General features: G+C 39.8%; 1 protein-coding gene across 1 annotated transcript; it reads left to right on the forward strand.

The window, feature by feature from the left end:
* The first annotated feature begins 16,416 nt into the window (after positions 1-16,416).
* Positions 16,417-41,041, forward strand: LOC142139796 (polyunsaturated fatty acid lipoxygenase ALOX15B-like). Its single transcript, XM_075197666.1, has 14 exons — positions 16,417-16,618; positions 17,813-18,017; positions 18,377-18,458; positions 20,945-21,067; positions 25,049-25,152; positions 25,644-25,816; positions 25,977-26,123; positions 27,002-27,205; positions 27,955-28,041; positions 28,235-28,404; positions 28,691-28,812; positions 29,596-29,696; positions 40,126-40,296; positions 40,543-41,041. Exons 1-14 carry the CDS (start codon positions 16,472-16,474, stop codon positions 40,720-40,722), a joined length of 2,016 nt encoding a protein of 671 aa, XP_075053767.1. The 5' UTR covers positions 16,417-16,471; the 3' UTR covers positions 40,723-41,041.
* Positions 41,042-72,089: the final 31,048 nt, after the last annotated feature.

The raw sequence follows: 72,089 nt of genomic DNA on the forward strand, positions 1-72,089 counted from the left end.
TATGATATAGCGACCTACAACTAACATGACAACTTTTCCTTTCCCACCCTGTATACCCATTCTAATTAAGGCATACCTAGATCCCTCAAAAATCAAAACTTCCTATCGATTATTTCCTAAATCCTAGCAAGAGAAAACCTAGACCTCTACTATCTAAATAATAGACAAAGCTTAACTCCGCTAGAACATTTTCTCTGACTTCAGTAGCAAAATATAGAAATATCCCATATACAAGCAAGCCCATCACTAGGTACAATTCAATGATCTTTTTGCCGGGCAGGTAAACATCTTTCAAGCCAATCCTCTGCCTCTCGCAGAGAAGTAAAAAATGGAACTTGCCATCCACTGTGTTCCTGAGCCTGGAGGGAAATAGCATAGCATAAAGAGCTGGTGTTTTTGCAGCTTTTTCTTGATTGAGGTGAACTGTGAACAAGCTTTTTGGACCTCTACCGCAAAGTCTGGAAACACCATTTTTGTTTGATTTCCAAACCGTACGGGACCTTGCTGTCTGGTCATCCAAAGGATCATATCTGTTTTTGAAGTGCTTCAGCTTGGCAATAAAGGTACGAGCTGGGGCACCTGGCTATGAGCCCTTTTCACAATGAAGTGCAGGGAGAACTCCTCTGTCGAATTCTTTTATGAGCCAGTCTTCTAGAAATAATTCAGGTTTGACGCCTTCCACTCTTCCTGGCAACCCAACAAATCAAAGATTGTTGCGACAAAGCCTGCCTTTCATATCTGTCATCTTAATTTTGCATTAGCCACCTGGACAGTCAGATCGGAATTGTCACTCACCGGACTGTGAGTGCTACTTCTAAGGTAGCTAGGAACCGTGTCCGTCCATTATAATGAGGTACTGCGCATGTGCAGTCCCTTCTAACCTTCAGTTCTGTTCCTTTAACTTAATTGGCTGATCAGGCAACACTCCCTATATTAAGCACCTGTGGTCAATACCATGTTGCCTGATCTTGGAGTCTCATTCCTCATGAGTCTCTGAAGGTGTTCCAGTGCCTCCTCGTGTGTTCAGCTGATGCTGATTCCTGTTTGCCATTTGTGGTTTCCAGACCACTTCTACTCCTCGTGTTCCTAGTGACTTCAGCAGCTGATTCCTATCCGCTGCCTCCGTGAATCTACAGTTACAGATTACTTCAAACTCTCCTGTGTTTCATCGTGACTCCAGCAGCTGATTCCTATCCGCTGCCTCCGTGTGTCTAACAAGTTACAGATTACTGCAAACTCTCCTGTGTTTCATCGTGACTCCAGCAGCTGATTCCTATCCGCTGCCTCCGTATATCTACAGTTACAGATTACTTCAAACTCTCCTGTGTTTCATCGTGACTCCAGCAGCTGATTCCTATCCGCTGCCTCCGTGTGTCTAACAAGTTACAGATCTCTCCAACTCTCCTGTGTTACATCGCTACTGTTCCAGCTGATTCCTGTTAGCTACTTCAGCGTGTCTACAGAGTCCTGCTCGTCTCAGCACTCCAGTCTGCATTCTACCTGTCGTCAGCTGACCCGCTGCCTACTGCTTCTACAGTGTGTCCATTTGTGTCAACTTGCCTGTTAGCATCGAGTCTACGCTCCTCGGCTTCCAGCTCTGCTACATCGCTTCAGCTCTCCCGTGGTCTCCTGCTGTTCAATTCGATATACTACTGCTTCCTGAGTATTTTGTTGTCCTTGCTGGCCTACCTACAGTGCGCTGCACCTACCTGCCGCTTCCATTCTGCAAGGACTTCTCATCTCGTCAGTTCCCTGCCGCTCAGGTATCCCTGCAGCTATCTCTAACAGCCTGCTCATCTGAACCACGGTATGCATACTTCTCATTGACTGTGCTGGTGTATTGCATATCCATCTGGACTGAGTTGTTCTCCTCCGGAGTTTCCATCCTCTGAGACTATTGCTATTATTGACTGTGTTTCCTTTTGCTGGACTATTCTAGTGACTTTGTTTATCTGTGCAGTGCTGTTCATTCATTATTATTATTGTGTGCAGTTCAACGTGGGATCAAGTTCAGTGTACCTGTGTAGACTCTGCATTGCATTTATCTCCTCGTGTCCTTCCTCACATATATATTCAGTGGTACAACTTGCTAGAGGCAGACCACTGATTCCTGTTTCCCTGTGTCACCAGTTGCATATATCCTCTCACATAAGCAGTGGTACAACTTGCTACACGCAGACCACTGACTTCCCCGTTACCTTCACCTGGATTCCATTCCTTCACTTCAGACAGTGGTAAAACTTGTTATACGCAGACCGCTGACTTCCACCTCCTTATTACTCCTGGACATTCCTTCTCACTATAGCAGTGGTACAACTTGCCGTGCGCAGACCCTTGACTACCCTCACATGTCCTTGTCCATCCGGATCCTCGTGTTCAGTTACCTATTGTTTACCAGTGCTGCTAGTCATAGACTTTCTGAGCATTCTCTAACCATCTGCTGTTTCCAGTTCCATTATCACCCTGTCACCAGAGTATCATATACCAACTCTACTGCTCTGATAAGACCATCAGCGGGTGATACTGGGTAAAGACTCCTAGTGCCCGTGACAGGAATTCTCTCCACGAAGGGGGGTAGTAGAATCCTCAAGATTAGAGAGTCTATGTTCCACCTCTCCCGCTCTTTCCAGCATCCCTTGAAGGTCATGACGTATTAACGAGAGGTTGGCCTGGACCTCATCAATTTTGTCCATAACCCTCTTCTCTGAGGATGTGATGGCCAACAGGACCTGTTGGAGGGATGGGGGATCAGTCTGCATTGCAGCATCTACTTCCGCAGGAGACGGGGAAGACTGAGAGACAAGGGGCGGTGAAGAAATCATCCTGGAGCTCTGAGATTAATTGGTTTTTCGAGTATTTTTCTCCATTTTAGCCGTTGTCGCAGTGGCATGGTTTGGCATGCCCATATTACAAATCCCAAGACTGCACTGTGGTTCCAAACTGTTTTCTATTAATTGTCAACCGCAGTGTTACAGACTTCCTCTAACAGTATACAACAATTAGTCCCAGACTACAAACCTCAGTGCTCTATGAACATATTTGTGAAGTGAATACAGCGAACAAGTCCCAATTTACAGACCCCCGTGCTGTAAGTACATATTATTGTGCTTGGTAGCAGAGTATATCCCGGTGTATAGACTCCCATGCTGTATGTATGTATAATATCCTGGGCCTGTCACAAGAATGAGTCCCAATCTACAGACCTCTGTGTTGTATTTTGTATTGTGTGCTTGATACAATAGTATTTTACAATTAAATGATACTTATGTGTATTTGGTAAACTGAAAATGTTTATTCCAGCAGATCAGGTATATGCTAGGCAACAAGTTAGTGTCCTTATTGTCAGTGATGTATCTCCACAGTCTTAAACAGATGATTTTGATACAAGTGTGCAATCGAGTGTCCTTGAATATAGATGTAGTAGTAAAAGAATGACAAGGTGGAGTCACCTCTATTTTTAACATGCACAAGCGATATATAAGGTAAACACTACCCTTCAAATTAGGGATGTGCACCGGCGACTTTTGAGGTCTCGTGTTTTGTGTTTTGGATCCGGATTTTCGTTATTTTTGAGGTTCGGATTTGTCTCGCAAAACACTTGACGAAAGGTCTCGGTTCGGATTTAAGGTATTGGATTCGGATTTTTTTTGAAAAAAACATAAAAAGTTTAAAAATCAAGTTTTTGGGCTTATTTTCACTCCTAGGCTATTATTAACCTCAATAACATTCAATAACAAGCATTTCCACTAATTTACAGTGTATTCTGAACACCTCACAATATAGTTATTAGTCCAAAACGTTGCAACAAGGTATCTTTCTGGACTGCGTAGAGGAGTGGGTCACCACAATATATATTAAAAACCCTGAACTTTTATGATTCGCACCAATAATTGTACCTGGACTGCGTAGAGGAGTGGGTCACCACAATATATTAAAAACCCTGAACTTTTATGAATCGCACCAATAAATGTACCTGGACTGCGTAGAGGAGTGGGTCACCACAATATATTAAAAACCCTGAACTTTTATGAATCGCACCAATAAATGTACCTGGACTGCGTAGAGGAGTGGGTCACCACAATATATTAAAAACCCTGAACTTTTATGAATCGCACCAATAAATGTACCTGGACTGCGTAGAGGAGTGGGTCACCACAATATATTAAAAACCCTGAACTTTTATGAATCGCACCAATAAATGTACCTGGACTGCGTAGAGGAGTGGGTCACCACAATATATTAAAAACCCTGAACTTTTATGAATCGCACCAATAAATGTACCTGGACTGCGTAGAGGAGTGGGTCACCACAATATCTTAAAAACCCTGAACTTTTATGAATCGCACCAATAAATGTACCTGGACTGCGTAGAGGAGTGGGTCACCACAATATATTAAAAACCCTGAACTTTTATGAATCGCACCAATAAATGTACCTGGACTGCGTAGAGGAGTGGGTCACCACAATATCTTAAAAACCCTGAACTTTTATGAATCGCACCAATAAATGTACCTGGACTGCGTAGAGGAGTGGGTCACCACAACATATATAATAAGAAAACCATCAACTTGTTTGATTCGCACCAATAAATGTACCTGGACTGCGTAGAGGAGTGGGTCACCACAATATATTAAAAACCCTGAACTTTTATGAATCGCACCAATAAATGTACCTGGACTGCGTAGAGGAGTGGGCACTGGGCACCACAATAAAATATATAAAAAACCTTCAACAGGTCTGCATTACACTACACATACGGCTGCTCCTCCATCCTCTCCATCATATACATGTTGGAGTTTTAGCGTGTGACAACCTCTTGTTTTTGATAATGTCAGTGCATTTTGAATATTTTTCAATTTGCCCCACACCACTGAATGTACTTTATCTATGATACGCATCTATCTATCTTGACTGCGTAGTGTGGTGGCCCCGGTACACAATTTGGTACCGAGGCCACAATATAATTAAAAAACCCTCCACGTGTCAGAATTCCACCAAACAAGTATCTGGACTGCGTAGTGGGGTGGCCCCGGTACCCAACTTGATACCGGGGCCACAATAAAATAAATACACCCTCCACGTGTCAGAATTCCACCAAACAAGTATCTGGACTGCGTAGTGGGGTGGCCCCGGTACCCAACTTGATACCGGGGCCACAATAAAATAAATACACCCTCCACGTGTCAGAATTCCACCAAACAAGTATCTGGACTGCGTTGTGGGGTGGCCCCGGTACCCAACTTGATACCGGGGCCACAATAAAATAAATACACCCTCCACGTGTCAGAATTCCACCAAACAAGTATCTGGACTGCGTAGTGGGGTGGCCCCGGTACCCAACTTGATACCGGGGCCACAATAAAATAAATACACCCTCCACGTGTCAGAATTCCACCAAACAAGTATCTGGACTGCGTAGTGGGGTGGCCCCGGTACCCAACTTGATACCGGGGCCACAATAAAATAAATACACCCTCCACGTGTCAGAATTCCACCAAACAAGTATCTGGACTGCGTAGTGGGGTGGCCCCGGTACCCAACTTGATACCGGGGCCACAATAAAATAAATACACCCTCCACGTGTCAGAATTCCACCAAACAAGTATCTGGACTGCGTAGTGGGGTGGCCCCGGTACCCAACTTGATACCGGGGCCACAATAAAATAAATACACCCTCCACGTGTCAGAATTCCACCAAACAAGTATCTGGACTGCGTAGTGGGGTGGCCCCGGTACCCAACTTGATACCGGGGCCACAATACCTCCTCCAAACATGCTACAGACAATTCGTCATTGAGATCCCATTAAGTATGTTAAAGACAGACAGGGTCCAAGTGTTATTAGTTGACTTTGTAAAGAAAAAAACTGTCCCTGTTGCACATAGTCGTGCAATGAAGACTTACTTTTTCATTTAAAGGCACGATCTTTCAAGTGTAGTGTTTGTAAGTCTAAGTCATATTATACTTTTGGTAAAATTGTTTTTTTTTGTTCCTCTTTATGTTAATTAATTAGTAATAGAATTAAAGTAGGAAATAGAATTAAATAGAATTAAAGTAGGAAATAGAGTGGTATAGAGTTGTAGTGTGGTATAGATAGAGTGGTCCACACAATATAATAATAAAACCCTCAACTGGTCTGAATTCCACCAAACAAGTATCTTGACTGCGTAGTGTGGTGGCCCCGGTACACAATTTGGTACCGAGGCCACAATATAATTTAAAAACCCTCCACGTGTCGGAATTCCACCAAACAAGTATCTGGACTGCATAGTGGGGTGGCCCCGGTACCCAATTTGATACCGGGGCCACAATACCTCCTCAAAACATGCTCCAGACAATTCGTCATTGACAGACCCCAGACAGACAGGGTCGTAGTGTTATTGTTTGACTTTGTAAACCCAAAAAAATGTCCCTGTTGCACTTGCACATAGTCGTGCAATGAAGACTGACTTTTTCATTTAAAGGCACGATCTTTCAAGTGTAGTGTTTGTAAGTCTAAGTCATATTATACTTTTGGTAAAATTGGTTTTTTTTGTTCCTCTTTATGGTAATTAATTAGTAATAGAATTAAAGTAGGAAATAGAATTAAATAGAATTAAAGTAGGAAATAGAGTGGTATAGAGTTGTAGTGTGGTATAGATAGAGTGGTCCACACAATATAATAATAAAACCCTCAACTGGTCTGAATTCCACCAAACAAGTATCTTGACTGCGTAGTGTGGTGGCCCCGGTACACAATTTGGTACCGAGGCCACAATATAATTTAAAAACCCTCCACGTGTCGGAATTCCACCAAACAAGTATCTGGACTGCATAGTGGGGTGGCCCCGGTACCCAATTTGATACCGGGGCCACATTACCTCCTCCAATTTCCAAGTGTAGTGTTTATAACATCTTAACACTACACTAATTCTAGCACGTCAAAACCTCTTGTTTTAAATAATGACAGGGCATTTAACTTTTGATTTAATTTATTGAATTTGTTGGCATTTTCTTTTACTTTTTGAACATGGCAAACGACTGTTGAATGGTCACATAATGCCAAAAAAAAAGGTGCAAGATGGAATTGTCCTTGGGCCCTCCCACCCACCCTTATGTTGTTGAAATAGGACATGCACACTTTAACAAACCAATCATTTCAGCGACAGGGCCTACCAAACAACTGTGGCTGAAATGATTGGTTTGTTTGGGCCCCCACACCAATAAAACAATTCATCTCTCCCTGTACAAACTAAACAGGCTCTACTGAGGAAAGATGTCGTCCTTATCCTCAACCTCTGATTCCTCTCCCCCTACAGTGTGTACTTCCTCCTCCTCACACATTATCAATTCGTCCCCGCTGGACTCCACAACCACAGTCCCTCTGTACTGTCTGGAGGGCAGTGCTGTACTTCATTGAGGAATTGATTATTCATTTTTATAAACATCATTTTTTCAACGTTGTGAGGAAGCAACCTCCTTCGCCGCTCACTGACCAGGTTCCCCGCTGCACTAAAAACTCTTTCCGAGTACACACTGGAGGGGGGACAACTCAGTTAAAAAATAGAGCCAGTTTGTACAGGGGCTTCCAAACTGCCTTTTGGAGTTCTACCACGTCACTACCTCTAGTTAATTTAGATTGCAAGGCTTGTAAATATAAATACTTTGAAGATAAAAAAAAGCAGGCTGCACAGACTGTGGAGCTAGAAAGTGAAATTAAATGGACCACGTTACTTTGGTGGCTATCTATGCCCCCCCCCCCCCGCCCTACACTTGTAGTTGAATATAAATAAAGCAGCCTGCATAGACTGTAGAACTAGCAATTCAAATATACAAAGAAATGGACAAAGGCAGTTTGGTATCTGTCTGCATCAGATTCCCTCTCCACTAGGAGTAAAACAGAAAACTTTTCAGCCGTTATATAATCTAGAATATAAATAGAAATTGAGAAATGCAATTTGGTATCTGTCTGCATCATAATCATCAACATCCTCCTCAGCGCCAGCTACATCAATATCCTCCTCCCAGTGCACAACATTCACACCTTCATTAGCCAAATCTGTAACTGGACTGTGGGTGATCCTTCCAGCATATGCAGAGGGCGTGCTGCAAATGCTGGATGGAGTCACCTCTTCCCGTACAGTGATGGGAATGTCAGGGTTCACAACCAACAACACCCTTGGACTCGCCTTGGGGATTTGTGATGTCATCTGTTTAGAAGGCAGAGTTCTTTGCTGTTTTGTTGTTGTTGCTGACAGCATAACTCTCTTAAATTTTTTGTAGGGGGGGGGAGGAGGGCTTTGATCCTTGGGTGAAGTTGGACCACTAGTCATGAACACGGGACAGGGCCTAAGCCGTTCCTTGCCACTACTTGTCGTAATTGGCATATTGCCAACTTTACGTTTCTCCTCAGATGATTTTAAGTTTCTTTTTTTGCTGTTTTTTGAGAACTTGGGCTTTTTGGATTTTACATGCCCTGTACTAGGAGATTGGGCATCGTGCTTGCCAGACGACGTTGATGGCATTTCATCGTCTATGTCATGACTAGTGGCAGCAGCTTCAGCATTAGGAGGAAGTGGGTCTTGATCTTTCCCTACTTTATCCTCCAAATTTTTGCTCTCCATTATATGTAGCACAAGATACTGCAGAATGTGTGAACTTGGTAATATTGCAGTACCAATGGACTTATAATGCTGGATTGGTTTTGCAAATTTGGTTATAATTATTATATATTTTTTTTTTTTTTTAATTTTTTATTTTTTTTTACTTTTTTTTTATTTTTTACAAACTTGGGAATAATGGGGAAATAACTATGCCCTTAGAAGCACAGAGCACAGGACACAGCACCACTGGACTGAACAGGACACGGCACAGGACCCAGCAGCACTACGGAACTCAGCAGGACAGAGCACAGGACACAGCACCACTGGACTGATACTGCAGAATGTGTAAACTTTGTAATATTGCAGTACCACTGGACTTTTACTGCTGAATGTGTGAACTTGGTAATATTGCAGTACCAATGGACTTATAATGCTGGATTGGTTTTGCAAATTTGGTTATAATTATTATATATTTTTTTTTTTTTTTAATTTTTTATTTTTTTTTACTTTTTTTTTATTTTTTACAAACTTGGGAATAATGGGGAAATAACTATGCCCTTAGAAGCACAGAGCACAGGACACAGCACCACTGGACTGAACAGGACACGGCACAGGACCCAGCAGCACTACGGAACTCAGCAGGACAGAGCACAGGACACAGCACCACTGGACTGATACTGCAGAATGTGTAAACTTTGTAATATTGCAGTACCACTGGACTTTTACTGCTGAATGTGTGAACTTGGTAATATTGCAGTACCAATGGGCTTATACTGCAGGATTGGTTGTGAAAATTTTGTGGTAATTAAAAAATATTAAAGTAGTTTTTGGTATTTTATAAAAAAAAAATTTTTTTATTTTTTTAAACACAGGGGAATATTGGGGAAATAACTATGCCCTTAGAAGCACAGAGCACAGGACACAGCACCACTGGACTGAACAGGACACAGCACAGGACCCAGCAGCACCACTGACCTCAGAAGGACAGAGCACAGCACACAGCACCACTGGACTGATACTGCAGAACACAGCACAGCACAGCACAGCACTAAACAGCACAGCACAGCACTAAACAGCACTAAACAGCACAGAACTAAACAGCACAGAACTAAACAGCACAGAGGACCACCTAACACACCCTCCCTCTACCCTGATCAATGCCCGAGTGAAGATGGCGGCGACTAGCGGGGAATTTATAGGATCCGAGTATCGCGAGATCCGACAACGGGATTATGAGTCAGAGCCTCAGTTTCACTTTTGAATTTGGCGCCAATACCCGGATCTGTCTCGGATCCGACTCGGATCCGCAACGTTCGGGTGGGCTCGGATTTCAGAAATCCGAGCGCGCTCATCCCTACTTCAAATACAGTACTTAGCACTATTACAGGCATTCAAATAATAAAGGGGGTCAGTCACTTTAGAGGATGATTAGGAAGTCACTGTGATGTTGAGGCATATATAGGGAGATATACAGAAGGTATAGCAGACAAATATGTAAGGCAGCGGTTCCCAAAGTGTGCATCACGGCTCCCAGGGGTGCCGCGCCGCTGTCACAGGGGTGTCGTGGTCAGGAAAAAAAACCCATAAAACTTTCCAATCCGGTGGCACCCGGGACCCAGCATCCTCCTCTCTCCTGCCACTTCTCACTGAATGTCGTGGAGTGATGACGGATTGGTAAGAAGACAGAAGAAATAGAAAGAGAAGGCTAATTATGGTAAGTAAAGAGATGGAAGGGAAATAGTGATAGGAAACAGTAATGGGAGGCAGAGTCAGTATGAAGGAGGGCACCAAGTGCATGGATGAAAGAGGGCACAGAGTGCCTGGATGAAAGAGGGCACAGAGTGCCTGGATGAAAGACGGCACAGTGTGTGTGGATGAAAGCGGGCACTGAGTGCATGGATGAAAGAGGGCACAGTGTGTGTGGATGAAATAGGGCATAGAGTGCATGGATAAAGGAGGTCACAGAGTGTGTGAATGAAGGAGGGCACAGAGTGCGTGAATGAAGAGGGGCAGAGTCCGTATAAAGGAGGGCACAGAGTGTGTGGAAGAAAGAGGGCACAGAGTGCCTGAATGAAAGAGGGCACAGAGTGTGTGGATGAAAGAGGGCACAGAGTGTGTGAAAGAAAGAGGGCACAGAGTGTGTGGATGAAGGGGATACATAGTGTGAGGATGAAGGGGGCACAGAGTGTGAGGGTGAAGGGGGTACATAGTGTGAGGATTAAGGGGGAACAGAGTGTGATGATGAAGGGGGTACATAGTGTGAGGATGAAGGGGGCACAGAGTGTGAGGATGAAGGGGGTACATAGTGTGAGAATGAAGGGGGCACAGAGTGTGAGGATGAAGGGGGTACATAGTGTGAGGATGAAGGGGCACAGAGTGAGAGGATGAAGGGGGCACAGAGTGCCTGGATGAAAGAGGGCACAGAGTGTGTGGAAGAAAGAGGGCACAGAGTGTGTGGATGAAGGGGATACATAGTGTGAGGATGAAGGGGGCACAGAGTGTGAGGGTGAAGGGGGTACATAGTGTGAGGATGAAGGGGGTACAGAGTGTGAGGATGAAGGGGCACAGTGTGATGATTTTTGTACATGTTTTTTAATTTTGTTTGATCTTATTCCTCTGAATATCAGCTGCAGAATTATAATTGAAAAAAATGTATAAAAATAGTATTTTCCGTTGGATTTATGTGTATTATTTCTGCAAACAACTTACTAATTATTTCTGTCCTAACCTAAACACTAATTACGTTACTTTGATCCAACTACTTATAAAAGGGACTGCTCGGTAATTATTTTGGAGGGGTGCCTTGAAAAAATATGGAGACTTTAAGGGTGCTGCGAACTGAAAAAGTTTTGGAACCACTGATGTATGGCTTCAAAATGGTGGCAAGTGGCAGTTATTATGCAGGCTCACTTTTTCCCTTCCCTCAATCTCAAACGATTTACCGCTGTAAAGTCTCAGAGGGACAAAATACAGGTGCCTGAACACTTAGCTGGGAGGAGATCTATGACCCAGATGGCGGACAAAATCTGGAATAAACAGCCTGAGGCTGAGCGCTACACCTTTGCTCACAAAATATCGGAATTTGGAGACCAGAGAGGTAAGATATCAGGATAATTGATCTGATGTAGCAGGATAGCTATGAAGTGTACGTTAACTCTACAGCTGGTTAGGCCACGCCCATATAGTGCCCATTTTAACAATCAAATGAACTGATAAAATTGAGCCCACTGTTTATTGACATATGTAAGTGTACATGGACTATAAAGCAAAATGCAGTTTCCAACAAATAAAAGTTTTTAAAAGTTTATATGTCTGTGTAGAGAAACCCGTATAAGAATCCTAATCACAGCAATGGACAATTTAATGTGACATACAAAAATGGAAAAGATAAAACAATTTGATATTCAAAATTGAACCTACATGCGTTGGCAATACCCAACAACTTAAAAATCCACTTTATTCCTTGTAGCAACTTTTACGTAGTGCCAGGGATTTTCAAATTATTTCTGCCCAATTATAGTAACAAACTAGACAGCACAATATAACATTGGCCGAACAGTTAACATGCATGTTGCTTGCTTGGAGCCTAAAGGTAGTAAAGGCGATCAGCAAGTGACAAATGTGGTTCTCTGTGGACACTTTGACCCACCAAAAACGCTAGTTTATGGGCATACAGTGCAGGCACTCGGATAACTCCAAAGACAATTCCATCTTGCACCACTTTTCTTTTCTGACATTGCTGTGTGGCAATGTTTCCTAGATGTGCTATAAACTGCTGTGTGTTTGTGTCATTGCTCTATCACTTAGCATCCAGCCAGATCTCTGCAGTCTTTGGCCGAAAGTGGATGAAAATATTGTGACCTGTGAGGTTGTCAAAATTGACTGGAAATGACTGGAAATTAGTGTTATTGCGATTAATAATAATAATGTAGGAACAAAAAAGAGCCAAATTATGTGATTTTTAGCATATTTTAGCCATTTAAAAAAAAAAAATTCAGATCCAAAACCAGGACATGTGAGGGCGGTTTTGCCAAAACCAGAGCACAAAGTTAACACAGATCCAAAACCAAAACACGGGGGTCAGTCAACATCTATAATTTGAACCCAAGGTTGGAATTGTTTCTCAGGGATTATATTGCCACTGTATTTGTCTTCTGGTTATACATGGAGGACATGCTATTACCATCATTCATTCTGCCTACTTGTGAGGAAATGCCCCTTCAGCAGGAGGAGCACTGAAAACAAACAAATTGATCTGTGCATATCACTACTTGGGGAAAAGGATTCCCTAACAGCCATCTGTTCCAGTGTCGGGTGACACTTACATTCATTTGTCAAGAAAATACCAAGACAAGGTTGTGTCTCTGCAGAATGCCAGCATCCTGTCTGAGTATACTTATTTACTAGCAATTATGTGACAGTCATACTTTGCAGTAATTACATCTCTTTACACAAGGATCGTTTTTATGTGATTTAGAGCTATTAAGAGTAGAGATGCTCACTGACCCCCTTCAACTGGTTTGGGTTTTGGATCTGAATTAGCTTTGTGTTTTGGTTTTGGCAAAATCACCCTTGTGTGTTTTGGTTTTGGTTTTGTATTTTTTAGAAAAAATCCTAAAATATGCTAAAATCACATAATTTAACTTTTTTTTTGTTCCTACAATATTATTAACCTCAATAACACTAATTTTAAGTCATTTGCAGTCAATTTTGACCACCTCACAAGTGACAATATTATATTCATATACTTTCGGACAAATACTGCAGCGACCTGTTAAGGAGGAGGAAGTGGAAGGATTTGGTGTGGGACTGGATATAAGAGGTAAAGCTGAGGGCTGAGTCATGGGTTACTCCAAGGCAGCTGGTTTGGGTGACAGGAGAAAGAATGATGTTGTCAACCAAGAGGGAGATATTGGGAGGGATAATGACAACCAACCCCAGGCTGTTCAGCTAAGGGCTGGATTATCTAGGGATTATCTAGGGAGTGGGGTCTGCAAAAAAATTGTGCGAGTCCCCCCTTTAGGAAGACCTAGCCCCTGGGGTGATGGGTGTAGGTCAATAAAGCGTGAAAAGTAGAGAACAAGTGAAAAAACACCATTTTAGTTTGTGGAACAACAATTCCCAGCCAGCCCTGGCTGTCATTAACAGTCTGTGCATGCTGGTGCTTGTAGAACTACAAGCACCAGCATACCCATGGCAGCTAGGGTATGTTGACACTTGGAGAACCATAAGTACCACCATGCGCTGACACCAAGGGCGCCGCACAATGAAATATAATATATAAATAGATGAGAGGTCTATGTATACTGTAGGGGGTTTTCCCATGCTGTCAAGGAAATCCCCCAATAATATAAATAGGCCTCGCGTCTGTTTATATTACACTAGCATTTCTTCTTTTCTTGTACACAATAGCTATCCAAATTTTACATAGTACCCAAAATTTTGGGGGAAAAGGTGCGTCTTATACATGGGGAAATACGGTATATGTTAAAAAACATATAAATACACATACATAAGACACAAACAAATTTGGCAAAATGTTTGCAAATAACTCTTGTGTGTACCTGACTCTCATTCCTACTGACAAGATTTTCCTCATTTCATGGCTTTACTACTTTGGTTTATTTAGGTTTTTCGGGGTGGCAGTTACTATTTATAACAATGGAAAAAGCCAGGCGCTGGGAAGGTTCTGTGATGTTCATATAATTTACATACCCTTCAATGGGGAGAGGCGGATATTATCAAACCAGATAAAATGTAACAATGTTTATTATATCATATTCTAAAAATATTTTTAGAAGAGTAGACATTGTTGTTTTTACTAGTGTTTATTGCCCGGGCATTGTTATGTCTTTTTTATTTTCTTTATCAGTGTATGTTTTTCCGTATAGCACTATATGCTCAACGACAAACGGTGCCTGATGACCAGAGAGAACGTGATCATCATCGCCAAGCAAATATATTTCCTCAGCAATTGCCCGTCACAGAGAAAACAATCGAAGAGTGAACAGGACAGAGGTAATATCACGTCAATGCCTACAAAGTCAGTGAACAGGATGCCACACCATACTTGATGTCGGTAAGTTTGATGAAACAAATATTAATGCTCATAACTGTAGTCCCATGAACAGTATTGAATTTGAATTTTGCCACACTGAGCAGCCATCTGACAAACCAATCAATCAATGCTGCTACAAGGGTAAAGTCAAATTGGGTGCAAACAGGTTCAACATGATCTTATTCTTATCCATTATTTTGACAGGCTTTTACCTAGTATCAATATAACCACTAATGTGACTTAAGGAAAGTTTTGCACATTTTTTTGAGGTTGGGTGGGGGGACTTTTAATTTCTTCAACCGAGTCATCATTCTTTATAAAGTAACCAACAGTCAATACAATATGATAAGGGCTTTAATTTGAGGGGATGAACAGACTTTTTTGAACAAGTTAGTATGTTGAAAAAAAATACCTAATTTTAGATGCCGATGTATTGCCTGGGTATTTGTACATTTAAATAACTAATTGCACTAATGAAAAATGGAGAATAACAATATTTTTTGGCTTCAGCCACTGCATTGTTAAAAATAAACCAGTTGGCATAACATAGCCTGTGTATCTAAACACATATATTATATGGTTTATGGTGCTTATAGCCAGTTACATAACTTTACTGACTCAACAGCTTCCTAACAGGGGTTTTACTGGTTAACTGACTAAATGTGCACTGACAATGAATGATAACAGTTGCTCCTGTAAGCTCACACCTAACAGATATCATTACAGTGTAAAATGCACTACAGTGCAACTAATATATGTTGTATTACTTTACACTCAATATAGGTTTCCTGTTGTATGATTTTTCATTATATGTATTTTAAGCCCTATGTATTCTCGTCTCCATATAAATATATATATATATATATATATATATATATATATATATATATATATATCTACATCTCAAATACCTGTATTAGGTATTGTATGCTATATTGAGCACTAACATTGAAGCGTAATGTTCTCCCATTGGGAACGGAGATGTAAAAAGGGAGTCGTCTTCACTGACACTTTGACATAAAAAGGACCCCCAGATGCACTGATTCATACAGACTCTCACACGTGCTGTATCTAGTATACATTATTTTGGTCAATCATTTCTTCTTTCATGGTATAACTTTAATGTATTTTGTACACAGGACTTTCTCCATTAACAGAAGACACCCTTATTACGGGAGTATGGGTTTAGTTGATTTTTATGCTGAGAAAAATCATTGAGAGTTCAATCTTTGGCTTTCTAGCTCATCAGATACAGATTATGGTGTAGAGAAGTGATGGGCAAACTCAGTCCTCAAGGGCTACCACCAGTTCATGTTTTTAGGATTTCTTTGATCATGCACAGCTGAGTTAATCTATTTGGCTGGGTCAGTAATTATCCCAGCTGTTTCTACAGAGAGAAATCCTAAAAACATGAACTGTTGGTAGCCCTTGAGGACTGAGTTTGCCCCCCCCACTGGTGTAGAGCAAATAAGAACATTGTTACAGTTGATAAAGATATGAAGAAATTGAGAAGTTTTTCAAAGGAAATTCTAATAATTTGTACATGGAGGAGCGAGATATTTTGTATGGTATAAGAGAGGGGTGTGTATCAGTGTTCCCTCTAAGCTGAGCAATCTGGAAATGATAGAGTTAAACCTGTATCTTACTAGGAAACATCCTGCAGATTTTGAATACAAATCTTTAGGGTGGAGCCCTCATTAGAGTGACCTTTTACCTCTTTCCTTTCCAGATTGCTCAGTTTAGAGGGAGCACTGGTGTGTATGCTAGTCTAAAACATTGCTGAATTTTCTAGTTTCCTACAGTGCTTCTCTCACAAGGTCACTGGCTCAGACATGGGGATCTACAAGCTGAAATTTGCAACAGGGAAGGACCTGTGTGCTGGGACCTCTGATCAAGTTTCCATTGTTCTTGTGGGGGTCCAAGGTGAAAGTGCTAAACATCAACTGCCCCATAAGTGGAATAACTTCAAACCTGGAGCAGTGAGTATCTTATAAGAGTCACAATATGGGAATAATGTTACACTACAAATAAATAGAATTAAATAAGGATTTCACTCAAACTAAAACATATTTACAGATGATGCTCTATAAGCTTACTGCTTGGCCTCTTTTAAACAGGCAAATATAAAATTCATAGGGGTCACTGACCCAAGCTTAGCCCGCTTGAAGCAGGCCTAGCGGTAAGAGGAGATAGCAGTAGACATGGAACCATTACAGCCAATGGGAACCCCAGTGGATCCAGAAAATCCAAAGTTGTTCTTGTTTCATTTTCTATAGAGTCAGATCACCATGTTACATTTTCAAGGATCGGAAACCAAAGAGAGTTTATAATAAGGAAACATCTTATTTAAAGTAAAATAGCAATATGTGTGGGACCGACAGTAATAAATCTTCAGAACAGTGTCTGCAACAAAAGATAAAATATTACTCCAGAGGCGGCAAGTCATTGTTACATTTTCAAAACTAAAACTCATATATACCATGTTACAAATATGAATTTTTTTTGCATAATAGCCTTTAAAAAAAAACCTCTTCTTAGTTACAATCCCATTTAAAAATGAATGTAAATATATTGAATATTTAGTTAGTCCCTACAGTGTATATCTGTCATAAGCATTTTTTGTATATAGGGAAGTAGAAGATTATATATGTTAATTATTGTGTACATTTTTAAAGGTCTCCTAAACAAATATGCTGCTCAGTGGATAGACCCCAGAAGGGCTACTGTTCTTGCATATAACTGAAATAAGTCTAGCCTAACCCTTCAACCATTCTGTATACAATAAAATAAGAAACAATTCATAAAAACACAGGTTTGTATCTGAGGAAAAGTAAAAACTACATATATTCTATTGGCATTCTACCCATGTATACAACTTGTCATGAAGAAATGTTAGAATGTTTTATATTTGGTTCTTTAATTGATTCATATAATGGATTACCCTGATATTTACATGTTAAACATATAAATCAAGAAGTCTGCAAAATATGCAATTTTCTAGAAAAATGGCAGTACCATTGTTATATACTTGTCTATGTCCACAAAGTCCCTGAACTCTATTGGAAAAAAACGTCACATCTCCTTGTATAAATGGGACACTCATGGTCTATCCTAATGAGAATTCTAGACATATTCCATACCAAGTTTTTTAAGGCTCTACTCTGCTTTTCAAGGTAACTGACTTTGATGTTAACATTGAGGAAGATCTGGGAGAGCTCCTGCTGATTCGGCTGTCAACAGAGCACTACAAGAAATTTAATATGGATGCCTGGTACTGCCTGTATGTTGAGGTGACCTGCCCCAATGGTCAACTCTACCAGTTCCCTTTCTATCGGTGGATCCCTGCCTTTACTACTGTGGAGATCCCAGAGGGGACGGGTGAGTTGGAATTTATTGCAGGACTTGGATACAGATAGGAACTCTTACCCAACTTATACTTGCATTTAATAAATGCATCATAAAATCACTAATATAAGTCTCTCCAGTTGAATGTTAGTGCACAGGACTAGATATTACAGAGCTGAGAAGACTGGCTCTATGTAGAATGGTACATGTCACACTACAATTGTGAAGATTTCCATGTGGGGACTATCTTATACTGAATGAGATGGTTTACTCATGTGAGACTTTAATATCAATCACTAGTTACCCATGTATCATGTCACATTTACTTAATTACAATAAAAACTGTACTGGTGGTTGTTGGAGGTGGTATCATGACAAACTCTCTGTTTCAGGAATTATATTATCTGGGAAAACTAATCCTATTCTTCAGCAACAACGGCAAGTAGAACTGGAGAAGGAGAGAGAAACACACAAGTGAGTGACCAATGTACATGAAGTAATGTCTTGTATACTTGCTGTCTATGGGAAAATGTCTTGTCTTCCAGGGGAGAGGAGATTCACTTACATTTTTAGATTTTTTTGAAAATTGGTGAATAAGTAATATATGCTACAGTATATATAAGCGTCCTTTTTAATGTGTGTTCATGAGGTAAAATTACCTCAACTCGTAAATTTAGCCTTTACTACCCCTCCCACGGGGGGGGAAGGGGGAATGATGGAAGTTAACTGACTTTACTATTCTAATTTTTTTGTCAAATGTCGGTATACCAAATTTCAGGTCAATTGGATGAGCCCTTTCTGAGAATAGTTTTTTCCACACGGACTAACACACGCCGCTAGGCATATATATATATATATATAATCTCCATCCAAGCATGTAAACTGGTGCTTTATTCCAACTAATCATGTGTTTGCTTTCAATTTCTGCACTACACTGGATAAATGACACAATCTGATTAATCAGCATGAGCTGTAGCATATATTACTTGTTCACCAATTTTCAAAACATCTACAAAATTTCAGTGAATCTCATACATATATATATATATATATTTTGATAAGCGGTCGGATTCTGAGATACCTGACGGGTCCAAATTTTATGTTTCCGAGTCGATTAAGCCATCACTCAGTCTTGAGTACCATACTCGGATTTGAAATCGAGGCAAAATACCACTTCTGGTAAAATTACAGTTCTCATGAGTTGGATCAATATCTTCTAAATATAGCCCCCATTTTAGAAGTGATAGGATGTGAGTTAAGGGTTTGCTGCAACTCTGTGCTCAAAAAAAAACAAAAAAAAAACGCTTGGACAGGGTGAAAGAGGCAATTGATATTGCAATAGCTGTGATTTTATTGCAAAAATGTAGAGTTTATTTAGAGATCAGTCTGCTGGAATTGTCTGCTGATCAATTGTGTGTGTTTATTTAGTGCAGTAAAAGCAGGGTGCTGTATGACTGTGAGCAGCACAAATATATATCTTGTTTTTAAAGAAAATGGAAATGGCTAGCACTCCATATACCACTCACAGTGGCAAAAAAGACTCTGACTATGCCCAGATTTTGCTAGTAGGGGTCCTGTTACTTCTGACACACATACTAGAATGCCAATTGAAAAAGGGTGCCCAACACAGTCATGCATCTTCCATAACTTCCCCTGAACCACCTTCTCACTCAGAATGCAGGTCTGTCATCTCCAAAACAGCCATATCAATACATGAAATGAACACTCAGGCTGAAGAACAACTTGGGCACTCACAGAATCCTGAGGAGAGTCTAAAGGTATCCATGAGTGCTATATGTGAGTCTGATATCCGATTCTAAAACTGTAATTATAGAGCAGCCTTCTTCTCAAATGTCTCAACCATTTGGAAATGTGAGTATAAGTAATGATGATGATTTAGACAAATAAATTGAGAATGCTACTTTGGAACTAGCATACCAGTACCAGCAGTAGTAGTAATTTTTCGGCCTCTACTAGTAAAAAGGTCATGCAGGAGCAAAGTGTAACAAAGGGTGCTCAAAATCCAAACTGTTTGTCAATCTCAAATAAAACATCAGCCCTTGGTGTAAGGATTAAGGGGAAAAAATCTGATGACTGTGGTGATTTGTACAAAAAAATGAAGATAGCCAACATTCCATACACCACCTGCAGTCTGTCTAATGATATTGATTACTGCCTCCACACTTTCTATGATGCATGCTGTCTAATGTTAAAAATATTTTTTTCTGTGGTCTGTCTCCCAGCAATTTTCTCCTGGGTGCAGCCCACCTTCATCTATCAGCAAGTGCTCTGGCATAATGTTTCATAGGGATGGTAGCATGCTTTGCACACAATTTGATTGGTTGCATTGCAGAAGATGGTGCCTATGGCCCATAAAGTTTCTGGACCGTTTTGGCATAAGTAACTGCATGTAGATCACTGCGGCAGCTGCTGAAAAAATTATTTACCATGCTACCAACTGAAGTAAGCGTTTATGTGGTCGACAGCTAGACTTTAATTTGATCGACATTAGGAAAGTTGACATCATTAGTTCGACAATGCAAGTGTCAACATTATTAGGTCAACAATTCACATGGTCAACAGTATTATTAGGTCAACAGTTCAAATGTAGACAGTATTATATGGTTAGTGTTAGGGATATTATTGTCAACCAAAAAGTACTGTCTACATTTGAATTGTCAACCTAATAATAGTGTTGTCATTATTGTCGACTTTGCAATCCTATCTATATTATAGCATCGACCATATAAATGTAGGTCATGTAACTCTTGTACATATGTATCACACCCAGCAAGAAGTAGTAGTGTAGTGGAATTCCACACTTCATAGATATAGAAAATATATATATTTCTCATCTTTTGTTTCTAAATATAAACAGAAGGTCTGTGAATCAATAAATGCATTTTTGATTGGATTATATGAATGTATTCTATAGCATATACTTACTTTGTGTCCTGCAGGTGGAAATTTTATGCAGAAGGTGCCCCTCACTGCATCGATGCAGAAAAGGCTACGGATCTGCCACCTAATGACCAGTTCTCCTTCCTAAAACGGACCAGCTTTGGCTACACTATGATATCTACGTATGTATCTAGTCTGAGAAGACTACAGCACAGTCATACAACTGTAATGACCCCTGAATGCCAACCCTGACTCTTATTCATACTTGCCAACTTTTTCTAGTTGGTGTCCGGGAGCTGCCGGGGGGAGGTGGGCTTGAGAGGAGGCGGGACCCGAAAAACTGCATAGTTTTGGACCATGACGTAATGATGCAAACGCGTCATTTTACAGTGGGGGTGGGGCCAAATGCCGCGATTCCAGGAGAATCGCTGCATTTTGGACCTATTTCTGTCCACTTCACTAGGAAGTGGACAGATGAAGGAGACTGCCATACAATCACAGGAGTCCGGGAGACTCACCTGGAATCCAAGAGTCTCCCAGACATTCCGGGAGAGTTGGCAAGTATGCTCTTATTACTATTTATCAGTTAGCTTCTACCTCTGAGCAGCGGCGCACGCAGGATTTTTATAGGATTGTATACAGCACCGCCGCGGACGCTTCATTGACAGCGCCGCGGCTGCTATATAGTACAGTGCCGCTATGTAGGGGCACTTTAGCGGAGGGGAGGGGTTTCTGAAAACCCAGAAACACCCCATGCGTGTGCCCCTGGGGTGGTTATCTGGGGTGTATCAAGGTTCTAATCTATTTTTATATGTTGTGTGCAGACATATAACTGAGCTTTCAAAGTCTGCTGATCAGGTCACAAGTGCAGAAACCGTACAAGGTAGAATCTTAGGATTTAACGTTGCAAATACTCATGAAAAAAGTGTATTTTTACATGGATATCATTAATTTTGAAGTGCTAACAGAGATAATGACCTGGATTATTGATCCTTATGTAAAGTACTGGAAAAGAAGGTGAAATATTATTTTTGAGGGGGCACTCCTAACATAAGGAATACAGATCAATAGAAATTTAGGTCTGTAAATAGTTCCAGATTATGATCCCCCCCCCCCCCCCCACCCCCCCAATCAGAGACGGTCATAGAATTCTATATGTCGCCATTAAGGACATAAATATACATAAAACACTATACAGAAAAAAAAAATGTAACTTCTTTTGTACCCATAAAATGTTGTAATGTTAAAAAGAGAAATATTCTAATTTTAAAATAAGTGAGTGTTCATAGGGTATGATTTCAAATATGAACCTAAAAAGTGAGTAATATGGGAATTATATGGAATTAAACCCAGCCATGAGAGGAATACAAGCTCCATTGTTGTGATTAAATGTAACTTTTTTGAGGCACTTAATATAAGTATTAGTTTTCGAACCCCGGAGAATAATGCACTTTGAACTGTAACGTTGATAACAGTACATCTGTCTATCCACTAATAACTGTTATTTTGGGTTCAATCCCATATAATTTCCATGTTACTCACCTTTTAGGTCCATATTTGAATTTATGCCCTATGAACACTCGCAAATTACAAAATAAAAGTTAGATTTTGTCTCTGCTTAGTATATTTTATGTATTTTTTTTGTCCTTGATAACAAAATAGAGAGATCTATGACAGGCCCATAATCTGGAATTATTTATAGACCTAAATGTCTATTGATCTGTATCGCTTATGTTAGGATTGCCCCTTATAAATAGTATGGGGTAAATGTATCAACCTCCGGTTTCTTGAACTCCCACGAGTTCGGTGTCTTCGCAGCAGGTTGATACATTTACCCCTATATCTTCTTCTTTTAGATTCTCAGTAGTGTGTGTGTACGTATATGTGTGCGCTTGTATATGTGTGTATATATATATGTGTGTATGTGTATGTATATATATATATATATATATATTATGGGGTAATGAGGGGAACAACCTTCTACCTGGAAATACTGCTCAAGGAGGACATCTAACACTCTCCTGTTCCGTTATCCTCATGCATCTACCATATGCACTGCCTGGACACTCCCTACTGAACTGTTTGCAAACAATAAAAATGCATGCCCTTTTATTTTTGTTTTTTGTGACCTCTTCTCCCCACTCCACTCTATGCTGCTGTTATCTATCACCCTCAGGTTCTCATTCTGAATTCCTTGACAACATTTCCACCCGGCTTTCTTACATCCTTTGTTCTGACCTACCCATTCTTATTCTATTTCAACATCCATATGAACAACTTTACTGGCACTGCCACCTCTAAACTCCTCTCGATTAGTTCATCCTGGTACCTCTCCCAATGGATATCATCTCCCATCCATCATGATGTACACTTACTAGACCTGTTGTTCTCCCATCTCCAGCTTCTCAAAATTTGCCTTCCTGCTTTCTGATCACCACCTCATTTCCTTTTACCTCACCTTGCCTCCTGCAATCCATGCGCACAGTGCAAAATCTAAATGGCATTGACCTGATTCTCTTCTCAGCCTCACTTGAACTATTCCTCTATCCTATATCTAACCTGTTCTGCCCTAATGCTGCAGTGCCATTCTACTACACAACATTCACAGTTGCAAATCCAAACTCTAACTCTGGCACTCCAAACCGAGTGCTCTAGTACAACCAAGAGTGATTGGAGAAAAACTCACTCTAATGCAGACTTCCTGCATTACAAATGTTTCCTGTCTTCTTAGTATACCACAGTCTCTCTTACTTTACTTTAGATCCTTAATATCCACCAAGTTAATCCAACACCACCATCTGTTTGCTGCCATCAACTTGCTTCTCTGCCCACCTCACCATTCTCTACTTCTTCCCTTACTGCTCATGATTTTGCTACTTACTACAAATCAACACCATCTGTAACAAAATCATCTCATCAGATTTATCACCCTATACCCAACTTCTCTTCCATTCAGCTACTCACCCTCAGTTCTTTCTCGCTTATTACTGAAGAAAATCTCTTAATATTCCTTGATTCCTCTTCCCTCTCAACCTGTCCTTTCAATCCCATTTCCACCCAACTCCTCCACACCTTGCCCCCAATACTTGACCTCTGTCCTCATCTCCTTGAAACCCTTCACTACCTTGGCCTTCACAGCACTGTTATCTCCTGGTTCACTTCCTACCTTCTAAACATAGTCAGAATATTCCTCGCTCATTCAGGACGATCCCAAACCCATATCCAATATCTCATTATCTCCCGCCTTGACTACTACAACCACTTCTATTCGTCTTTTACCTCTACAAACCATCCTAAACGCTGAGACGAGACTGATCTTTCTCTACTGTCACTCTACATCTGCTGCAACACTCTGCTAAACCATATACTGGCTTCCCATTCCTCCAGAATTCAATTTAAAATACTCCCATTCATCCTCAAATGCCACCAACTCCTCCCCTCATATACCACTGACATCATCATGAGATATACTACACCTCTGCCTCTTTGACCTGCATCTGACCTATGCCTCTTCTCCTCTCTGGAAACCACCTCTAACTACCACCTCCAAGACTTCTGCCATGCTGCTCCTCACTTATGAAGATCCCTATCCTACCTGACAGAACTCCACCCCCAACTTTCAATATTTAACGTGATCTCTCAAAACCCCCCTCTTTATTATAGCCTATCCTGCCCCCAACTGATACTACTATATTTTTCAACCAGCTACAGTTCTGGGTCCCCTGTGAGTCCTTCTAGCTCCTAATTTGTCAGCATTACCCTTTACCTCTAGATATATGTGCAATTGTATTTTGAAAGATTTGTAACTGATAGTCCGGTGCTGCAGAGTTTTGTGGTGCTTTGCAAATAAATGATGATCATGATGATGAACCTGTAGAAGATGAAATACCTATTGGTCAGTCAGCCAAGTTATCCTAATATTTTATCTTTTTATTCAGGAAAGGAAGACTTGAAATTAATTAACTTCTTGACCCCCACAAAATAAAACCACAGCAGTGATCTCTATCTTCTTATCTGAACATACTAGTTTCCATCCTGAGCATTGATGTGGTTATTTCTCTTTCAACTTAGCTATTAGATGTTGGAGTAATAGACTTAGTCCAGGCAGTTGTCAGTACTGTGCATATGGTTGTTTGACACCTTTATCCTACTTACTCTCACAGAGGACTTGAAATGAAGTTGAAAGGATTCACAGACAATCAGGATTCATGGTCTAATCTTGAAGATATTAAATTGGTGTTTTGCCTCAGACAGTCAGATCATTCAGGTATGTTTATATTTTCTCTTTCCAGAACTACTTCTATAAAGCAGAATTTTACCACAAAAACATCTCATGCAAAATGAGCTTTATGTTACTCTTTGAACTATGCCATTTATCTGTTCTGGTAACACTCACCTAATTCTGCATGAAAAGAGATTTCCTTATGTCAGCCTACAAAGGTCTAAACTCCAAACTACTTTCCTGTAATGACTAATATAAAATTATCTGTAGAAAATATAATGTTGGCAAAATACATGTTTACTTTGATATGGTAATCATACACTACTGAGACTAGGAACAACTGACTTGTTAATGAAGGTTTGTGCGATTACTTTTGAGTCATTATTAGAAGTTTCTCATCTCATAACATTAGAATCTTATCCCCATGTTGTTGTACAATCTTGTGAAATGATCTGTATTGTGCACAGTAAAAATCCAGGTAGCTCCACCTTTCACACAGTATAATGCTTCTAGACATCGTGTCTTTTTTTCCCTAGATGTGGTGGCTGAGATATGGAAAGAGGATTACTTCTTTGGTAGCCAATTTCTGAATGGAATAAACCCTATGCTAATCAAAAAATGCTTCAAAATCCCTGCAAACTTTCCAGTTAGTGATGTTATGGTGGCTGCATCTCTGGGGACGTCCACCAACCTTCACAAAGAACTAGAGGTGAGTTTTGTATGGCAAGTGATGACCAGTGGTGGTTATTGAATGCAAATGACTTTGAAACTTGTTGACTCTCCCATTTATTCCTTTAGTGCATAGTTAATTCAAACTTATGCTTTATGACCCATATATCTTTCAGTAATCTGCCTGATATGTCTTGCAGAATGGCAACATCTTTCTGGCAGATTACAAATTTCTTCATGGGATCCCAGCCAACAACTCCATTAATGGAAAACAACAATACATTGCTGCCCCTATGTGTTTACTATGGAAAAATCATCAAGATCAACTTGTCCCTATAGCCATCCAGGCAAGTTTCAATTTTGGAATGTCTATTTACTGTAACTGGTAAAAACAAATTGAATGAAAAATTATTCAGAATTCTGTTCTTTGAAATATCTAGTATGGTGTCCAATATAATAATCTAGATACAGGACAATAGACAACATAAACTTTTATGGCTCCAGTTTTCCCCAGTCCTGTAGATCAGTAATCCAGTAATTGGAACATGTTTGCTGGTATGGCCACAAACTTCAGGGTACCAGTTGCTTCAAATGAGTTCTGCACATTATATGTCGTCTTTAAAGCATAGTGATGTTTTAGTATATCACCATGCTGATAACTGTATACAATGTGGTACACGGCATACCTTTTGTTCCCAGTAACAGTCTTGGCACCTGTATGTCCTTGAACATGGGAAAATGATCTGTGAAAGGTATGAAGGAGCTAAAAATAAATTCTTTACAGCAGATAGATATCAAAAAACAGATTCAGACCCCAGTTGGTAGACAAACAGATTGTGCGCCTCCTGGCTCATTCTCCTAACCCAAATCAGAAGACCCTGCTCTAAAATTGTAACAATGTTTACTTGAGCAAAAATTAATTTGTGGTTTCCCCTCCTGTTGACCAACTGGTAATGGACTCATTTAGAAATATCCTAAGAAACATCAGTTAAAGCATTACTTGGATACACGTTCTTTTTCACAACTAAGATTTCCTAACATTTTAATATATTCAGCTGCTTTATGGTTAAACACATGCAAATTTCTCTGCAGTACAAAGGGCTTTTTCACAAATTTTAGCATAGCTGCACATGCAGTGAAGATGCACTGATCGCTTCTAAACCACATGGTATAGGATACGTAGATGATAAAGGATATGTGGATCTAGATGTGCTTTCTCTTACAGTTGATGCAAACCCCAGGAGAGAACAATCCAATTTATCTACCCAATGACTCTGAATCTGACTGGTTACTAGCCAAGATCTGGGTGCGCAATTCTGACTTCCAAGTGCATGAAGTGGACTCTCACCTTCTCCGCACTCATCTCTTTGCTGAGGTCTTTAACATTGCAACCACCAGGCAACTTCCAATGGGCCATCCAGTGCACAAGGTGAAACCTGTTTAAACCATTGTCCTGCAGAGAGTTTGGCTCACTGCAGTGTTTCAATAAATGAGCTATGGGGCCAACTACATGAAGACCTTCATTGTGGCTTAATGTTGGGAACATATGTGGATGCTAACTATTTAGTTACCAAGGCATATGTCATCATTTAGCATTTCTAAATATTACTAATCTTGTTTCCAAAGACTTTAAATTTTCCATGTTGTCGTTCATATGGCGAATTGGATTGTTTAATCTGGAAGAGCAACATACAAATATCATCCACTGCCTGACAGCATAAAATCTGTATTTATATTTTAATATTGTAGACTTTGGTTTGATTTGTTGAAATGTTCAATAAGACAGTTTTATGCCCTACAAAGCATCAGATGACATTGTCCTAATCTTAAGTAAGTGTGTAGTCATTGTGCTTTCTGATGGGACAAAATGAAATGGTGCTATGATCATGCCTCTCACAAACTACCATGACCATTTGTCTAAGACTTGATTAAATATTTTGACATCAGCCATTCCAATATATGCCAGAATTGTAAACACCACTAATGCAGGACTTTTACTGACTTGTTTTCACTCTTAGTAGGCTATCATTTTTGAGCTGCTGATTCTAAGTCACAAATTACTAATTGAAGCAGATTTTAAGGGCTTTATATTTTCTGCATGTAAAATGAATCTCATCAGGTCCTCATTATGGCCTAGAATAGATGTGTCTATAAGCAGTATTTCTTTCTCCCCCCCAGCTTATTACTCCACATCTCCGCTTCACCCTGGAAATCAACGTCCTTGCCAGAACTCAGCTCATTGGTCCCGGAGGCCTCTTTGATCAGGTGAGACCCTTACTATGCAAAGGTTACACACAGTCTTCATCCCAATGCCAGCTATAATCTGTTTAGTGCTTTGTTTTGACTTGATCCTGTAATTTCAGCATTTACAGTACAGCGGTGTATAAATGATTGTCAGGAAATTACAAAATGCAAAATTGCAGAAAACATATCTAACACTTAGTCCACTTTTCTCCAGGCTGTGGTGACTGGAAATGGCGGTATTGCAATACTGCTGAAAAGAGCAATGGATGGGGTCACTTACAGCAGCCTCTGTCTCCCTGAAGACATCCAGACAAGAGGAATGGAGTCCATTCCTAATTACCTGTACAGGGATGATGGGATGAAGATCTGGCTGGCTGTGGAGAGGTAGAGATGCAAGTAGATATGCAGCATATTGGCCTGTCCCAACTACCCAACCAGAGGGAGATGACCTCATTTCCATCTTTAAAAATCCTCAAACTGGTTTATACATAAGTTTTCATACAGCATAAAAACGCTATAAAGCAACCAACACACAGCAATTTCTCAAACATGTCTTATAAGGGGGGTTCCAGACATCTATAATCCCAGACCCCTTTCTAGCCCATGTATACTCTCCATACTTGAAATTCAATTCTTTGTACCTCAATATTTTTTTTATTTCTCCACTCAGCTTTGTGTCCAACATAATTCATTACTACTATGAGAGTGATGCAGTGGTCAGTGCAGACCCTGAACTTCAGGCTTGGGTAGCAGAGATCTTTAAAGAAGGTTTCTTGTCATATAAATCTTCAGGTAAGAATTAAGAACTTTGTACTGTATTTAGTTAAACTGAGTTGCAAAGCACAATGGTCAGTCTGACTGTTTGATTTCTTTCCATCCTCATCCCCTTCTCCAAAACGTATGCTGGCCTCATACTCAATTTGTCTAGTATGGTAATGGAAAAAGGAAGATCAACTATTTGAATGGGGCACTCTTGGGATACTAACATCTCGGCATTTACATTATGGTTCTAGTCAACAGAGTAAAAGACCGACCTGCACAAATTATAAATTCAAATTTAGCTTTTATTATATAATCATAAAATATAAATTCAAATGCGATATTTAGTACATTTCTACTACTGAGGGAGCACACAGTTATTGAGAGAATATCTAAATAGTATTTGTGAAAGAACATATTGAGTTAAACTGGTTTGAAGGTGAGTATCAGCTTGTATATGATCATCTCTTGGCTGTACTAACAGGTCAAAGTTTTGCAATTACCTACATGTACAGTCACTTTGGACATTGATACTGGCATTCAGACCAAGGGGATCAGCTTGTGTGTGGCTGACTTTAGATATAGAGTTTTCAAGGCAATGCTTTCCTGGCCTTTAAAAAGCTCGGAGACAAATTGAATAACATATAGCTTGACTCTAGCAGCACTAAGATTGCATGCTGATATTAAAATTCTCTGTATATGGTAATTATGTTACATACATTTGAATTTTCCAAGATTCCTTGTTGCTTTAAATCACATTTTAGATCATCCTGTAGAGTGTTATCTAGTTTATTAATGGACTATTCCCTCTGATAGGAATGCCATCGTCTTTGGAGACCAAGTCTTCTCTGATCAAGTTCCTGACCATGGTTATCTTTACTTGTTCTGCTCAACACGCAGCTGTCAACAGTGGTCAGGTGAGTGACACAGAGCATCCCAACATACAAGGTTATAAACCTACTATGCAGAGTGAGTCTTTCCTATTTTCTTTGTCATCCACTGGGAGACACTGGACCATGGGGTATAGAGCCTCCTTTAGGACATGGGCACTCTAAATAATTCTAACAATTAAATTCTCCTCCCTCTTATACCTCCCCATCCTGCAGGGAAATCAGCTTTTTAGAGTGCCCTCATTACAGGGTCTTCTTTTCTGGGCTGCCTGTTTCTTTTATTTGAATTTTTGGACACCTAGAGCAGGCAGTCTTGCTGGGAACCAGACCACACCGGGAGAGCGGCAAGGTAAGTTCTCCTTCCTGGAACCGGAAGGGGATGTTAAAAATGTGGTCAGCTTATGGTGGGGCCTGGAGCCTGCCAAGCAACCGCACTGTAGAGCCAGGGCTCCACTTGGGAAGCAGGATCCGGTGGGGCCGCCTCATCAAAGGCAGGCCTTCACTAGGCACAGCCGTAGCACAAGGGTGTGTCCTCTAGGATGCTGGCTGCTGATGTGCTGGGTCCTGGGGGGAGGTGTAGACCCCTGTACTATATTATTCGCCTCCTCCCTGACTGATTTCAGCTGTGTTCTAAAGACCAGTCTAAACCAGTCACTTCGCCAGCAACTCTGCTGCCTCTTTACCTACTCTTTTTCTTATAATGTTGGATAAAGAGAGGTCTATGACTATTAAGTCCTAAGGGGGGGTGCAGGCCCAAGCAGCATCATTGCACTCCCCTCCTTGACTGATTTCCGCTATGTAGTGAAGATCATTGTGCCATTAGCTATACTCTGCTCTGTCTCTATAGCAGCAGGTAAATACTGCTAGCTAGAGTGGGATTGCATTGGAATTATGTGATAAATTTGTGCTCAAATTCTGGTGAGTTTTATTGTTTACTGATACCTTGTTCACGTTTCAATATTGTGTACTTTGTATCTGCCTTTTTGCTGCGCTTTTTCTTTTCAGATTGGAAAAAGAGAGGACTATAACTACCAAGTCCTGGGGGGAGGTGCAGGTACAAGCAGTATAATTTACAGCAAAGAAAAAGATTTAACTGGCGCACCATAGGTGTAATTGGATGATAAAATGAAAATATATATTTGAGTATAGTGATAAAATATCAATTATTACATTTGATCAGTAGCACAGCTGTAATATGGGGTGTGTTAGGCCCCACCTAAGCAAGGCAAATTATAAACAAAAAAAAAAATTATTACAGCGCTGCAACAGGTCAAAATATAACCAAGCCACACATGATGCTGAAAAGGTATATTAAATAGAATTTCTTTATAATATAAACAGTATCACATCTAAATAGATAAAAAAAAGTATCTTAAAAATGCACATATAACACATATAAAATATCTGAATGTGAGCTAAACATAATAAAAACACACAAGTGTAAGCTGTAATTACGCTGTTCCAATAGCTTTGAAAAATGATGAAGCTTAAGAACTCATTTGATTTTGTAATCTCCAAGATCACTAATGGGTCCCAATCAGTCATTGAAATGACTGAAAATAGATTTAACTTCCAATTTAGTGGAACAGCATGGAGATTTATCCTGATGCATTTCATCACCTGCACATTAATTTCTTCAGAGGTGAAATACAGCAACACATTGCATTAAGCCACTTTCGTTTTCAATTCCGAGCCACTTTCGCACACTCTTGGAATTGAAAACGAGTCAAAACGTTGTCAGATCTCAGAAGTTTTGGATTCTAGAAGTACCGCCCTCCATGGTGATCTAGCGCCATTTTACAGAGGGACACAGAAGGGGTAGCACAGTCTGTAGAGCAGTTGGGTAGTGTCATATGTAGAATAGAAAGAGGAGGGGGTAGCAGTGTTCTTAGTCTACAGTGACATTCAAGAGAGCTCCATTGTTAATTGCCATTGCTGAAATACAAATACTAGGGCTGGCAGGCTTGGTCTTCTAAATCTACAGTCTTTGTTTGAAAGTGTATGAAAATAATATTGTGACCTGTGAGGTGGGTCAAAAGTGACTGCAAATTACTTGAAATTAGTGCTATGAGATTAATAATAGGAACAAAAATAGAGCAAAATTATGTGATTTTTAGCAATTTTTTTTTAATAAATACAGATCCAAAAAACCCCCCAAAACACATGAGGGCGATTTTGCCAAAACCAGAACACGGGGGTCAGTGAACATCTCTAATTAAAACCTATTTGCATCATGTTGGCAAAAAAACAAGAAAAAACAATATACCATAATAACAATATGAGCATTTTTTACCTGAATTCTATAAACCCTTTCTTGTTTTATATTAAATCTGTATAACATTATAATTAAAAGTTAATTAAAATCTCCGAAAAGATATGACCATGGAAAACAGGTTTGAAGTTTATATAAACTTGTAAAGATAAATGTCAAACATTATCACTTGCATATCAAGCTATTAAATGTATCTTTACTAGTAACAATTGCTTTATAGTTATATAAAAAATTACCCAACATTTATCTTAATCACAAAAAAATAGAACCCCGCTAAAATCAACCTAGATGGAACTTGAACTCCCAAGATCACAATCAATGCTGTTCCCATAGTATTGTCTGTTGTGCCATTAGAAATCTGGTCCTCATCTTCTGAAAATCTTTATATATTTCGTTGTGTATAACAATTAGTCAACATTTATTCTACTAACAATCAAAAAAAAAATGGTCAGCTAGAAAAGACCATTCAATGCACTGAGTAGCTTAATAGTTCCTGAACGACAAGTACCTATTGTTGCAAGTAAACACTGTAGATAACGGAAGTATGGTCTGTCGGATCTTCTATAAAGGAGAGAGGTTTCTCTGACACATTTCATCTGATCACAACAGACTTTCTCAAAGCAATGCAGTCATCTCTATAGTATCCAACTATATAAAGCTTGAGCACATCTTGTGATTGGTGAATCAATGAATGTTAAATGAGACTTCTGAGGACACTTGACCAACATCCAGAGAATTAACTCTTGTAATATTTTACAAATACACATTCTTAGACATTGTAAAACAATAAAATCCATAACTTTTAATGATAAAATTAAATTTAACATGCCGACAAACTTTCAACATACAGAAAAAAGGGGGATTTAGCAAGATCTGACTTCTCACATATGAGATAACTAATTGAGTAAATATATAGCTATATAGTTCAATTAAATATACACATGTCAATACATATGTATAAGGCATAAAAGCACAGACATACACTGATATATTCATATTTGACTACAAAAAGAAAAATGTTAATATATAACCAGAACCCCTCAAAGAGCTCAATATTTTTTTTTCAAATTACAACAAATAAACTAAAACTGACTAATAACCTACATCAATGGGTGAACTCTCTTCATAGAGAAATAAATGTACTGAATAGATGTAAAACTAGGATTTATTTTCACAAAAAACCCTACAAAAAGACGTCAAAAACAGTGTATCTATATATTCTACCTACAAATACCGATCATTGAATTCAATTGTATCATTTAACCCATCTGGTGACAGTCTGCAATTTAAAAATCTATGTGGCTTCCCCCCGACACAGATTTGTAGAGTTCATTTTAGAGTTCATATAGAAGAGTCTTCTCTTCTATAGTTCTATAGTTCATTGTAGATTTCTATTTTCGGATTAAAAGCTGCTGACAACAGATGAAAACATCAGTGGTGAGTATTCTGGGCATTTATTATTTTTAATAAAAATATGTGGTATAAATGAGGGTGTTTAGTGTCTTTATTGGGGTTTTATTATTTTTAATGTATGTGGTTTTAATGAGGGTTATTTAACATTTTCTTTTGTGGAACTACAGGTCCCAGCAAGCTCAGGTGTCAGGGCATGTTGGCACTTGTTCTCCAGACAGGGCAATGTAACAGTGATGGGTTTACTAATCTCACAGCTAGATAGGGACAACACAGGAGAGTTTGCTAACCACAGGAGTAATTGACATCGCAGCAAATCACCAGAGATGACCAGCGATTTTGAAAATCGGGGTAAAAATCGCAGCTTGATACATTTCAGAAACTTTTGCACTAAAATCGGGGGGAAGTTTATCATCATTGATTTGCCGTGATTTTAATACGCTGAAAAAATTGGACCTTGATATATTTACCTACAGATCTCTGAACTCCTAGGACTTTTACTCTTCCATCCGTAACAAAAACCTCCATTTTATTACTTTAGCTTATCTTAATGATGTATGTCCCAGGTGTAAAATAAATATTAATATAATATAGATCAGACACTGTGCCAGCAGTGCAACTCTCCTCTGTCTCACCAACCTCCGGTATTCACCTCTACCTGGGGCGGGATTGAATTGGGGATTGTTCTATATCTGATGAATTAAATTTATGTCTCTTGATACCTGGTTCACTTTTCCATATTGTGTACTCTGTACTTTTTTTTCCTGCTCTTTTATCTTTTTAGGCTGGATAAAAAGGTCTATGCATACTGGGTTCTGGGGGGAAGGTACAGGTAGCATAATTTGCTCTCCCCCCCCCCCCCCCCCCCCTGACTGCTTTCAGGTATATACTGAATATCAGTCTAGATCAGACACTGAAGTTCAGCTCTCCTCTGTTTCCCCAGCAGAAGATAGTTACTTCTAGCTGGAGTGGGATTGTATTGGGGATTGTGAAGTATATTTTTGCACAATTTACTGATGAGTTTATTGCTGTCTGTTGATACCTAGTTCTCCCTTTCTATGTTGTGCACTCTGTATTTGCCGTGGATTATCTTCCTTGCTTGTCAGGCCAAATAAAGGGAGGTCTAGGATGGCAGGGCTTCATCTGTGACTTGTCATAGTTATGTAAAATATCAGGATATCACCAAGTGGACAGTCAGACATGGATGCCTTTGGCAGGAGGCCACATGTCGTAAGCGCTGGCTAGGATCACCTCCGGCTTGGGCTAAGGCACTAGCGCAGTCTAATTCAGCATTTGCCTAGTAGCTCGCTTCACTTCCACTGGTTGTAGGAGAAGGGACCTGTCCTTCCCTCGATTTCACTGAATCTTCAGCCAATTACCCAATGCTTCTCTTAGCAATTCCAAAAGGCGAGCCGGGTTGGGCGATATGCATGGTTAAAACAGTACTTGTTCTCCGCAATTAAAAAAAATTGCTGTGCTAGTTGCGGACCCAAACACTACATAGGTTTAGGTTATATGCATATTTTAGACACTTTATCCCTTACCAGAGTAGGTTACAATTGAAATTCCACCTAGGGGGTCGTCTTTATAGCGTGACTGTCTAATGTCACGTCTATTCTTATCCATGAATACCACAGCCCTTAAGAATGTTTGAGACCATTCTTAAAACTAGTTAGCTAGTGGCTGGTGCTTTACTGAGACCCATTTTAGCCTCAGATAGGGTCAACTAGACTAGAAAAAACTATTTCTCATACTTTCGGTAGCCGTGGAGTACGGGCCATAATGGGTTGTCGTCGTGTGGTTTCTCGGCTTTTGTCGGTGTGGTCTTTGTGATTTGGTTCTGTTCTGTGTATCCGAAGGATGTTTGAAATGTTGAGCTGCGGTGGTAGTTCTTGATGAAGAATCAAGATGTCTTGATGCAGGTAAGAGAAATTGAGAATGGGTTAGAGGGTGAAATAATTTTGGAAGTAGGAGTAAAATGAAATAATAGGGGTTAGAGATGGTGTACATGAAATAAAGTATGGAAAATTGCTTTAAATGGACATACCGGGTATGGTGGTCCAGGATCTCTCGGCTGCATTTGATACCGTCGACCACTCTCTTCTCATACAAACGCTGCAATCCCTAGGTCTTCAAGACACAGTTCTATCCTGGTTCTCATCTTACCTCTCTAATCGCTCTTTCACTGTTAATTTCTCTGGAGCCACCTCTGCTCCGCTTCCCCTATCAGTTGGAGTACCACAAGGCTCGGTGCTAGGTCCTCTGCTGTTCTCTATCTATACCGCTTCTCTTGGAAATCTAATAAGTTCCTTTGGCTTTCAGTATCATCTCTATGCGGATGATACCCAAATCTATCTATCCTCTCCTGATATCTCGACATCTGTGTTGTCCCGTGTAACTGACTGTCTTTCTGCCATTTCATCTTGGATGTCCTCTCGTCAACTCAAACTTAATCTTTCTAAAACAGAGTTAATAATATTCCCACCCGCCAACAAGAGCATACCTGACATTTCTATCTCTGTTGATAACATGACCATAAATCCCACCCCACAAGCTCGCTGCCTAGGTGTAATCCTTGATTCACGCCTATCCTTTGTTCCCCACATTGACTCTATATCTAAATCATGTTACATACATCTAAAGAACATTTCCAGAATCCGCACATATCTCACACAAGACACTGCTAAAACCTTAATTCATGCACTAATCATCTCCCGCATTGACTATTGCAATTCCCTCCTTACTGGTCTTCCCAAAAACAGACTCAAACCCCTAAAATCTATTTTGCATGCTTCGGCAAGACTGATTTTCCTTGCAAATAGCTATTCCTCTGTTGAATCACTCTGTATGTCTCTACACTGGCTGCCTGTCTTCTACCGAATCCAATATAAAATACTTTTACTAACCTACAAGGCCATCAACAAAGCTGCACCAACATACATCTCCTCTCTTGTCTCAAAATATCTCCCAACTCGGCAACTCCGTTCTGCAAAAGATCTGCGTCTCTCATCCACCCTCATTACATGCTCCCATTCCCGGTTACAGGACTTTTTTCGGGCTGCACCCACTCTATGGAACTCTCTCCCTCGCACAATAAGACTCTCCTCTGGTCTACAAACTTTCAAGCGTTCTCTGAAAACCTACCTATTCAGACAAGCTTATAATATTCCTCAACCACCATCTTAACCTCACTACCTTTAGCCTGCTACACAATTTCACACAAGACAACTACCCCCGGACCAACATTGTTGTGTGACAGGATCATTTAGCTTATGAGTCACCCTACCTTTGCAGTCTGGCTGGGCCAAGATGCAAAATGTATACTTAACCTCATGTGTCAATCTCCCATTGTCCCATAGATTGTAAGCTTGCGAGCAGGGCCTTCTCACCTCTTTGTCTGTTTTACCCAGTTTGTTTATTAGTTTATTACGTTTGTCCCCAATTGTAAAGCGCTACGGAATATGTTGGCGCTATATAAATAAATGATGATGATGATGATGATGATGATCTGTTGGAGGTGGAAGTAAGAGGTAATAGAAATGAAGATTGAGATGAAAGGAGAATGTGGTGTAGTAATGGATAGAATTGGGAGTAGTATTGTCTGTAGAGAGGGATATTGTGCAGGAATGTGGTGTAAGAGAGAGTAATGTAGGAAGGGAAAAGAGTGTGGTGCAGGGAAATATGAGGCTGGAGGCCAAGTTTAGGGGTTTTAGAAGGAAGAAAAGGAGGAATCAGTGTAATACAGATAGAAATTGATATAGTAATGCAAGTAGAGATAGGGATGTGGATAGAAACAAAATTGGAGTGTAAGTAGAGTAGAGATTAAAATGTACTGTAGGTATAAGTGGGTAAAATATATTAGATTTCAGGAGCAGGAATGATTGTACAATTAACAATAGGAGAGTAAGAAGATAGTAGGGATAATAACCATAAACCAGATTGTAGGTAGTAGTACAGATTGGACAGGGTTATGAATGTAGTTAGAAGTGAAAGGTAATATAGAGAATTATTAACATAGATACAGAGTAATTGAAGGAGATGGGTGGGGATGAGTACAGGAAGAAAACAATATAGAAATGCAAATAAATAATCTATAAACATAAAAATAGAAAAATAATAATAAATGCTAAAGTAATAAAAATAGAAGTGAGAATAAATAGATTATAAATGAAAGCTTTAAAAAAGAGAAACTAAATGGCAAACTGTTCTTGTAGTGTAGGTATGTACCAAATGGGTTTCACCACATATAGTGGCTTCCTCAGTGTGTTCTGCATACAGAATAGTCAGCCATCTTTGGATGCCGCCTATTTGAATCCCCTGGCCCATTTTGGCACTAAAATTTCTTTTTCTAGTTTTGCTAGGTGGAGTAACCCGTGCCAGTAGCGCATACACACCAACACCCATACAAGCCTAGCGTAATAATGCACCAAAAAACTGGGTCAACTGGACCACAGAAAAGTGGTCAGAGCAACTCTTTGCAGGATTGCTGTCTGGGTGGCATTGGTCTGTAATGGCGATCTTGGCGGTACACATCTGGGAAGAATAAGTATATCTGGGGACACAGCTCTGGATACTGGTAAAACCAGGGGCCAGAATTTCATCTTGATGGTCTCAGCTTGCCAAGGCAATTTTATCAATGCTTGGGTGCCAGATGCAGAGTCAAAAGGAGTCGGGATTCCTTGTATTTTACGGTGATGTCTATTTGGGGTTGACTTGGATAAGATTATTAGCCAGATGAACAGTGAAAGGGCTACTACTGGTACAACTGCCAAGAGCGTAGGACGATTGGTTTCAGGCCTTTTTGTGTAGCGGTAAAGGCACAGGGTTCAGAAATCACTGTCAGTTCCCAGCTCCTTGTGGAGGACAGCAGAGAGTTAAGCAAACTTTTTCCACTAAGATGCTATCAGCCAGGTCCTCGGAATAACAGGCTGCATGATGGACATTCTGCCCACCCGTAGAGGCAGTCGTGTGTGTCATTCTGCTGATTTTATAGGGGTCAGTGGTTCAGTTCCACTTCAGATTCCTGGGTGAGAAAATAGATTGATTTCCTACCTTCTCACTACCTATCTCACTGTGGACCAGCTTTAATTGCCATGCGGATAGCCAATCCCACATTACTTACAGTGGGTGTGATTTTCTTCCAGTGTTAGTATAAGACAGTGGGAGGGGTTATCTTTCCAAAAGCTGTTTCTGTTAAGGTATCGGACAGATTCATTCAGCAGGATAATCCTCTGGACACTCGGCACTTATTAATCTGAGTATTTCCACCTAAACATAAGGTGTTTCTATTGGCTCTCAGATGGAAGCTGCTCCTCTGGAGGTTGAGATGGCAGCATTAACAGGGCCTGTCACCTGACTATATAAAATTGGGCAATTGTGGCAACAGATGCTTGCCCCTAGTGCTGAGAGGCTGTCTCCTTTCACTGTCCGTTCTTGCAAACCTTACGATAAGTATTCTAGAATTAAGAGCGATGCTAAACGTTCTAGCTCAGGGTTACCTTCAATCATGTGGAAATCCCATGCAGATTCAATTAGACAATTCCACCACAGTGGCATACGTCAACATCAGGGATATACAAATTCTCTATTGCGATAGGCTTCTAGAATTATTACTGGCTCCCTATAATGGCGATGATTCCTGCATCCTTAAAGGGTATGATAGAAAGGAGTGGAGGTGCAGTTGTGGCACCAGACTGGTGAAGCCAGTCATGGCAGAGATTGGCACAGCTGGCTTTATTGGTGTAATCGGTGAGCGCCTTGTGGATGGCTCATCATGGGGCTTCGGCCGGGCAGTTTGGTTGGCTGCCACATGGGGCTCTATACATACCTTTACAATTCTAAGGTCGTTGGATTTAGGTATAGGGTGCTGCGCACTACTAGTTTGTGAGCGTACCCACCCAAAGGGAGTAGCTTTGATACATCACAATTGTCCAGTGTCCCCCAGTGGCTGATAGAGAGAACTAGATTTTAAACTTTCGCTAAATTCTTTTCTTAGTCCATGATAAATACTGAGTGCCCACCCAATTAAGCTCTAGATATCCTGGGAAGAAGTTTACCAGAGTTAAATGTTACTTTTTCAGGGATGAAGTAATTTCTATCTCTCTTTATTGTTTCTTTTTGGTTCTGTCCTGTGGGACTTGGTTAGTATAATAACTGATTTCCCTGCACGATGGGGAGGTATAAGAGTGAGGAGCATTTAATTGATAGAATTATTTCAAGTGTCCATGTTCTGAAGGAGGTTCTATACCCCATGGTCCAATGTCCCCCATGGACTAAGAAAAGAATTTAATGTAAATATAAAATCTGATTTTTATCCTTGATTTGGAGGATTTGAGGCTGTACATCAAGCATTATGACTAAGACCATCTAGTCATTGAAAAACAGGATTTCTAACACAATAACTACAGTATGTGTTGCACAAACTCTTGTCAAATTTTTCACACCCTATTTCCATTTGCTTTATGCATGATTGACAGATGAGACATTTAACTAACAACTGATACACACATGTTGTAAGCCTACATTTGATATTCTGCATAGAAACCACATGTGATTCATGTGACAATATTTACTGGTCCATGTGGAAAATATATTTAGTTTGAGATACAAAATATTACATTTACACTCGAGCTAGATCTTCCTTTATAATGTATTATGGTAATGTGTAAATATCCTATGTATAATTAGGAAAATATTGAGAAGATAATTATGCATTTGTGGATAAATTATTCATGCATATAAAAATGTTTCAGATGATCAATGTTTGTATTGCAGTTTGACTTCTATGCCTGGATGCCCAATGGTCCCACATCCATGAAAAACCCCCCTCCCACAGCTAAAGGGGTCAGCACACCCCAGAGTATCCTGGATGCATTGCCAGAAGTAAACACTACCACTACTGGAATGACCACAGTGTGGCTGCTTAGTAATGAGCCAAGAGACCGGGTGAGTACTATTATCCTGTACGGACATAAAAGCAATAAGCAGATCTGCTCCTTTTGTGTTTCTAGTCTGGGGAATATGTAAGAGAGAATTCTTGCGCAGATCATGATATATACAGCTGTCCATTCATGTACATGCAGCTCTGCTCTGTAATGTATTGATGAATGGACTCAGTCAATACATAAAGAAATCATGGCTAAATTTTGGCTAAAAAAGCTTCCATTAATCAGATTCCTTATTGCTCTCCAGAGACGTTTAGGGGATTACCCTGATGTGCGTTTTACAGAGGAGGTCCCACAGAAGTTCATAAAGGATTTCCAGAACAAGTTGGATGAAATTTCCAAGTCCATTACTGAACGGAACACGAACATGTTTTTGCCTTATACCTTCTTGAATCCCGGAGTGATTGAGAACAGTGTCTCTATCTAACATTGTGTCGGTGTCCTGATCGTCACTGAGTACCTTCTTTTGGGATATGACTAGGTATCCCAATTGTAAAGCGCTACAAAATCTGCTGGTGCAATTTAAATCAAGGTTGATGATGAAGATTTAGGGAGCAGATAGTTTTTGATTAGCTGGCAATTTTCTGCAGTATTGTGATTAAAAAGTTGTCAAGTGGAGCTTTTTTCATTCAAAGATGTAGTTCATGTCATATAAATTAAATGTTCATATTTTCCCCTATATAGATTCATTATTCTTTGAGCGCGCTGCATGTCACATTTTGTAATAAAATTCAAACAATCTCTAATTGCTCTTTGTGTTTTGATATTGATTTAGAACTATTGGCATTGACAAAAGGGAGGGGGTCATCTGGTGTGTGGATAAATGGGATTAACATTTCGTGAAATGTGTGCAGAATGCTTCTGAAAACAAAAGAGAATATGTTTGCTGTTTGTAATATTTCTGGACTTTGTAGTATACCTATTTTTCATGCTGTCTCCTTTTCCTAAACATTATTTAAAAAAAACCTGTCTGTACATTTCTATAAAATATAGACATTTATTATTTGATCTCCATATATAAAACATACACCATAAAAGAGCAATTGAAATGGCAATATATAAATCTTATACTCAAGACAGCCCTTATAAAACGTGTCGAAGTATAAAACAGTATTGCATTCATTGGTTAGTGTGGTTCAGTAATTTAGTGTCCAATCCATTCTGCTCTCAATCCAAACATAAACAGAACAAACTAGCAGTACTGATAAATATATATGGTTGTCAGTCATTATGAGGATCCAAAAGTAAATCCACAATCATGCAAACACTTTCATATAAATTGTCTGTCTGTATTAGACAGCCCATGTGAGTTTTGAAGAATGCAAGACACAGTTTAGCAAGAGATACTTCCAGTTAGTAGTGTGTCCTCTTACAGTTTCCAATCATCCTTAATCACTGATATGTTCTGCACTAGCCGGTACACTGCATATGCACACAGTCCTGCAAGAATCTCTTAATGCTGCCAATGTCCATGAACGGATCAAACTGAAAAGTCCTTATTTTTCAGTTTGGCAATGGTGAAACACTGAGTATCCCTATTAATACTTGTGTGTTTTGGCACAAGTAACGACTTCTTCAGAAGGATTGAAACCATGTCTTTGTGTAACTTTTGATCAATAACATTGTGGTGTCCAGTCGGGTGGGGTACGGTTTTTCGGTTTCGAAAAAATCCGACACCCACTTGACCTACGAAAAAAGCAGGAAAGTTTTAAAAAACGATGGTAATATTTATAGACTTACTTTTAAAGCGACTGAACATCACCGATGGACCCGAATGCTGACCGCAAGTGATCTCGGTTGAAGAGGTGTCGGACACTACTGTTTGTTGTCATCGCAACTTGTATTCATCTGAATTTAAAGTGGCAATGTCGGGCCCCCGCAGGTTAAGTGTTTAAACACTTAACCCGACATTGCCACTTTAAATTCAGATGAATACAATTCGCGATAAACAGTAGTGTCGGACACCTCTTCAATCGATATCACTTGCGGTTGGCATTCGGGTCCATCAGTGGTGATCAGTCTTTTTAAAGGTAAGCCTATAAATATTACCATCACCTTTTAAAACTTTCGTGTTTGTTTTGCAGGTGAAGTGGTTGTTGAAATAGTGGTAATCGTATTAATGATTACCACCGGTCCAGTCACTATGTTGGAGGTGATAATTAGGACCAGTGTTCCAAATATATTTTCAGCTTTTGCCAGGAGGTGCAGAGGTGAGTACAGTAACAGGGCTCTTTGGAGAAGTGGAAAGATTACCCTAAAACCTCGCTCCTTAAAGGGACAGAGAAGAGAAAGTAAGAGGTTTCCCTACACAGCAGAGAAACACAAAGTCAATTCCGCTTCAAATTGCACCTATAAAAGTGGCTCTCAAGAACGTTAATCAAGGAAAAAATAGTACCCCATTTCTCGTCTGATAAAGAGGAAGAGGTCATCTGGTTTTGGTGCATTGCGGGTAGTACAGGTGCAGCCACATCCTGAGAGAAGAATATTGGTGAACACAGGGAAATTCTATTTTAAGGGTGAGAGTATTAACTTTTACATAATATAATTGTTACATTGAGGCATAGGATAAATGAAGATCATAAGGAAACTGGCACAAACATTTAAAAATTCAGTTAATTTATGTGAGGATTAATGTGGAGTTAACTAATCTGGTTGTGATTGGTTTTGATCAGAATGTAAAAAGATTGATAGGTATGTTGTGGTAAAATAAATAAATATTTTTATATTAAAATTGCCCAGCTTGATCATAAGAAATAAGTACAGGGCAATACCAGAAAAAAAAGTAAAAATTAAAATACAAGGAAGAAAAAGAGAAAAATACTATAAACAAAACCTTGAGAATGAATGGAAAGTGTAAATCCGCAAAAAGTAATATTTAAAAGACATGAAATTATTTATTTGTGGTTATGATTGCTTTATGGCGGCTAAGCAGTATTCTAGATTGACAAATTATATGGTATGTGTATATATTTCTTATATATTTATTTATATATATTCATGTATTTATACAGAGTGAATCTTTCCTAGTTACATCTGGAATTGATAGGAAAAGGACACTGTTAAAAATAAAGATTAGTATTTACATATTCTGAATGGCAAGGGTTAAAATGATTTACTAATAGTACACACATGTCTTTGTTAACATCTAGCATATCATATGTTGATTAGCAAGGAAATGGTTAATAGATGTAAGAAGTATTAAGTGTAATTTTATTGTAGCATGACATGAAAACAATGGTTTTTTTGTGGATACTTTACCATTGCTTAAATTAGAAACTTAGGGCCTCATTCATTAAGGAACTTAAATTAAGAAGTTTCTTATTTAAGTCTCCTGGACAAAACCATGTTACAATGCAAGGGGTGAAAATTAGTTTTCTGTTTTGCACATATGTTAAATACTGACTGTTTTTTCATGTAGCACACTTATATGGTGGGTAAGGCTGGTGACTGTTTTGTTTACTTTTTTGTGGTCTTGAGAAAAGGTCTGTGTTATGGACTGGAACATCCGTTAGAAGATAAAAAATAAGAGTAAAGAGTTCTTAACTAATGAAAGTCTGGTAAGTGCCCTCTTTCTAAAAACTTTTGTTAGAGCTGCCTGAGGGAGCTAGAGACACGGAGGAGCACCAAAGCAAGGGGACTTTGGACAAGTATTTACATGAGTGCAGAGATATACTGTATATATGTTTATTAGCCATGGGATGCAAAGCAACTACTCGCTGTGGAGAAAGAAGAAGCTGAGGATGAACCACTTTAGATGCCAACCTTATCTTCCCCTGCTGGATCTGGCAAAGTCACTGACCTCATGAATGGTATCCATAAAACCCGTCGGGAGATGAAGGACCAGTACGCATTGCATTATATGCACACACTAGCAATGTTTGACACAATACTGGTTGCCATCCTCAATAGGCTAGTCCATCCAGCCCAAGGCCTGGTCTTGCATCTGGCCCCAGTGTGCTTGAGCCAGAGGGAGCAAAGGCTTAACCACATAAATATCAGCTTTAGCGATGCTGACTGCTGTGACTTAGCAAGCAGTACTGTATGCTAGGAGTACAGTGGCACCTGACTGAAAGACACTGGCCATGGTTGCAATTTTTTTGCATGCCCCATCTCCCTAGGGAATCCAGCCCTGTGCTGACCAGCCTGTGGCTGGTTGTCATTATGGCAGAGGGACCCACACTGTGGGCTTCCCTGCTATAGTGCCACCAGCCCCAGCTGGCAGTGCCTAGAGTTAGTTCTAGTAAAATGAGGTGGACTCCAAAATTCGCTAGTGCTAGGTTGGCAGCACTAGGGTTAATCTGTGTGAGGAGCATGCGTTTTATATATTTTTATTTATATCGTGTATTATTGTACCATATTGTGTTGGCGGGCTGTATTGTATTTGGGGGTGGGGGTTAATGTTTGTGTTTTGTCTTTTTTAATATTAACTATTTTGTGCTGGATCCACCGGCTGCCGCTGACATTGCCCTTTGACTGTTTACATTGTGACTGTCACCATTAATACTGTCAACAGTCACAATGTCACCATTAAATCTGTCGACATTTACACTGTCACCATTTTGGTGTCAACAGATTCACTGTCACCAGAATGTATATCCCCTTTCAAGTCACTATAGGCAATCAGGACAATCCAGCGTTTTCTTGCATCACCAAGACCATGCTGGGGTGTTAGTGGTTTAAATAACACAACAGCCACACCTTTTGGGTACCGTTGCTTTCAACATGCTTGGTGTACTTACCCAGATGCTTTTTTTGTTAATTACCTGTATATTTACCTTTCAATATCCATAGAAGCGTAACTCTGTTTGTGTGTAATACATTAAAAACTTTCCTTTATTGTACCATCCCTCTCTGACCTTTTTCTCTTCTTGTATTTTCAAATGATGGGATGCAGAATCTTGCTTTTGCCTATAAAGTAATAGTCTCCATTGTGAGTATTCTTTCAGGTATATAAATATTGTATGTTCCTGACAAATGCTGCACTCTCCATTTAAATATTTATAAAGCATCCAGAGTAAACGACTAGACCATCAAAATGAGTGGGAGAAGTTCCGTTCATAAAATCTATAAAAATGGTCAATCCCCAGAAATGCATCAACCAGCCCCAGTACTAGATAGCCTAGGCTGGTTCCCACTAAACAGGGGGAAAGCGAACATGTAATCCCATTGCTATATGTAAGTCCCATGTTAAAAGCCAGCCCCAGACCAGACAGTTTTAGCTACTAACAAGAAAACCTACAGTGCAGGATCCATCTTTCTTACCACCAAAACCAAGTATAATTGTAGCATAATAGTGAAAAAGCCAAATAACACACACAAACAATTGTTAAGTAAATCCATTGCAATCAAATGGGATCATCTTCATACAATCCACAGGAAAATTATTTAATGGCAATTCTTAGGAATTATTCTTCATTTCTAATCCAAGCAAGATTTATTTACAATTCCAGGGAAAATTTTCTTCTGGAAATAAAAATGAAAGACAAAGTGGTTTTGACACGTTAAATTATGTTAAAATTCTACCCCACTTCCATTCCTGAGTATTACTGTGGGATTCCCACATTTTGCTTAATTCAGCAGGATCCCACTTTTTACAATTCCCTTTTGGCCTTAAATGCTTAGAACCAAGGGAGCAAGGGACATCTTCCAGCAATGTCATAAGTGCGTGTGGATGGTTAAACAGTCCGAGTTCAAGCCAATCAGGATGCGCACTGCAAATGGGAAATCCAAAAGATTGGTCAAAGAATACCAAGAGGTCAAATGTCGGGAGTATGTTCAGAGCCAAAACAGAGTCCAATAGAGAAGTCAGGGAAAGCCTGGTCAGAAATCAGTAATAGAACAACCATATACCAGAACACTGGGAATAGTACAAAAATGCTGACTAGACGTAATACTCTGGGTGACAGAGCCTTCCTTACATAGGTAGCAGATATAATCTAACTGCTGACGGTGGTGACGTCACCACTCAGAGCATGCATAGAGCGGCCAGCACTCAGGCGGAAGAAATATGTCTGGTTGCTGGGTAATGTATGTGTGTGTTTCAGTGTGCGATGGGTGGTTTGGAGTTTGAAAATAAAATTTTAATGTGAAAAATTTGAGAAGGGATCACAGTGAGATAGGAAATGTTATGCACTAGTTTTGATTTCAGTTTACATATTTCCAGGACTGCTTCCTTGTCAATTATGACCTATAAAATCTCTATTTGATTTTTTTAAATACCTTTTTGTAAATATCTTCAATCTATAGGCCTAACAATTACCTCAATAAACATTCATAGTTCGCAGACATTCTAGATTAGGGCTGGTTAAATCTTATGAGTTAGGCAACAAAGCCACATGAAATGTTATTGTTGGCACCAGTGGTCGATGTGGAAATTTAGAAGTAGCAGTATGCAAATTTAGGTATGTAAAATGTAAGTGAAAGGAATGAGATAGTTTTACAATGAAGGCAGTAGGAGAAGTGACGGTATGGCATTCCCCACTGGCTGGCACTGAAAATCTCAGTGGGTGCACTCCTACCCCTTGAGACAAGTTGTCTTCTAATCTTACGTCATTCTATCTGTCCTTGTTCCAGGTAGTTTCCTATTATGGTAACAAGTGACAGAGAAAGATGGTGTTTCTTGTTTATTCAAAATTTGGACTCCCGGGAGATTGTGGCAATATCCCGGATCTGCCCACTTCACTAGGAAGTGCCCACTTCCTAGTGAAGTGGGCAGAATTAGCTCCCAAACACAGCGATTCACCGGGAATCGCAGTGTTTGGCCCGGCCCCCTCTGTCAAATGACGAGTTCGCGTCATTACGTCACGGGGGGTGGGTCCAAAATGGCGCACATTTTGGAGCCCCGTCCCCATCACGCCCACCTCTCCCAGAAACCAACTTTGTCAAGTTTGTAAGTATGATATTAACATAACACACACACTATATTAACTTAGCACACACACACACACACTATATTATCATAGCACACACACACGCACTATATTAACATAGCACACACACACTATATATTAATAGAGCACACACACGCTATATATTAACATAGCACACACACACACACACACACACACTATATATTAACATAGCACACACACACACACACACACACACACACTATATATTAACTTAGCACACACATACACTATATATTAACATAGCACACACACACACTATATATTAGCATAGCACACACATACACACACTATATATTAACATAGCACACACACACACCTACATTGTTACATATGTGCAGCGCGCAGACTGCTTCACTTCACAATCTAGCCCTCCGCATGTCCGCCCGAACAGCAGTGTTACGTGGTGCATGTCCTATGTGATTACTTGCATTGGCCGCATGTCACTGAATCTCTGTCCGCCTCTCAGCGCGCAGGGAGGTGCTGCTGCTCAGACGGGCATGAGGACAGCTGGATCAGCCCATCTAGCCATTGGCCCTTCTGGCATTGGCCAGAAGTGCCAGATGGCCACTCCGGCCTTGATGAAGAGGTTGGTGGTGTAGATTGCAGGTGCTGGGATCTAGCTGAGAGAAGGGAGCTAGCTGATGTTGGACTGCTTGTTGTTATTTTTAGCATAAGTTTCTGATTTTCTTAAGAGCTGGCCCTGAAATCGCGTCACATGGCATAAACCAAGATGGTTTAAGTCCCTACATCTACTGACTGTGGCTTTACACACGCTACAAATGGCTAGACAACTGTTTTCTGGATTTGGATAAAAATAATTCCACACATAATTGGGGGATTTTTTGGTATTATGCCAAGGCATGACAATGGCCTTCATTTTATCACTGGCAAGAACTGCTTCCACTGGTGCAGCAACCAAGCAGCTCGCTGAAGTCTTAGAGTTCATTGACAGCACTGTTAGCTTAGCTGCCTTAAGCCCATTATTAACCTGCTGTGTGGGGACCCAAACAAACCCAGCACTTCAGCCACAAAAGTGGCACTCCTTGTCGCTGAAATGCTTGCTTTGTTAAAGTGTGCATGTCTTTTTTAAGATCCAACATAAGGGTGGGTGGGACAGCCCAAGGACAATTCCATCTTGCACCACTTTTCTGCCACTGCTGTGTAACTAAGTTTCCTAGATGTGCTATGAACTGCCGTGTGTTGCGCCATTGCTCTGTCAATTAGTAACCAGCTAACTCGCTGCAGTCTTCAAGTTCATTGGTTTGTTAAACTGTACCTGCTACCCCTCCTGTTTCTGTGTGAGTTTGTTAAACCTTTTTAACATATTTCCCAAGGACAATTCCATCTTGCACTGTTTGACATTTTGACCTTGGGCTATCAGCTTGTGTAACAGTCGACAATTCAGGTCTCAACAGTATTTTTAGGATGCCAATTCACATGGTGAACAATATGATTAGGTAGACTATTGAAATGTGGACAGTATTATTTAAGGCAGGCCTGTCCAACTTGCGGCCTTCCAGGTGTTGTGAAATTACAAGCCCCAGCATGCTTTGCCGGTAGACAACCAGTTGATACCTGGAAGGGCATGCTGGGACTTGTAGTTTCACAACATCTGGAGGGCCGCAGGTTGGACAGGCCTGATTTAAGGGCTAGGGATATAGTTAAAGACAGGTCTAAGGATAGGCACAGGTGTAGGGACAGGGAAAGGGACAGGTCTAGGGTTAGGCACAGGTGTATGGATAGGGATAAGGACAGGTCTAGGGATTGGGACAGGGTTAGAGTCAGGGACAATACTGTCTACGTATAAAAATAGTCAGGTTCTGGGCGCTTGTAAAGGAAAGATATATCAATTTAATATGGATAGGTCCACAATACGCTCCGGCCGGAACGAGACAGCTTAGATGTGTTAAACAATTAACATGCATCAATTGACACTGCCGAAAACAATGATAATGGTAAAAAACACTATAAACTCAGTGTGATTGAAAATATGGTTAGAGTGCACTTGCAAGCTACTAAAATATGAAATGACAATTGGTATGAACCGCAAAAAGGGAATGTAAGGAAATATAATGTCCAGAGTTGTAAAATAAAAATGTTGGTGATGATGAAAAATGCAAGCAAAAATGAAATTGGTAGCCGTTACTCACATGAAGCAGGGATGTCTGGCTTTCTATAATGCAGACAGGCACTTAGTAGCGGTCCCAGAGTCTGTGCTGATGAGGTTAGATATAACGTTGATTTCAATGATAAAAAGCACCCAGCAGAATGCCAATTATTAAAACAAGAATGAGGAAGAAAGTTCTTCTAGTTCCTAAAGGGAAATCCTCTCCTTGTTGAAAGAAAAAATGATCCCGCTCAAATAGCGTGTGCACGCTGCGGGATATCTTCGTGTTGAGATTAAATGTATGGATATCAAAATGCCTCCAATAATGGACAGGTACCCAGCAGAATATAGGTGGTGATGATCCAAATGTAGTCCTCCTAATCCCCAACGTAGTCTCTCTCTTTCTCATAAAGTTGAGGCTAAACAGGGGAAGCGGTAGTGCCGCTACGGATGAGCGCATACACGCTACAGGCTGGTCTCCGATGTGGATGTCTGTATATGGTAATGTAAGATGCTAGCATGCTAGTAAGTTGAATAAAACTGAGTTGAGGGACAGTCTCCAACGCGTTTCGCCCGGTGGCAATGGCCAGTGGGCTTCCTCAGGGATAGTAATGTCCAACTGGTCTTCCTAGCCAGTTTTTAAAGAGATCCGGATGTGCCAATCAGCCAAGAGGCAATGGAGTAATTAAGTAATTAGTGAATAAATCTGAGTACTGGTGATTGCACAACAATCCAACAGGCATGATGGAAAAAAACAAAAGAAAACGATAGTGCACTAGTTGCAAAACAAAAAAGAGCATGTTTGAACATATATAGAAAAATATATATAAATAGATCTGGTTGCATAAATATTAATTGGTGATGTACATGGTATATATATGAAATGAACAAAAATAAATATAAATAAATAAAAATAAAAATAAAAATAAATATAAATAATAAAAAATACAATTCCAATCATAAAGAACTTGAAAGAATTGTAAGGAAGCATTGGCACATATTACGCATGGATGAGCATCTGAAGGACATCCTTCCCGGACATCCAAGGATCATTTATAGAAAATCAGATTCGCTTAACACTAAGCTCGTCAAGTGCTGCATTCCAAAAACAACTGCAGAAAAAGGCCAACAGAGTTGGCTGGAAGAGAAAAGTGGGGGCTTTTATTATTGCAATAGGTGCCATGCTTGCAAAACTATTAATCATAAGGGAACAAAGCCCATCACCAACTTCCACTCTCATACAACAGGTGACTCCTTTCAGATCAAAACCAAAATCACCTGTGATACTATGGGTGTGGTTTATCTGTTGGAGTGCCCGTGTGGACTACAATATGTAGGGCGCACTATCCGGAAACTTCATGTTAGAATTTCAGAGCACCTTCGCAACATCACCAATCAGTTAGATAATCATACCGTATCATCTCATTTTCTTAAACATCATAACCACGACCACACTAAACTTCAGTTTTTAGGAATATGTAAAGTTCATAAACCTTGGAGAGGTGGAGATTTCATTTCCCTCATTTCAAAAGAAGAGGCGAGATGGATTTTTAATCTTAAAACCCTGATCCCAAAAGGATTGAATGTGGATTTTGACCTGGGTTATTTTCTCCACTCATAATGTATCCACTATATTTATCCTTATACACATTGATACAATGGGAATAATATGCTAGCTATACCATATTCCCACTTTATTTTTATTTTTATACTTCTACCTTTTTTTTTTTTTTTTTATTTATTTATTTATTTATTTTTTTATTTCATTTATTTATTTATTTATTTTTATAATTTTTTTTTTTTTTTTTTTTTTTTATTATTATTATTTTTATATATATATATATATATATATATTTTTTATTATTATTATTATTTTATTTTTTATTTTATTTTTATATTTTTATTTTTTATATTTTTATTTTTTATTTTTAATTTTATTTATTTATTTATTTATTTATTTTTTTTATTTTTTTTTTTTATTTTTATTTTTATTATTTATATTTATTTTTATTTTTATTTTTATTTATTTATATTTATTTTTGTTCATTTCATATATATACCATGTACATCACCAATTAATATTTATGCAACCAGATCTATTTATATATATTTTTCTATATATGTTCAAACATGCTCTTTTTTGTTTTGCAACTAGTGCACTATCGTTTTCTTTTGTTTTTTTCCATCATGCCTGTTGGATTGTTGTGCAATCACCAGTACTCAGATTTATTCACTAATTACTTAATAACTCCATTGCCTCTTGGCTGATTGGCACATCCGGATCTCTTTAAAAACTGGCTAGGAAGACCAGTTGGACATTACTATCCCTGAGGAAGCCCACTGGCCATTGCCACCGGGCGAAACGCGTTGGAGACTGTCCCTCAACTCAGTTTTATTCAACTTACTAGCATGCTAGCATCTTACATTACCATATACAGACATCCACATCGGAGACCAGCCTGTAGCGTGTATGCGCTCATCCGTAGCGGCACTACCGCTTCCCCTGTTTAGCCTCAACTTTATGAGAAAGAGAGAGACTACGTTGGGGATTAGGAGGACTACATTTGGATCATCACCACCTATATTCTGCTGGGTACCTGTCCATTATTGGAGGCATTTTGATATCCATACATTTAATCTCAACACGAAGATATCCCGCAGCGTGCACACGCTATTTGAGCGGGATCATTTTTTCTTTCAACAAGGAGAGGATTTCCCTTTAGGAACTAGAAGAACTTTCTTCCTCATTCTTGTTTTAATAATTGGCATTCTGCTGGGTGCTTTTTATCATTGAAATCAACGTTATATCTAACCTCATCAGCACAGACTCTGGGACCGCTACTAAGTGCCTGTCTGCATTATAGACAGCCAGACATCCCTGCTTCATGTGAGTAACGGCTACCAATTTCATTTTTGCTTGCATTTTTCATCATCACCAACATTTTTATTTTACAACTCTGGACATTATATTTCCTTACATTCCCTTTTTGCGGTTCATACCAATTGTCATTTCATATTTTAGTAGCTTGCAAGTGCACTCTAACCATATTTTCAATCACACTGAGTTTATAGTGTTTTTTACCATTATCATTGTTTTCGGCAGTGTCAATTGATGCATGTTAATTGTTTAACACATCCAAGCTGTCTCGTTCCGGCCGGAGCGTATTGTGGACCTATCCATATTAAATTGATATATCTTTCCTTTACAAGCGCCCAGAACCTGACTATTTTTATACGTATCTAACATTGTTGGGAGTTTAGGGGTCCCCCACACACTCTCAGGTTCGCATTTGGCTGCTTCATATATTTGGAGGAAGCGCAGCCTATCCCTCTTTTTCAACCATTCTGTTATACCCCTAGATTAAGGCTAGCAGCATCCTCCATCCACATTTGTAGGAATGATACATATCATTAGGAATAATAGGCTTGTTAGGGTGGACGATATCTTTTCGAGACAAGAGAGGGTACTAACACCACAAGTCGAGGATGATAATTTTTGTTCCTATTATATTAGATATGAGAAACTTCGCACTTTAGAAACTAAGTATTGGTGGGAATCCACCACCCTCACTAAATACATAGAACACAATATCATTCCCAGAGGCCTTAGAATTAAAAAGGCCCCCACTTTTATCCCAGAGGATAAGGATTTCCTAAACAAATGGAACAGTATATTGGATACATGTTCTCACTCATTGATGAGTCTCATCATTGAAAATAGAACTTCGTCCCTCCTCAAGATTGATGAGGAACTGAACCTCATACGGGAAAAACTTAAACCCATAGAACATCTGGAAGATTTTAAAAATCTAGAAAGTTTGACCTCGACTAAAATCCAAAGCATCGAAGAGGATATTATTGCCCTAAAAAGAAAGAAATTTCAGAGGGATCTCAAAGATCTAGAATATGGTTATCATGTATTACCAACAAATAGAGAATCACATTCTCACATATATGCACAATCTCAAAACAAGAAACTAGTTGCAACACCTAATATACATGGCAGATCCAATCATACACCAAAGAAGAGATCTCACCGATTGAATGTATCTAGATCTCCTCTTATTAGGAATCCACCTAAATATAGAGCCTACAATAGGGTCTATAAACCATTAGACCAACGGAATTTAGGACCACCTCTAGGCACTCCTAGGACCAAACAGGATAGACAGGATATAGCTGCCAAGGGAGGCTTCAAGAGTGGCATTAAGGAAGCGCGGCACCTTCTATCCAAGGACCAGTCAACATTGTTAGACAAACTTAAACACATCGATCCACATCAGGGAGAAATTGAACCTGAAGAACCTGATGCAGATGATTTCATTGAGCATTTTTTAGAACTAGCCCAAGGAATCCAGGATACACCTCCAAGTCCAAAAAGCATCAGAAAGAGAAAGGAAAGATCATCATCACGAGAGGAAAACGAGGAGGATCTAAGGTCAGTAGAGAGAGAAGGAGCAAGGCCCAAAACCAAAATACAGAAAAATCCACGGAATGCAATACAGAGCCCAATATAGGAGCTAGAGGTATATTTAATCTGAGTAGTCAAACACTAACCAAACCTCAAATGGATCTACTAAGTAAAGGCCTTAAATTTGCCCCCAATAGACCACTCAACAAGTTTGAGACTTATATAGACTTGCATAAATTCATCAGAAATCTCACACTAAAGAAGTTTTTCCTTGCCCATCCATCTGTTTCAGGAACTAATCTGTCTAACAAAGATGACATTTCCACTTTATATCATCACACTCAACTAAAACCTAAGTCTACCTTCTTTCCCACACACTGCAAGGGTCCATATTTAGAGACCTTCCAGAAGTTAGTGGAGAATGATCTTGACAAACTCAACATTCAGCCAAGGAACAGAATTTACAATATCACCAAACCGGAAAGAGGAGCTCTAAAAGATCTACAATCCAACAAAAATCTAGTTATCAAACCAGCAGATAAGGGGGGTGGAATTACCCTCCTGGATCAATCTTCATATCTTTTGGAGATAGAGAGCCAGCTAAACGATACCTCCACTTATAGAAAATTATTGGGGGATCCCACTCAGAAGTATAAAGCAGAACTCACTGTACTTCTCAATAGAGCTCTCCAACAAGGTATTTTGACCAAAGCAGAACATCAGTTTCTAAGCACTCAACATCCACGACTACCGGTTATATACTGTATACCCAAAATCCACAAATCCATCACTCACCCACCTGGCCGACCAATCATATCTGGGATTGATTCACTTACTACACACCTCTCTAGTTACATTGACACTTTTTTACAACCCGCAGTTATCACACAGAGGAGTTACCTCCGTGATACTGGTCATGTCTTACAGATTTTACAAAATATAATTTGGCAAACTGGATATTTACTTATGACATGTGACGTCTGTTCACTCTATACCATCATTGACCATGAGACAGGCTGTGAGCATGTCCAGCATATTCTCACAACAGAAACAAGTATCCCGACTGATCAGATACAGTTTATCATGCAAGCTATTGAATTTACATTACATCACAACTATTTTTGGTTCAATGGAGGATACTATGAGCAGGTTCGTGGGACTGCGATGGGCGCGAAGTTCGCGCCCAGTTACGCGAACCTGTTCATGGCCCATTGGGAAAATCTTACCATTTGGCATAACAACCCATATAGTTCACACATTCTTGGATGGTACAGATACATAGACGATGTGCTATGTATATGGACCGGTAATGTGGACACACTCCAAGAATTTCTTAAATATCTAAATACGAACGATCTCAACCTCAAATTTACCGCTCAGTTTAGTGATACCAGAGTTGAGTTTTTAGATTTGGACATTTCTATCGTCGACAATTGTATACAAACTAAAACTTATCTGAAACCTGTAGATTGTAATTCGTACATCCCAGCATCTAGTGGACATTTGAAGAGATGGCTGACTAATATACCAAAAGGACAGTTCTCTCGAATCAGACGGAATTGCTCTAATCTGGCACTATATGAGGAACAATCTGAGGTTTTGAAGACTAGATTCCTTGAAAGAGAGTATAATGATGTTGAAATACATAAAGCATTCGAACAAGTTAGAGACACGGACAGAGCCACCTTACTTCCATCAAAAGTAAATAAGGACATTTCAAATCCTTTACCACCGGCCCTCATCACAAAATACAATTCCAATCATAAAGAACTTGAAAGAATTGTAAGGAAGCATTGGCACATATTACGCATGGATGAGCATCTGAAGGACATCCTTCCCGGACATCCAAGGATCATTTATAGAAAATCAGATTCGCTTAACACTAAGCTCGTCAAGTGCTGCATTCCAAAAACAACTGCAGAAAAAGGCCAACAGAGTTGGCTGGAAGAGAAAAGTGGGGGCTTTTATTATTGCAATAGGTGCCATGCTTGCAAAACTATTAATCATAAGGGAACAAAGCCCATCACCAACTTCCACTCTCATACAACAGGTGACTCCTTTCAGATCAAAACCAAAATCACCTGTGATACTATGGGTGTGGTTTATCTGTTGGAGTGCCCGTGTGGACTACAATATGTAGGGCGCACTATCCGGAAACTTCATGTTAGAATTTCAGAGCACCTTCGCAACATCACCAATCAGTTAGATAATCATACCGTATCATCTCATTTTCTTAAACATCATAACCACGACCACACTAAACTTCAGTTTTTAGGAATATGTAAAGTTCATAAACCTTGGAGAGGTGGAGATTTCATTTCCCTCATTTCAAAAGAAGAGGCGAGATGGATTTTTAATCTTAAAACCCTGATCCCAAAAGGATTGAATGTGGATTTTGACCTGGGTTATTTTCTCCACTCATAATGTATCCACTATATTTATCCTTATACACATTGATACAATGGGAATAATATGCTAGCTATACCATATTCCCACTTTATTTTTATTTTTATACTTCTACCTTTTTTTTTTTTTTTTTTTATTTATTTATTTATTTATTTTTTTATTTCATTTATTTATTTATTTATTTTTATAATTTTTTTTTTTATTATTATTATTATTTTTATATATATATATATATATATATATTTTTTTATTATTATTATTTTATTTTTTATTTTATTTTTATATTTTTATTTTTTATATTTTTATTTTTTATTTTTAATTTTATTTATTTATTTTTTATTTTTATTTTTTTTTTTTTATTTTTTTTTTTATTATTTATATTTATTTTTATTTTTATTTTTATTTATTTATATTTATTTTTGTTCATTTCATATATATACCATGTACATCACCAATTAATATTTATGCAACCAGATCTATTTATATATATTTTTCTATATATGTTCAAACATGCTCTTTTTTGTTTTGCAACTAGTGCACTATCGTTTTCTTTTGTTTTTTTCCATCATGCCTGTTGGATTGTTGTGCAATCACCAGTACTCAGATTTATTCACTAATTACTTAATTACTCCATTGCCTCTTGGCTGATTGGCACATCCGGATCTCTTTAAAAACTGGCTAGGAAGACCAGTTGGACATTACTATCCCTGAGGAAGCCCACTGGCCATTGCCACCGGGCGAAACGCGTTGGAGACTGTCCCTCAACTCAGTTTTATTCAACTTACTAGCATGCTAGCATCTTACATTACCATATACAGACATCCACATCGGAGACCAGCCTGTAGCGTGTATGCGCTCATCCGTAGCGGCACTACCGCTTCCCCTGTTTAGCCTCAACTTTATGAGAAAGAGAGAGACTACGTTGGGGATTAGGAGGACTACATTTGGATCATCACCACCTATATTCTGCTGGGTACCTGTCCATTATTGGAGGCATTTTGATATCCATACATTTAATCTCAACACGAAGATATCCCGCAGCGTGCACACGCTATTTGAGCGGGATCATTTTTTCTTTCAACAAGGAGAGGATTTCCCTTTAGGAACTAGAAGAACTTTCTTCCTCATTCTTGTTTTAATAATTGGCATTCTGCTGGGTGCTTTTTATCATTGAAATCAACGTTATATCTAACCTCATCAGCACAGACTCTGGGACCGCTACTAAGTGCCTGTCTGCATTATAGACAGCCAGACATCCCTGCTTCATGTGAGTAACGGCTACCAATTTCATTTTTGCTTGCATTTTTCATCATCACCAACATTTTTATTTTACAACTCTGGACATTATATTTCCTTACATTCCCTTTTTGCGGTTCATACCAATTGTCATTTCATATTTTAGTAGCTTGCAAGTGCACTCTAACCATATTTTCAATCACACTGAGTTTATAGTGTTTTTTACCATTATCATTGTTTTCGGCAGTGTCAATTGATGCATGTTAATTGTTTAACACATCCAAGCTGTCTCGTTCCGGCCGGAGCGTATTGTGGACCTATCCATATTAAATTGATATATCTTTCCTTTACAAGCGCCCAGAACCTGACTATTTTTATACGTATCTAACATTGTTGGGAGTTTAGGGGTCCCCCACACACTCTCAGGTTCGCATTTGGCTGCTTCATATATTTGGAGGAAGCGCAGCCTATCCCTCTTTTTCAACCATTCTGTTATACCCCTAGATTAAGGCTAGCAGCATCCTCCATCCACATTTGTAGGAATGATACATATCATTAGGAATAATAGGCTTGTTAGGGTGGACGATATCTTTTCGAGACAAGAGAGGGTACTAACACCACAAGTCGAGGATGATAATTTTTGTTCCTATTATATTAGATATGAGAAACTTCGCACTTTAGAAACTAAGTATTGGTGGGAATCCACCACCCTCACTAAATACATAGAACACAATATCATTCCCAGAGGCCTTAGAATTAAAAAGGCCCCCACTTTTATCCCAGAGGATAAGGATTTCCTAAACAAATGGAACAGTATATTGGATACATGTTCTCACTCATTGATGAGTCTCATCATTGAAAATAGAACTTCGTCCCTCCTCAAGATTGATGAGGAACTGAACCTCATACGGGAAAAACTTAAACCCATAGAACATCTGGAAGATTTTAAAAATCTAGAAAGTTTGACCTCGACTAAAATCCAAAGCATCGAAGAGGATATTATTGCCCTAAAAAGAAAGAAATTTCAGAGGGATCTCAAAGATCTAGAATATGGTTATCATGTATTACCAACAAATAGAGAATCACATTCTCACATATATGCACAATCTCAAAACAAGAAACTAGTTGCAACACCTAATATACATGGCAGATCCAATCATACACCAAAGAAGAGATCTCACCGATTGAATGTATCTAGATCTCCTCTTATTAGGAATCCACCTAAATATAGAGCCTACAATAGGGTCTATAAACCATTAGACCAACGGAATTTAGGACCACCTCTAGGCACTCCTAGGACCAAACAGGATAGACAGGATATAGCTGCCAAGGGAGGCTTCAAGAGTGGCATTAAGGAAGCGCGGCACCTTCTATCCAAGGACCAGTCAACATTGTTAGACAAACTTAAACACATCGATCCACATCAGGGAGAAATTGAACCTGAAGAACCTGATGCAGATGATTTCATTGAGCATTTTTTAGAACTAGCCCAAGGAATCCAGGATACACCTCCAAGTCCAAAAAGCATCAGAAAGAGAAAGGAAAGATCATCATCACGAGAGGAAAACGAGGAGGATCTAAGGTCAGTAGAGAGAGAAGGAGCAAGGCCCAAAACCAAAATACAGAAAAATCCACGGAATGCAATACAGAGCCCAATATAGGAGCTAGAGGTATATTTAATCTGAGTAGTCAAACACTAACCAAACCTCAAATGGATCTACTAAGTAAAGGCCTTAAATTTGCCCCCAATAGACCACTCAACAAGTTTGAGACTTATATAGACTTGCATAAATTCATCAGAAATCTCACACTAAAGAAGTTTTTCCTTGCCCATCCATCTGTTTCAGGAACTAATCTGTCTAACAAAGATGACATTTCCACTTTATATCATCACACTCAACTAAAACCTAAGTCTACCTTCTTTCCCACACACTGCAAGGGTCCATATTTAGAGACCTTCCAGAAGTTAGTGGAGAATGATCTTGACAAACTCAACATTCAGCCAAGGAACAGAATTTACAATATCACCAAACCGGAAAGAGGAGCTCTAAAAGATCTACAATCCAACAAAAATCTAGTTATCAAACCAGCAGATAAGGGGGGTGGAATTACCCTCCTGGATCAATCTTCATATCTTTTGGAGATAGAGAGCCAGCTAAACGATACCTCCACTTATAGAAAATTATTGGGGGATCCCACTCAGAAGTATAAAGCAGAACTCACTGTACTTCTCAATAGAGCTCTCCAACAAGGTATTTTGACCAAAGCAGAACATCAGTTTCTAAGCACTCAACATCCACGACTACCGGTTATATACTGTATACCCAAAATCCACAAATCCATCACTCACCCACCTGGCCGACCAATCATATCTGGGATTGATTCACTTACTACACACCTCTCTAGTTACATTGACACTTTTTTACAACCCGCAGTTATCACACAGAGGAGTTACCTCCGTGATACTGGTCATGTCTTACAGATTTTACAAAATATAATTTGGCAAACTGGATATTTACTTATGACATGTGACGTCTGTTCACTCTATACCATCATTGACCATGAGACAGGCTGTGAGCATGTCCAGCATATTCTCACAACAGAAACAAGTATCCCGACTGATCAGATACAGTTTATCATGCAAGCTATTGAATTTACATTACATCACAACTATTTTTGGTTCAATGGAGGATACTATGAGCAGGTTCGTGGGACTGCGATGGGCGCGAAGTTCGCGCCCAGTTACGCGAACCTGTTCATGGCCCATTGGGAAAATCTTACCATTTGGCATAACAACCCATATAGTTCACACATTCTTGGATGGTACAGATACATAGACGATGTGCTATGTATATGGACCGGTAATGTGGACACACTCCAAGAATTTCTTAAATATCTAAATACGAACGATCTCAACCTCAAATTTACCGCTCAGTTTAGTGATACCAGAGTTGAGTTTTTAGATTTGGACATTTCTATCGTCGACAATTGTATACAAACTAAAACTTATCTGAAACCTGTAGATTGTAATTCGTACATCCCAGCATCTAGTGGACATTTGAAGAGATGGCTGACTAATATACCAAAAGGACAGTTCTCTCGAATCAGACGGAATTGCTCTAATCTGGCACTATATGAGGAACAATCTGAGGTTTTGAAGACTAGATTCCTTGAAAGAGAGTATAATGATGTTGAAATACATAAAGCATTCGAACAAGTTAGAGACACGGACAGAGCCACCTTACTTCCATCAAAAGTAAATAAGGACATTTCAAATCCTTTACCACCGGCCCTCATCACAAAATACAATTCCAATCATAAAGAACTTGAAAGAATTGTAAGGAAGCATTGGCACATATTACGCATGGATGAGCATCTGAAGGACATCCTTCCCGGACATCCAAGGATCATTTATAGAAAATCAGATTCGCTTAACACTAAGCTCGTCAAGTGCTGCATTCCAAAAACAACTGCAGAAAAAGGCCAACAGAGTTGGCTGGAAGAGAAAAGTGGGGGGTTTTATTATTGCAATAGGTGCCATGCTTGCAAAACTATTAATCATAAGGGAACAAAGCCCATCACCAACTTCCACTCTCATACAACAGGTGACTCCTTTCAGATCAAAACCAAAATCACCTGTGATACTATGGGTGTGGTTTATCTGTTGGAGTGCCCGTGTGGACTACAATATGTAGGGCGCACTATCCGGAAACTTCATGTTAGAATTTCAGAGCACCTTCGCAACATCACCAATCAGTTAGATAATCATACCGTATCATCTCATTTTCTTAAACATCATAACCACGACCACACTAAACTTCAGTTTTTAGGAATATGTAAAGTTCATAAACCTTGGAGAGGTGGAGATTTCATTTCCCTCATTTCAAAAGAAGAGGCGAGATGGATTTTTAATCTTAAAACCCTGATCCCAAAAGGATTGAATGTGGATTTTGACCTGGGTTATTTTCTCCACTCATAATGTATCCACTATATTTATCCTTATACACATTGATACAATGGGAATAATATGCTAGCTATACCATATTCCCACTTTATTTTTATTTTTATACTTCTACCTTTTTTTTTTTTTTTTTTTATTTATTTATTTATTTATTTTTTTATTTCATTTATTTATTTATTTATTTTTATAATTTTTTTTTTTATTATTATTATTATTTTTATATATATATATATATATATATATTTTTTTATTATTATTATTTTATTTTTTATTTTATTTTTATATTTTTATTTTTTATATTTTTATTTTTTATTTTTAATTTTATTTATTTATTTTTTATTTTTATTTTTTTTTTTTTATTTTTTTTTTTATTATTTATATTTATTTTTATTTTTATTTTTATTTATTTATATTTATTTTTGTTCATTTCATATATATACCATGTACATCACCAATTAATATTTATGCAACCAGATCTATTTATATATATTTTTCTATATATGTTCAAACATGCTCTTTTTTGTTTTGCAACTAGTGCACTATCGTTTTCTTTTGTTTTTTTCCATCATGCCTGTTGGATTGTTGTGCAATCACCAGTACTCAGATTTATTCACTAATTACTTAATTACTCCATTGCCTCTTGGCTGATTGGCACATCCGGATCTCTTTAAAAACTGGCTAGGAAGACCAGTTGGACATTACTATCCCTGAGGAAGCCCACTGGCCATTGCCACCGGGCGAAACGCGTTGGAGACTGTCCCTCAACTCAGTTTTATTCAACTTACTAGCATGCTAGCATCTTACATTACCATATACAGACATCCACATCGGAGACCAGCCTGTAGCGTGTATGCGCTCATCCGTAGCGGCACTACCGCTTCCCCTGTTTAGCCTCAACTTTATGAGAAAGAGAGAGACTACGTTGGGGATTAGGAGGACTACATTTGGATCATCACCACCTATATTCTGCTGGGTACCTGTCCATTATTGGAGGCATTTTGATATCCATACATTTAATCTCAACACGAAGATATCCCGCAGCGTGCACACGCTATTTGAGCGGGATCATTTTTTCTTTCAACAAGGAGAGGATTTCCCTTTAGGAACTAGAAGAACTTTCTTCCTCATTCTTGTTTTAATAATTGGCATTCTGCTGGGTGCTTTTTATCATTGAAATCAACGTTATATCTAACCTCATCAGCACAGACTCTGGGACCGCTACTAAGTGCCTGTCTGCATTATAGACAGCCAGACATCCCTGCTTCATGTGAGTAACGGCTACCAATTTCATTTTTGCTTGCATTTTTCATCATCACCAACATTTTTATTTTACAACTCTGGACATTATATTTCCTTACATTCCCTTTTTGCGGTTCATACCAATTGTCATTTCATATTTTAGTAGCTTGCAAGTGCACTCTAACCATATTTTCAATCACACTGAGTTTATAGTGTTTTTTACCATTATCATTGTTTTCGGCAGTGTCAATTGATGCATGTTAATTGTATAACACATCTAAGCTGTCTCGTTCCGGCCGGAGCGTATTGTGGACCTATCCATATTAAATTGATATATCTTTCCTTTACAAGCGCCCAGAACCTGACTATTTTTATACGTATCTAACATTGTTGGGAGTTTAGGGGTCCCCCACACACTCTCAGGTTCGCATTTGGCTGCTTCATATATTTGGAGGAAGCGCAGCCTATCCCTCTTTTTCAACAATACTGTCTACATTTGAATTGTCAACCTAATAAATACTGTCTACATTTCAATTGATGTCCTAATAATACTGTCAATGTCAGTATATTGTCGACTTTAAAACCTTGTCTACTTTGCTGCCCATGTTATGTTACTGTCAATCCAACATAAAGGTGGGTGGGAGGTCTGAAGGACAATTCCATCTTGCATCAGTTTTCTTTTCTGCCACTGCGGTGTGGCAATGATTCCTAGATGTGCTATGATTTGCCGTGTGTTTGTGCCGTTACTAATCGTAAGAGCAACCAGGCAGCTCACTGCAGTCTTAGAGATCATTGATAGCACTGTTAACTTAGCTGCCTTAAGCCCATTGTTAGCCACAAAACTAACACTCCTTGTTGCTGAAGTGTTTGGTTTATTAAACTGTGCATGTCCTTTTTAAGATCCATTATATGGGTGGGTGGGAGTTTCCAAGGACAATTCCATCTTGCACCACTTTTCCTTTCAGCTACCGCTGCATGGCAATGTTTATTAAAAGTACTATAAACTGCCATATGCTTTGCAAAACTTAGCTTTTCCATGAGACCCATTGGTGATGCAGGTGAGTCAGCACAACATTTTTACATCTGGTCTGTAATGGTGGTATTTATGGGCGATTTATTTATATTGTGTGAAGATGATGTACACACTGATGAGGGGGAGGATGATGACAACAACATCTTGCCACTGTAGAGTTCATTGACAGCACTGTCGGTTTAGCTGCCTTAAGCCCATTGTTAGCTTGTCTTGTGGGAGCCCAAACAAATCAAGCACTTCAGCCACAAAAGTGGCACTCCTTGCTGAAGAGCTTGGCTTGTTAAACTGTACCTGCTTCCCCTCCTGTTTCTGTGTGAGTTTGCTAAATCTTTTCTTTTTTTTTTATTGTAAAGAAACAACTTTAATTCTAACATTTAAGTAAAGTTTGTAAGCGTTAAGCCGAAAATAACATTAGATGATTAAACACTACTGTAGTGAAGGTCAATCAAACAAATTACAAATAATTCTTAACCAATGCAACAATGTTTTAAAAAACACATTTTATTTACGCTTGAGATCTGAGGTTCTTCATATGATGTACCACAACACTTTTCATTATATTTAAAGAATAGCTTCACCCTATATCAAAGCCATGATCAACCAAAAAAACACTACTACTGTCCCTAAGGGTGCCCTGTTTATTTTAAATGGCATAACTCAGATATTAGATTAAATTCCTTTTAAAGGTACAAATGTTCAAAAACTTTTGTTTATATAGAGCGAGACGCAGATATTTTTTCAATCTGTTCCTCTTGAGCTTTATTGCAGATGCAAATGTAATGGTCAGCATGAATAATATATAGATGTCATCACAAATAGTCCACCTTTTACAGGTAAACCTGCATCTTATTTAAAGTAACTGCAACAACATGAATTTCAGTAGCTGTAGAACAGAACTTAAGAAACAACAGTTTTGCGCTCCTGAAATGTGTTGTCATAATTAAAATACAGTAAGGTCTGTATTAAATAGTGTCCATTTTTTGAATAAAGTATTTTTATTGAGATTGTTTAGCTATAACATACAAATAACATATCTAACATTCAAATTAAATAAACATATATCCCTGCCTATGTTGCTATAAACATTATACAGTACTATCTTGTGAACTTTTAGGCCGATAATACCATCATTGTATTTTTATTGCACTACAGCCTAAATTTATTGAAGCTGCATAGGGCTGAGAGCTAAACGTCTGCCTGGTGATTCCCCAATTCCATCATATCACCCTGATGAGGGTGGATAACATAACTTGATTCATACTAGTGGTGATATATCTTATGGTATTTATGCATGGCTTTTCAACTATCATACATGAGCTGTTCATGCCTCCATACCTCATTAACTAGATTGATCCAGTGAGATACACTAGGTGGTCCAGTAACCATTCATCCCCTTGCTATATTAATCTTAGCTAGGGAGGCTAAGGTAAAAATATATTTGAAGAGTGGGTTATTTAAATTTTCTTTTAGTGTAGTGCCAAACAGACATATTTTAGGGCATAATAAAGGGGTCATAGGTAGTGTGGAGGAAATGAAGTCCCATATTTGGCTTCAGAAGGACTGGACAACTGGGCATGACCATAAAATATGCCAAAAAGTGCTCTCAGTCATACCGCACCAGGGACACTCTGAAGAAGCGCACAGTCCCATTGCTTGCGTCTTGGCTGGTGTTAAGTAAACCTGTGTACCATGTAAAAATGGATCTGCTGAAACTTAAGACAAGATGTGGCATGTCTAGTATTTCCCACCACTATATTCCACTCCTCATTATAAAGAACCCCTACATAGCCTTCCCATTTTATTCTGAGGAGATCTAATCCTCTCGTGGACACCTGAGGCAATAGTATGGCATTGAGCAGAGAAATAGTCTTATATTACTCTATAGGTCGTAATATATTTTTAATTCTAGAAGCTGACATATGAAGCAAACCCTCAAGAAGCTGGGCATTCAGTGAATGTCTCAGCTGCAGATACCAGAAGAACTGATTGTTGGGTAATGGGAAGGTCGCTCTCAATTGTTCATATGTAGTTAATTGATTGTCTATATATATTTGACCAATTGTGTGAATTCCCACATCCTTCCACAGCAGTGAACCCTCACACCCAACCCGTTTCCTGAAACCAGTTTTGAACCATAAGGGAGTGTCTGGGTCTAACCCTTAACCTCCCATAAGAGCATGTGATATTGGCCAAATAATTGATGCCTGTCTTATTATAGGAGCCACCTTGCTAGGTCTGGCTTAGTTAGCTCACCCAAGAAGTGTCCGAGAGTGGTGTTCTGCAAATCACCTAACCAGGAGACCAAATGTTTAAGCTGAGAAACAAGATAATAAATTCTAAGATTGGGCAGGTCCAATCCTCCTGAATTTTTGGTTCTACATAATGTGTTAAAGCACACCCTAGCTCTCTTACCACTCCAAATCAGGGAAATTAGATTTTTATTAATGTTTTGGAAAACCTTCAATGGTAGATACAACTGGAAGTGCTGGAGGGGGTATAAGTACTTCGGTTGGATCACCATTTGTATTAGGTTGATCCTAAAATTGACCTTGAGAGGAAGCTTATGACATGTATGGCTTTTGGTCTTTAAATATTCTGTTATTGGGTCAATATTTAGAGAAATAACTTTTAATGCATAGGCTGTAATCCAGATACCTAAATATTTAAACCTGTCGGTCCACAGAAGTGATTGACAGTACACAGCAACTGGCGAAGGTTGCCACCCCATCGGAAAAACAACAGATTTGTCCCAGTTGATCTTGTCCTGCATATAAACCAAAGTCCTCAACCACCTCTAAAAGGTGAGATAAAGACCTATCAGGTTCCTCAAGGAAGACCAACATGTCATCCGTGTAAAGTGCTATGCTGTCAGTGATTCCTCCCATCTTTATGCCTCTAATGTGCTCATGGGAGCGGATTAAACAGGCCAGGGGCTCAATCGCTAAAGCAAACAGAGCAGTGGATACAGTGCAGCCCTGTCGAGATCCCTGACCCAGACCAAACAGGGCTGTTGTGAATCCATTAACACTCATTGTTGCCGCTGTGCAGAATATAGTAGCCTAACAAGACTAATAAACCTGGGTCCTAAGCCAAACTGCTCCAGCACATGCCAGAGATAGTCCCGCTCAACCGAGTCAAAGGCCTTAGCCGCATCCAAGGCCTCGACCACTGCCCTCTCCCCAGTCGACCGGATCCTCTGAATCTGTCTAACATTAGTAAGCGTAGATTTGCCAAGCATAAACTCTGCCTGATCTGGGTGGACAATCTCATGAATGAACCCATTAAGCTGTATGGATAGAATTTTAGCCAGAATTTTGGCATCTGTGGTAATCAGAGAGATAGGGTGATATGAACCCGGATACAAAGTGCTACGTGCCGGTCTCCCGCGGCACCTACCCTGGAGCCGGCGCACTCACTTGTCTCCTCGGTGCTCCGTCTCCTTCGGTGGTGTCTCCATCAGCAGCTCACGCGCAGGCCTCCTGCACCCTCTCTTCAGGAACGGGTGCACTCACCGCCGCTGCATCCCCGCCGGCTGCCGCTGTCCATCAGACGTTTCTGCACATGTGCAGAATCGTCTGCCTCTTCTCAGCTTCTTCCTCATCCTATTGGTGGAATATTCTGACAGTCTTATATTAGACTCCTTGTGTCTCTTCTCAGCGCTGGTTCTTTGAGTCTGCTCTATCCTCTGTGCTGGAAGCAGCTCCCTGGGCTATGGCATTACTGCTCTCTACTGATTCCTGTTTTCTCCTGGCTTCCTGTGTTTCAGTGCTCTGGTGATCCTGCGCCCTCTGTGTGGCTGCCAGCATTTCCACTCCTTAGTGGTTACTCTGAAGTTCTTCGCTACATTCCACTCATTAGTGATAACACAGCAGATCATCGCTACATTCCACTCATTAGTGATAACACAGCAGATCATCGCTACATTCCACTCATTAGTGGTAACTCCGCAGATCATTGCTACATTCCACTCATTAGTGGTAACACTGCAGATCATCGCTACATTCCACTCCTTAGTGGTTACTCTGAAGTTCATCACTACATTCCACTCCTCAGTGGTTACTCTGAAGTTTATCGCTACATTCCACTCCTTAGTGGTTACTCTGAAGTTCATCGCTACATTCCACTCCTTAGTGGTAACACCACAGATCAACGCTACATTCCACTCCTTAGTGGTTACTCTGAAGTTCATCGCTACATTCCACTCCTTAGTGGTAACACCACAGATATCGCTACACTCCATTCATCAGTGGTAACGGCTACAAACATCCAGTTCTTCTACCTCTTCTACATCCCTCCGTGGGGCTACTACCTGTCAATCCTTCGCTCCCTCTCTCACGGTTCATTGGGAACTTCTCTAGGGGGCCGTGACCTGCAAGTGGAAGCCGCAAAGTCCAAATTCCCTTGCGGGAATCTCTGGTGAACACCTTCCATTTGTTAGACTCCGCTCCCCTAGGTGAAGTCACACCAATCCCAGCTGAACTGCAAGGATCCAGTTTCTCCTTGTTGATACCGTAACACAAAGGTTCTTTATCAGGTTTCAATATATGGATGACTATGGCTTCAGACATAGAAGGGGGAAGTGAACCATACTCCAGCAATTGATTATAGGTGTCTAACAGCCTAGGGACAAGGAATTATTTGTATTGTTGGTATACTTCTATCGGTATACCATCAATGCCCGGTGCTTTATGGTTGAAAAATGAAGAGATGGCTGTCTCAATTTCCTCCTCAGTAGAGGGAGGGTCCAAGAGGTCAACTGCTTCTTGGGATAGCCTACCGTTAAAGTAGGTTATAAGTTGAGTAGGCATGTATCGAGCTTGCATGGAATATAGATCACTATAGTATTCATAGAACACTCCCGCAATTTTGGCCCCCGTATATTTTTTAATATTATATTTGTCTATGATAGCTGGGATTGACCTTTTAGACATTTCATGTCTTGCTTGACACGCCAAGTAAATCCCTCCCAAGTCAGCTTGGAAATATTGATTATGTCTGGAGAAGAGAAGCCTTTGACTGTGCTTGTCATATAGAAATACAGTCCAATCAGACTGTGTTTGAAGCCAGTTCAGTCTATCCTCTACAGCACGAGACCTAATGTATAGGACCTCAAGGTCTTTGCATCTCTGCACCAGCTCTTCCACTTTTTGCTTGTTAAGTTTTTTAATACTCGCTAACTTCCTTATAAAGGTACCCCTCATAAAGGCCTTGAACTAGTCCCAAAGCACAGCTGGGTTGACTCCCATCTTATTGTCTCTTTAATTTACTCATCCCAGAGGCATGTCAGGCCAGTACTCCCTCCAAGTTTGGACAACCAATGCAGATTAAGTTTCCAGAATTGTAGTCCCCGTTCAGGCTTAAAATCAAAGATTGCTTAGATAGAAGAGTGGTCAGAGATGCCTCTAGGAAGGTAGTCCACCCCAGATACCAAGGGGACCAGAGTGTGTGAAGCCAAGACTATATCTATTCTTAATAGGGAGTGGTGGGTGCAGGAGTGACAAGAAAAATGTTTAACCTCAGGGTTTCTAAATCTCCAAACATCCACCAGACCCAGATCGTCAATAAGTTTACCAAAGGCAGTGGACCCATTGGGTAGTGACAATTAAGCTGTTTTCTAACTAACACTGAAGTACCTCTGGAGTAGGTAGAATGGGTGGTATGATAGGCCCAACCCACCCAAGGTCTCTTAAGGGAAAGAACCTTGTTACCAGTAAGGTGGGTTTCCAGGAGACATACCACATCAGGACTGGATTTTCTGACCTGACGTAGCACCAATGAACGCTTAATTTTATTATTTAACCCACTAACCTTCCGGGCGAGCAGACGTCCACGCTGGGCAGGTTTACTCACAGTTAGGGTTGCCATAATAGTCTATCATCTGGATGAGACACATTGCAGGACCACACCACTGGAAAGTCTGGAAAAGAGATATTCGCCTTCAAGCAGCTCTATGCAGCAACCAGTATAGTACAGAAGTAACATATTATCCTGGAGTATGTAGAAAAACACAGTTCAACTTGATTAAGTAGATGAGAACACATGATATTGCGACCTACAACTAACATGAAAACTTTTCCTTTCCCACCCTGTATACCTATTCTAATTAAGGCATACCTAGATCCCTCAAAAATCAAAACATCCTATTGATTATTTCCTAAATCCTAGCAAGAGAAAACCTAGACCCCTACTATCTAAAGAATAGACAAAGCTTAACTCCGCTAGAACATTTTCTCTGCCTTCAGTAGCAAAATATAGAAATATCCCATATACAAGCAAACCCATCACTAGGTACAATTCAATGATCTTTTTGTCGGGCAGGTAAACATCTTTCAAGCCAGTCCTCTGCCTCTCGCGGAGAAGTAAAAAATGGGACTTGCCATCCACTGTGTTCCTGAGCCTGGAGGGAAATAGCATAGCATAAAGAGCTGGTGTTTTTGCAGCTTTTTCTTGATTGAGGTGAACTGTGAACAAGCTTTTTGGACCTCTACCGCAAAGTCTGGAAACAACATTATTGTTTAATTTCCTAACCGTACGGGGCCTTGCTGTCTGGTCATCCAAAGGATCATATCTGTTTTTGAAGTGCTTCAGTGTCACTCACCGGACTGTGAGTGCTTCTTCCCGTATGTTTAGGAACCGTGGCCGTCCACCATCCTGAGGGTCTGCGCATGCGCAGCCCTTTCAAACCCTTCAGTACCTGTTCCTTTAACTTAATTGGCAGATCAGGCAACACTCCCTATATTAAGCACCTGTGGTCAATACCACGTTGCCTGATCTTGGAGTCTCATTCCCCATGAGCCTCTGAAGGTGTTCCTGTGTTTCCTCGTGTATTCAGCGCTGCTGATTCCTGTGGTTCCCATACCACTACTACTCCTGTGGTTTCCAGACCACTTCTACTCCTGTGGTTTCCAGACCACTTCAACTCATCTGTGTTTCATCGTGACTGTTAGCTGATTCCTATCCGCTGCCTCCGTGCACTACAGTCTTCAGACCACTTCAACTCTGCTGTGTTTCATCGTGACTGTTAGCTGATTCCTATCCGCTGCCTCCGTGCACTACAGTCTTCAGACCACTTCAACTCTGCCGTGTTACATCGTGACTGTTAGCTGATTCCTATCCGCTGCCTCCGTGCACTACAGTCTTCAGACCACTTCAACTCTGCCGTGTTTCATCGTGACTGTTTGGCTGATTCCTATCTGCTGCCTCCGTGCACTTCAGTCTTCAGCTCATCTCATCTCTCCCGTGTTTCCTCGAGACTGCTACAGCTGATTCCTATCCGCTGCTCTCCGTGCTCAACAGTTCCAGCTCAGCTCTGCTCTCCCGTGTTTCATCGTTGCTGCACCTGCTGGTTGCTATCCGCTACCTCCGTGTACCTGCAGAGTCCTGCTGGCTGCTACTCCTCAGTTCTACTCGTTCTACAACAGCTGATCCACTCTCCGTGCTTCTCCGTGTTCCCGCTGGTCACTACTCGCCAGTCTGCATCGGATCTGCGCCTCACTGCTTTCTTCTCATCTAGACCATCGCTACTCTTCAGGGTCCTCCAGGAGTCCAGTTCTACATACTACTGCTTCCTGAGTATTTGTTCCCCTGCTGGTCTACTTACCTGTGCGCTGCACCTACTTGATTACCGCTTCATCCTCCTGGGACTTTGCATCCTGCCGGCCTCCAGCCGTTCAGGTATCTCTGCACTCCTGTCTGACAGCCTGCTCCTGAACCACGGTATGCATACTTCTCATTGACTGTGCTGGTGTATTGCATATCTTGCTGGACTGAGATGCTCTCCTCTGGAGTTTACTATCCGCTGAGACTTATACCATCATTGACTGTGTTATCTGTTGACTTTATATTATTGCAGTGCTGTTCAGTCATTACTATATTGTGCATGTCATTGTGGATCAAGTTCAAGGTGCCCGTTTATCCTCTGTATTGCAGTCTCTCCCCGTGCTTCTCTTCACATATATATTCAGTGGTACAACTTGCTAGAGGCAGACCACTGATCCCTGTTTCCCGTGTCACCTGTTCCAGTATCCTCTCACATAGCAGTGGTACAACTTGCTAACGCAGACCACTGACTCCCCGGATACCTCCACTTGGATTCCATTCCTTCACCCAGACAGCGGTACAACTTGCTAACCTCAGACCGCTGACTCTCATCACCTCCTCGTTTCTGTTGGACATTCCTCCTCACTATAGCAGTGGTACAACTTGCTATCGCAGACCACTGACTACCCTCACGTGTCCTTTGTCCATACAGTTCCTCGTGTATTACTACATATATATCACAAGTGCTGCTAGTCATAGACTTTCCTGAGCATCTCTATCATCTGCTGTCTCCTGTTCCGTGATCACCCTGCTACCAGAGTACCATATTACCACCTATACTGCTCTGGTAAGCTTATCACCTGGTGATCCCTGGGTAAAGACTCCTAGTGCCCGTGACATTCAGCTTGGCATTAAAGGTACGAGCTGGGGCACCTGGCTGTGAGCCCTTTC

Source organism: Mixophyes fleayi, chromosome 2 (genome assembly GCF_038048845.1).
Source record: "Mixophyes fleayi isolate aMixFle1 chromosome 2, aMixFle1.hap1, whole genome shotgun sequence".
NCBI classification, from domain to species: domain Eukaryota; kingdom Metazoa; phylum Chordata; class Amphibia; order Anura; family Limnodynastidae; genus Mixophyes; species Mixophyes fleayi.

What these genes read in the sequence shown, in the direction of transcription:
- LOC142139796 (XM_075197666.1), top strand. Translation starts at nt 16,472, where the DNA reads ATGGGGATCTACAAGCTGAAATTTGCAACAGGGAAGGACCTGTGTGCT. An exon ending in ATCTGGCTGGCTGTGGAGAG is followed by an intron (nt 28,405 to 28,690) that starts GTAGAGATGCAA and finishes TTCTCCACTCAG; the next exon opens with CTTTGTGTCCAACATAATTC. An exon ending in CTTGTCATATAAATCTTCAG is followed by an intron (nt 28,813 to 29,595) that starts GTAAGAATTAAG and finishes TCCCTCTGATAG; the next exon opens with GAATGCCATCGTCTTTGGAG.